This window comes from Vidua macroura, chromosome 38, assembly GCF_024509145.1.
Source record: "Vidua macroura isolate BioBank_ID:100142 chromosome 38, ASM2450914v1, whole genome shotgun sequence".
NCBI classification, from domain to species: domain Eukaryota; kingdom Metazoa; phylum Chordata; class Aves; order Passeriformes; family Viduidae; genus Vidua; species Vidua macroura.
In genome coordinates, this window is record NC_071608.1 from 777,269 (window position 1) to 841,498 (window position 64,230).

The following is a 64,230-nucleotide window of genomic DNA, read 5'->3' on the forward strand; positions in this document are numbered from 1 at the left end:
GGAAAGAGCAGTGTCCTTGGAATGTGCAGCAAATCCAATTTCTTGGCAAGATCGGGGTAAGTGAGCAGTGCTGGTAGACTTTCTCCTTGAGAAATGGAGTGGAAAAGCTTTTCGCTAAAATGTAGACGACTAGAGAGGCAGAATACGCAGCTCCGCAGCTGTCCTAAGGGAAGTGCCGCTTCCCGGCGTCTTTCGGCAGAAGCGGCGCTCCGGAGCGCACCGCTGCTGCTCCACTCATCTGTGCGCCAAGTAGCCACTTCTTCACCTCCAGCAGCCAGAGATCGGGGTAGCTTGCAAGAGGCGAAGAACGAAGCCACAAAGAAGTGGGCTTGTGTGCCAAGCTTGCAGACTGCTGGAGGACGGTGGCTGCCACTCTCCTGCCTCAAACCTGTGCTGCCCTGACAGTCCCAAGGGAACCCTACAAACTGACATCAGGAACCTGGGCTGGCCACTTTTCTTTCACAGGGAAAAGGGCCAGTCTTTTCTCCAGGGGCCTGTGGCCCTGAGTGGCCGGCCACCTCCAAAAAATCCGAACAATCAAGGATGTGTCCCAGACCCAAGCTGCCCCCACCTCAAACCTGTGCTGTCCTAACAGTCCCAAGGGAACCCTACTGTTATATGTAACAGGTATAATTCACGCCATTTTTAGCATGATATATATAATATTAAATAGTTGTTAGAATGTACCCTTTTGCATTAGAAGCCCCCCCTTTCTCAGGCAAAACCAGGTGTATGTTGAAACCTGATTCACAAGCAAAAGGATGTGGCTCGCCAGGAGATGGGCCTTATCTGAAACGATATGGAGACACTCAGGTGCTGATCATCGCGTGAACGACCCGAGATGGACATCAGGAACATCCCCCGGGCTGATACATGTGAATACCGTGTTCCCATAAATTTCATCAAGGGTCTCAGCAACTCCGGACTGTTCTACCTTGTCGCTGAAAAGGAAATCTCATCAACTTATGGGACTCTGAATGAAACAAAGGACTGAATGCCGAAATCCTGGCTTCAGGCAAAATTTTCCCTATAAAAATCGCTTGTACCAGGATGGTGGTGTGGGAGCATAGAGGGAAACCTCTGCTGAGGCTGACTTCTGTGTCTCGCACCCAGCGCCGATCCCGGGCTCAGCACTGTCCTTTTCCTTGTGGCTGGCTAAGTTAGATCTCTACTGCTAAAATAACTTTTTTTTTTTTTTTTTTTTTTAATTCGGCTGGATCATTTTTCATTTATAACACTACAAACAGACATCAGGCACCTGGGCTGGCCACTTTTCTTTCCCAGGGAAAAGGGCCGGTCTTTGTCTCCAGGGGCCTGTGGCCCTGAGTGGCCGGCCGCCTCCAAAAAATCCAAAAAATGAAGGTTATGTCCCAGATCCAAGCTGCCCCCACCTCAAACCTGTGCTGCCCTGACAGTCCCAAGGGCACCCTGCAAACTGACATCAGGAACCTGGGCTGGCCACTTTCCTTTCACAGGGAAAAGGGAGGAATCCCTTCCCAAAATCCCCTCTAACCTTGCCCTGTGGCAGTTGAAAGCCACGGCCCCTAGGCTTATGATCTAGTCCATCTAGGCACTCCAGGTCTCTCTCCATCTTTCTTGCAGCTGCTTCAGGGACTGGAAGGCCACAATGAGGTCAACTCAAATAATCTCTTTTCCAGCCTGAACAATCCCAATTCTCCCAGCATTTCCTTACAGCAGAGCTGCTCCATCCCTCTGATCCTCCTGGTGCCTCCCCTGGACTCTCTCCTGCAACTCCACATCCTCCCTGTGCTGGGCCCCAGGGCTGGGGCCAGCTGTGCAGGTGGGGTCTCACCTGAGCAGGGCAGAGGAGCAGATCCCCCCCTCCTCTGCTTTCCATGCTGGGGACTCAGCCCAGGCTCGGGGGTTTCCTGGGGCATGTCCAGCTCCTAAAACCCTTCTTTTCAGGACTGCTCTCCATCTGTAAAACTGGAGGGAAAAGATGGGTGAATTCCCGGTGCTCCCACTGGAAGCCAGCCCGGGCTGGCTCGGGTGCCCCACTAGGTGACACTGTGTGTCCGTGGTTTGCTGCTCGACTCAAATGAACAGTTTCTGCTCTCAGATTGAAGAGGGATTAGAACAGGGCTGGCAAAAGGAATAAGGACATGCAGGGATTTTTCACTTCTATTTCTGGCTCCAGGTGGCTCTCAAGGGCAGCTGAGGACAACTGAGGGTAAGTTATTGTCACTTGAGCCTGAGATGGGTTTGGTTGGGAGAGAGTGGGATAAGAGCCCGAAGCAATGCAGTGAACGTTCTGCAGCAGCATGAGGAAATGCGTATGACATGGATATTGAGAAGAAGGGAAAAGCCTGCTTCCTAGTTAGAAGGTGTTAGCAGTTCCACAACCTACTGCTTGTTTTCCTTTCTTTTAAATGGAGAAGTAAGGCTTGCTTTGTACAGAGGAAAAACTAAAAAACCTGATGTGCAAACCCAAGCTGCTTTCTGTCACCTTTCTCTGTTCCAACAAAATCCATTTAGTATCAGATTTCCTCAAATTGCTAAGCAACCAGAGATCTCTCTGACTGGAAATTGTGCTATTTGAAAAGGGAGGGAAGACCATTTGTCGTGGACTTGGATTTATGGAATATGCCAACTGCTTGTTTCTAAGGAAACACAATTGAATTTTACTGTGTCTTCCCAGTTACGTGATACTGAAGCAATACTCGCTGCACTTCTCAGAGACTTTAATCAGAAAAACATTAATTCTAGTTAAATCTGAGGCATTTGTGAGTCTCCGACATACAGGGGCCCGCATCCAACTGGAACACCTTCAAGGAGAGATTAGTACATTGGGTACTTCTAAATAAAGTCATTGATTAAAAAAAAAGAAAAGGTGACTAAATCATAAATCACTCTATCCTTGAATCTATTAGTTATCATAGCATTTGAGTGCTTAATGGGCCATTTAATCTATTCTCCACTGGACAGGTGCCAAAAGAGACATTACGCTAACAATGGATCGTTTGCTGCCCTGTCTTGCTGCCTGGAGGACTTTTACCAGTTAAAAGCCGTCTCTGCTTGTGGAAACCGCGAGGGCTCAGCAGCGTGTGAAGCATCAACATCACGGCCGTGACATGGCGGAATTGCTGGGGTGTCCTGAGCAGGGCCAGGAGTCGGACTTTGATGATCCTCGTGGCTCTCTTTCAACTCAGTATATTCTGTGACCCTGTGGCTCTGTCATTTTTTTGCTCTGGCTGTGTGACTCAGTGGTTCTGTGACTTTTTTTTTCATATCACTACGGTTCCATTCCCTGAGGGAGCGCTGCGGGGGGGGAGGGGGGCGTGCGCGATCTCCTCCCTCACGAGCCCGCGCGCCGCACGGGCTGGAGACCGGGGGCGCCGCACTGCGCATGCTCCCAAGTAACGGGCCGCCCGCGAGGGGCCCGGCGGAAGCCTCAGTGAGCAACGGCCTCGCCCCCGTGAGCGGCGGCTGCAGTGAGGGGCGGGATGAGATGTGGCGGTGAGCACCAGGACCTCGTTTTGGCCTCGTTTGGTGGCTGTGGCGACCGCCAGAACTGCGGTCGGCGGGAGGGGCGGTGCGAAGCGATAAAGGGCGCGGCCTCCTCCCAGCTCCGCACCGCCTGTGGCAGGCGATGCAATAAGGGGAACGGTGATGTAAAAGAGAGGGGCGGTGTATTCCAAGCCCGCCCCTTACGGGCCGTGGCCGGGCGGTGAGAGGCGCGGCCTCCTCCAGCCCCGCCCGGCCGTATCACTGGCGCCCGCCCGTGTGGCGGCGGCGGCAGGGCCGGGCCGGGGTCGATGAGGGGCGCGGCCTCCCCAAGAACCGCGCCCTCGAGGCAGGGGCTGCCACCCGATTGGCTGCTGCCGTGATGAGCGGGGCGGGGCTGGCGCTCGGCCGCGCCCCCGTGTCTGTGGCGGCCGCCCGAGCGCGGCGGCGGCAGGCGGAAGATGGCGGCGGCCGCGGCGGCGGCGCTGCGGGCCTGGTTCTGGAACGAGCGGTTCTGGCTCCCACACAACGTAACGTGGGCGGACCTGGCCGGCGAGCCGGGCCCGCCGGGCAGCGGGCTGCAGTACCCGCGGGCCGCTCACGTCCTGTCCGCCTTCCCGCTGGCGCTCGGCATCTTCACCGTGCGGCTGCTCTTCGAGAGGTGAGCGCGGGGCCGCCCCCGGGACGGCGGGGTCTATGAGCGCCGGGCCGGGCCGGGCCGGACCGGACCGGACCGGACCGGGCCCGGGGGTGGGGGTCGGCAGGGGCTCCCCGCGCCCTTCGGGGCCTCCGCCAGGCCCTTGGTGCGTGGAAAAGGGACATTGTGTAATCCCGGGAATCTGTCGCGGGAGTCGTATTTGTCGCGACATGCACAAGCCCGTGGGGCTCCACTGCCCTGGGTCTGGATAACGAGAGGCCCCTCCATTCCGGCGGTGCTGAGGTAGTGCCAAGAAAAATCTCATGATTTATATAGGAATTCACTTTTACTCCTGCTCCTACCCAGGAGAACCTCGCTGGGGTGACGGACAGAGCTGGCGGCTACTGCTGCTCTTGGCTTCCGTGTGTACTTTATTGTACTTTCCCTGAGTTCCTGGATGAGGAAATAGGGCTCGTTCACATGGCCTCATGCATTATTAAATACTTGGTGGCTCTCCCTCGTCTCAGGCACGATGGATGTGAGTGCGGATCTTCATCTCTGCCCATAAACAGGTGTAATACGGGATTCCTCATTTACCTGGGCATCCATAAACACGTGAACTCAGCCCTGGGGCAGAGGTAGATCCGTGTGTGGTGTGGATCTGCCAGAGCCACACGCAGTGTGTGGGTGGCACAGATATTAATTAGTAAAGCGGCTTACTTAGGAAACCCTTAGGTGAAATGGACCAAGACACCCTGTATTGCTGTGCAGGTAGTTCATTAAACATTGATTTAATTTTAAATTTTTGCCTTGAAAAGGCAGAAATTGGACAGGTTGGATGGATTGGAGCAGTCTGGATTAGTGGAAAGTGTCTCTGCCCATGGCAGGGAGTGGGACTGAGTGAGCTTTAAGGACCTTTCCAACCCAAACCATTCCAGTATTCCATAAGTATTTCTAAGCATGAAAAAGGCGGCAGGACTAAAATGAGTGGGAATTGAGTTGGGTTTTTTTCTTTGGATTTTCTTTAAGAACTGTGAATTTTCCTGAGCTTTCAGAAATTAAGAAGAGGTGGTTGGGATGAAGTAAAAAGATGGCAAATATGGAGGAAAATGAAGCAGGTCAGCAGAGAGGTGAGAAACTTGAGAGGCTCTGTTTTCTCCATGCTGTCTTTCTGCCCTTAGGAAAAAAAATGCTTCAGAAAAGCAGTGCAGAGAACCCAGGAACACACGTGGCACTGCCCAAATGCCATCTCAGCTTGGTGTGCTACTGCTCCTGGCCAAACCTTGGTACTTGCCAGGACATAAGGAAAGGAGGTTGTGAGACGCAATGAAAAGAATATTGTAGGGAGGTTTCTAATCCAGGTGTCAGTCTGGGGATGAGGTGCAGAATATTCTCTTTTCCTGGAGTTGGGGAAGATGCACTATACCTGATGGCACAGTACTCCAGGCAGCATTTACTTTGTCCTGATAATGTCTCCCTGGTTTATGAAATTTCTTTTGTGGTGTTAATTTAGGGTGGAGTCAAATGATGATTTAACTCCTGAGCCTGCAGAACAAAGCCCAGAGGCCAAGGTCTGGTTCCTGAGGGGGTTGTTCCTGATCTCAGCTGTGTCTCAATGGTGTCCCAAAGTGAAAGCAGATTGTCACAGCCCATCTCAGGCAGTTTCAAGTGTGTTTATTTTAAAAGTACATATCTTTGAATAAACTCCTTTCTGTTTCTTCCAGCCACTTTGAACATGTCATAAAAGTTCAGCTTTGTCTCAATAAACTCCTGTGGTGCATTTATTCCAATTCAGACTTTGATTGTGTCAAATGTCTCTTTTGACACACATTTCACAGTTGGACTTGGTGACTCAGAATGTGAATTACTCGTGCAGCTCTTTTGGTTGAGCTGCTTCTTTTCTCTCCTTTTGTAGCTCCTCAGTGTGAGGAAGAGCTTTGTGCTACAACACTGACACATTTCTGTTACTTAGAATTCTTCTAAAAACTACCTTTTACATCATGACATTGACAAAATAATCATTAGTTTGTCTGTCTGTGGGCAGTTTATGACTGTAGGGGCGAGGCAGGACTCATAGAGGAAGATAAAGACAGTGGGAAGTGAGAGGGTGAGGATTTTTGTCCAGTCAGCAAAGACTTCTGCCCATAAATTTGGCTTTATATTTTTTATCCTTGGTTATCCTTTTGAAAAAGGTGATTTGAGATGTTACTTAATCAGGTCTATTATGGAATGAGGTGGTTAAATCTTAACACGGCAAAATTGAGAGATTATGGAAATACAAACTCAAAGAGTGCATATTCAATAAATCTCACTTTGGAGATTGTTCTTCCTTTAAGAGCTGTGGTAGGAAGTCACCAGCCAAATTGGAATGTTCATAAAGATTCTGCCTTTTTGTGAAGCACAACATGTCTGAGAACTATTTGTTCTAAATACCAGTCTGTGGACTTGAAAATTGGTTTTAAAATCAGTGTGTGTTAACAACTAGTGTCAAAGAGGTGGCTGGGTAGGCTGGGGTGTGAGCTGATCCCTGTTGATAAAGGTTTAGTACAAGTGTTTATGCGATGAGAATTTCTTGCTGGAAGGTGTGGCAGTAAGTTGACCTTGGGTATAGTTTGTTGCCATTGAGATTTCTATAAAATCATAAAACCATTTAGATTAAAAGGGACCTTTCAAAGCCACCTCATCCAATTCTCTCCTCAAAGCAAGGCCAGTGTTCAGGCAACTCAGGTTGCCTGTGGAGTTCAGTTCAGTTTGAATATCCCCAAGAATGGAAATTCTGCTTCTGGGCAGTATTTTTTCCTATTTTGGGGGTTGTGCAGAACTTTGTCACTGTGAGATTCAGTGCAAAACACATCTGAAAACCTACTCTGGGACCAAAGTGCCACAGCAGTTTGAAGTGTGAGTTTACCTAAGTAGCAGGTCAGCTTGGGATTTTCCTGTCTGAGCAGGGGATTGACCACTCACTTCATATTCTACCTGCAAGTTCACGTGTGAACTTCTGTGCTGCACTTGTGGTATATCCTGTAGGAAAGCAGAGTATAAAGCCATTTAATACTTGATATTTTTTACATTTTTGTGGGGGTCTTGCCAAATGTTTCATAACATCAGGACATGATTTCTGGGTGGTGGTCTGGATTATGGCGGAAGCTGTGAGCCTTTGGAGCCAAGCTCAAAGGAAATCACTCCTTCCTTTTTTTTTTTTTTTTTTTTTTTTACCTGTGGGCATTGAAATGTAGTTTAGCATGTCCAGAGACAGGAGCAGAGCTGGGAAGGGTCTGGAGCACAAGGAGAGGTTGAGGGAGCTGGGAAAGGGGCTCAGCCTGGAGAAGAGGAGGCTCAGGGGGGACCTTTTGGCTCTGCACCACTCCCTGACAGAGGGGTCAGGTTGAGCATCAGGAGGAATTTCTTCATGGAAGAGGTGGTCAGGCCTTGGAAGGGGCTGCCCAGGGAGGTTTGGGGTCCCCAAACCTGGAGGTGTCCAAGGAAGTGGCACTCTGGCCTGGGGACAGGGAGGGGATCAGGCGCAGCTTGGACTCGATAATCCTGGAGGGATTTTTCAACCTGAGGGATCCTGGGTAGAGACATAGGAAGAACTGGGGCAGACAGGGAAGCCTGAGCCCACAGTGTCTATAATTTGTTTAGTGTTTTCTGAGAGCTGGGTGACTGATTCATTTGGGATCAGTCACAAGCTGATCTCTAATTCCTCAAGGGAAAACTCCATGACCTGGGACTGTTCTTAAACACAGCCACAGATATTTGTTCCTGAAGCACTGAGTGAGTATTCCTGAGAATAATTATTGTTGGTGGACTTAGAGCCATGATTCTCCTGAATTTTAGTCTTTCCTTTTAAACACAAGGAGAAATTGTAAAAATTGTGGTTGGAAAAAGCAGCATTTTCTGCTTGGTGGCACTGGGAGGCTCCTAAATATGTGTAATTTCAGTTTAGCTCTCTCTGAAACAATCTCTGTGAAAGCAAAATGGTTTTAACGGTTCAAACGTTGTGTCCTTTTCAAAATCAGTTTGAGAAACAGGTTCTTCCTTAAAATAACTGATTAAAAGATACTAAATTTTTCTCCTTTAACCCCCCCCCCCCTTTTGCCCACCAACAGGAGAGGAACAATTCATATGTCAGGTAATGCAGACATTTCCCTTGGAACCCTGAGCCCATTCTGACACAAACGTGGTCATTTTAAACCTGTTTATATTTGTTTTAGTTGCAAACCCAGGCTTGTTTCCAGAGTCTGTGCTATAAAATCCAGGAAGAGTTAAATCAGTTTGGAATACACAGAGCACATGGGATAGATGAGATCCTGAGATCAGGGATCTTTCAGACTGGGGAACTTGCATCTTCCTGTCTGTCCTGAAGGAAACAAGCCACTTTCTTTTTCCTCCCACAAAAAAAAAAAGTTACTTCTGAGAGCTGTGTCACTTGAACTTCCCTTTTTTTCTGAGCTATGTGACATCAAGGCCTATTTTGGAAACAAAATGCTTTGTTTTAGGGCTTCATCTCCAGCATTTCTGTTCACAGCAGACTGCTATCAGTCTGTTGTTTTATTGCTGAGGAATGAGAATCTCCCTGGGAGCACATTCAGATCCTTACAAGCCAAGGGCATTAAGATTTAATTTTTCATCCTGGTGTGCACAGTATGTGCTGTCTGAAGTTACCATATGGACTAATAAAAGAAATTTCTTCACCTGGGAAGCGGTGGAATGGAGATTTCAAAAGATTTTTCACCAGGTTTTACAGCTGGCAACAAATCCAGGTCCTTGTGATTCAGGCAGAGGAAGGAAATAAATATCTTGTTGTAATCCAGCTCTTTCTGGGCAATTCTTGCAGGTTTATTGCCAAGCCATGTGCCATAAACCTTGGCATTCAGGACAGTGGACCTCACAGAGCCCAGCCCAATGCAATTTTAGAGAAGGTGTTTACATCCATCACTAAGGTGAGTCATGTTTCAAATTCCACCTCCATTCCAAAGGGAATGGAAGCCTGGAAGTGTCTGGGGGGGGGGGGGGGCTCTTGCTTCCTCTTTTCTGGATTGAGATGCACATTTCACACTCTGCATCCACATGTGGGCTCATTCTGGTTTTATTTTGCCTCTGGCATGTCCTTCTGGTAGCAAAGTAAATTCCCTGTATGGCTGAGCCATGGCTTTGTGCACAGAAGAATCTTCTTTGGGATACAAATGTTCCCCTGATAGACAGGCCTGAGCTTCCTTTAGTTCCCTGCCTTTGGTCCAAGTTGTACAGTGGGGATTCTTGGTTTAATAAGAGATTTCCCAGCATCTTCCACTTTTATTGGGAAAGTGTTCCTCTTTTTCTGGAGCTCAGTTCCTTTTCTGATTTTATTGGTTTTATTGTGAATGTCTTCCTCTCATTTTTGCCATTAACTGTAAATTTGGACAGCAGTTGTCAGTGGAAGGGGATTATTCAGGGAGGTGTTCAGTCAGTGAAGGATGTCTTGGTGAAGGTCAGGACATTCAATGGTGGCAGGAGGTGTTTCTTTGGGTTGTTTCCTTCTTTCCCTTAAGCTCACAAGCCTACAGCACTACAGAATTACAGAATCCCACTGCATTTTATCCAACATTGAATAAGTGCAATAGATTTTCATTAAAGATAACGAAATGGAAGGTTTTCTGTTGAGGTTTGGTGATGTTGAACCTCATCTACTGGAGTAGATAAAGGGAAATTCTACAAAAACCTCAAAAAACTTGCCTTGTGAGAAGATTAAAGTTTGAGGCATTTGGAATGATGTGTGAACTGAAGAATCCCCAGAATCTGATGCCCTTTGTTGGGAGAATGTTAATGCAAGGGATGTCCTTGAAATTAATGTTTAGAAAATCCAGGAGGTCACAGGCTGTGTGGAATTTGTCTGGCTTGTGAAACTTTTAACTGTCCCAGTGTGCTGTGGCTGCTGTTGGGTTTGGAGGGTCAGGCTGGGGGTGGCCCTGGTGCGGGGGAAGGATTTCCCTGCTGCTCTGAGCTGGGAGCTCTGAATTCCCCTTGAAGGCAGGTGCTTTCCCAACCATTAAACCCCAGGAAGGTGCTGAGAGATGTGTGATGGATTGACAGGACAGTCATGGTCTCAACACTGAAAATCAAATTACTCTGATTTTGGTTTTCAGCTGAGCAAACTGATGATTTTTTTATTAAATCAACATTCTGCATAGCTTTTGTGGTTGATATGTAACTCAGATAGTAAAATGTGTTTATCATCTTTCAGTGTTAGAGCTCCCTGGCAGAGCTGGTCTGAATTATCTCACTCCTGGGCCATTATAGAGGGAGCTACCAGGTTTGGTTCACTTTGATAAATCCATTTGTGTTCATTCTGACAGGTGGAGAACAGGGATATATTATATCTATATTTGTCATGGAAGTACTTCAGTCTTCAAATATATTTTAATTTATAAACTTTGATAACAGAAATAACACAATTTCTACAGTGCCCTTATGGAATATACAAATATCTACTGTGTTAAACCAACTCTAACTTGAAAGTTTCCCTGTCCTTGCTGTGAGTAGCAAACCTTAAACATCTTTAGCTTTGCTCCTGAGTTCTGGGGTGTTTGAATTGATGTGCAGCTTTAACAGGTAGGACAGGACACTTCAACACCTCCTCCCCCCAAATTAATAGACAGAAAAGTCACGTTCTTTGTCTTAATGTGCTGTCAACTGAAGAAATAGGTGAAGAAATGCTCAACCAAAACCATTCTGAGTAATTAAGTAATTAGTCGCTTGTGAGGGTTAAACCTGAACAACCATTTGTGGCAATGGGTTCTTGCTTGCAGAGTCTGTGGTTCCTTCCTGGTGTGTTTTTTGTTATCTGTGCATTATTTCTGTCATAGTGCAGGACTGAAAGTAGCTTGAGGAGTGGGAGAAATGACATCTTTTCATTTTCCTTCAGTCTCCAGATGGAAAAAGGTTAGAAGGCTTGTCCAAGCAGCTGGACTGGGATGTCCAAAAGATCCAGCGCTGGTTTCGGCATCGGAGGAACCAGGACAAACCCACCACCCTCACTAAATTTTGTGAGAGCATGTATGTTTGTGCAGAGGGGCTTCATCTTAAAGCTCTAGCTGGGCCTGGGGGCAGCTGCTCTGCCAGACCACGGTCAAAATTCCTGTAAAGCAAACGAGGGCAGTTAAAGGAGGTTTTAGAATTCTAAAATACTTTGTGGGCATGCCTGAGAGACCAGAATGGGGTACAGGAGTCAGTGCTGGGTGGCTTTAGACACTGGGCCAGGTCCTTCATGGCACTTGAGAGTGTCTGTGTGTCCCCGTCTGTGTCCGCTTCTGTGTGTCTGTGTGTGCACATCTGAGTGTCCATGTCCATGTCTGTGTGTCCATGTGTCCGTGTCTATATCTGTCCATGTGTCTGTCCATGTCTGTGTGTCCCTGTCCATGTGTCCCTGTCTCTCTTTGTGTCCATGTCCCTGTCTCTCTTTGTGTGTCCCTGTCTCTCTTTGTGTGTCCCTGTCTCTCTTTGTGTGTCCCTGTGTCCCTGTCTGCATGTCCCCGTCTCTCTTTGTGTGTCCATGTCCCTGTCTGCATGTCCCTGTCTCTCTTTGTGTGTCCCTGTCTCTCTTTGTGTCTGTGTCCCTGTCCATGTGTCCCTGTCTGCATGTCCCTGTCTCTCTTTGTCCCTGTCTGTGTGTCCCTGTCCATGTGTCCTCATGCCCACACTGGCTGTAAATCCCCTAGGATGCTTCTGCACAGCCCTATTCCTGCCCAGAGCTTGTTCCCATTCCCACCTTCTGGCTTTCCCAGTCACAGACACTCCTTGGCTTCCTTTTCTTCTCTCTTCAGCCCATTCCTTGTTCCCCGTTCCATCCAAGCTCCTGCAGTTTTCTCTGTAGTGCAGTAGAACCTCAGTATTTTTTCCTGACTTGTTTCTCCTCTGCTGGTTTCTTTCCTTTCCAGTAACTTTCAATTCTTCCCCCAGTATGGTTTTTTCTACCTAAAGCCACAAGGTAAGAGGGAAAAATACATACATTAGGATACCTCTTGGTGACAACAGCTTTGCTTGTTGTTATCTTGTTGTCTCTTAAAGCATATGAATGATGTATGTTCACCCTGAGTTTCAAACCTAACTGTTGATGCAAACTCATGTGTGATGTGAAAACTCTTCAGTAGGTTTATGTTACCTGAAATGTTTAGAAATGAAGGTAGGTGAAGGCTTTTCAGATGTCAAATTTGGGGGTTTTCCCAATTAATTAATTTTACAAATGCTAACCAAAAGCTGATTCTGTGTCCTAAGTTTATTTTTTACTTATTTTTCCAGGTGGAGATTTACATTTTATTTCAGTATATTTTTTTATGGAATCAGGTTTCTCTGGACGGTGAGTTGCTCTGTCACCCACGTTGTTCTGTGTGGTTGCAGTTGAATGATCCCTGATTTGGGATCCTGGGGGTTCTGTTAAAGACCTTGTTTACACTATAGGGAAGCTTCTGTACAGATCTGTCATTTTGGAGATAATAGAAAATTATTTGATGTGTTATCCCAGAATGCTGGGGAAAAAAAGGTGAGTTTTGGATTTTCTTTACTATGGAGAACTGCTCCTTTTTTTCTCTTTCCCTCTTGGAGGGATACAAATTCACCTCCTTGGGTCTGTATTATTATTAGAGCTGTATGATTATTCTAGAAGTTTCCATTGCAGCAGAACTCACATTGACAGCACAAATTAGACTTTAAATCACTAGGGTTTCTTAGAGTAAATGTAGTTTGAATGGCAGAATGAAGGTAAAATTTCAGTGAGGCAGTACTATAGTGTCAGGTGACTGGGGAGGAAAACACCCAGTACAAACTGGGGTTTTATATAACTTCTTATTTATATATAATAAAAACCTACCTATTCCCTTTAGGCACCCTGGTTTTGGGACACACGACAGTGCTGGTACAACTACCCTTTCCAGGTATGAGAGAAACACTTCCTAAATTCCAACTTTTTGAACAATTTCAGTTTTTATTTTTGTTATTGATACTGGATTAAAACTCTGCCATTTACTCTTTTTGCCTTTATATCCTGGTTAGGTTTGGCAACAGCAGGGTTTTCTCAGATACATCTGACTCAGTCACTTTGTTTATTTGCTGCTGAGATTATTAAAAGTGGGAGAAAAAGGCATAAAATCATAGTGGTAATTTATTTATTTACTGTATAGAGGCCAACAGTCTGTTCCAGAACCTGGTTTTCCTACTCCAAGAGGCTTCAGCAGGAGCTATAAATATTGACAAGGGAATTTACTCCTTTGGAAGAAAGGCTCAAACACACAATTATATTTGTGTGAGTAAGCCTGGAGTAAGATGCCTATTGCTTAAGCTTGTTTTTATTAAACCTGAATGATTTAACTTATGCCTCAGCAATTCTGGAGCAACAAAGCAGGATGGAAAAGGAGGAAGGAAACAAGTGATTTTAATGTAAATTTTGAATTCTTTTTTTCTTGTAACTGTTCTATCTGTGTCTGTTTTCCAGCCTCTAACATCCAGGCTTTATTATTACTATATCTTGGAGCTGGCCTTCTACTGGTCCCTCATGTTTTCTCAGTTTACAGACATTAAACGGAAGGTGAGATGAACCAGAATTGCATTTAGCACTCACTAGCTTTAATAAAATCAATAACAATAGGTAGGACTAACAAAAAATAGGAGTGTGCCTGGCCAGAACAGCCAAAATGTAGTGATAATTTTGTTTTCTTCCTCATTTACACCTTTGTGAGCCCTGAGAAAAAGGGAGGAGCAAGGCTGACCTGGTGTAACCTTGAGTTCCTTTCACCTTCCAGGGGACAAAACAGCTTCACTCAATACCTCCCAATCAAAAGTTAACAAATCATTGCCTAAAAATAGATTTAACTGGAAGGCTTGCAAGAAAATGAGCTGCTCAAAGCAGTAGCTTGCTGAAGCTGCTGAGGAAATGGCAAATGCTAAGGAAATTATAAATTGGGTTTTGAAAGGAATTTCTCATCTGTGTGAGGAGCAGATGATGAGTGGTTGCAGTTGCTCAAATCTAATTCTGTCATGCTGCATTCCAGGATTTGGTTATTGTGGCTGTTGGAGAACAGTCCCCAGTAAATCCTGGCTTATTGCTTCCTTTACATGAGCTGCAAAGCAGCAACTTATCCCAATTTTTGCACTGGCTGTTAAAAACCAAGTTTACCCAGGCTTTTTTCTGTGCTGAAATATTAGCAGGTGGGGCACTATGGGATACGGTGGAGCTGCAGACAGGGAGTGATGAACAACTTTTGGGACTGTGTTTGTAATGTTTCATTTTGACTTCTAACAAGTGGATGACATTCCCCACGGCAGCAGGGTGAGGTACAGGGAGCCAGGGGCTGAAGTGCAGACCAGCCCTGAATATTGTGCATTGTAAACATTTTTTATTCTTCCTGCTGAGTTTACCTGGTGTTCTGTGCCTGCTCTGCCCTGGCAGGGTTTGGTCACTGCACAGCAGTAACAGCACTTAAATGTGTCCCAGGAGCTGAGGGGACTTCAGTGTGTCTGAGAAACCAGAAGGAGATTAAAAATAAGGGTCATCTTGTCCTCTGAATCATATCTGTGGGGTCTGCAGGTACAGTTGTGTGTGTGCCAGAGAGACTGTGCTGATCCCTGAGCAGGCTGAGCTCTGACTTCAGCAGCACCAAAGCTGAGAGATCTTTCTGGAAGCTTTTGTGGATATGGTGGGAGTGTGATGAGCTACAGTTGCTGTGGAGTCAGAGCCTGAAGCGAAGGAATCCTGTGACCCCAGTGACTCAGTTAGGTGGCTCTTCCAAACTTCTTCATTTGTGTGACAACCAAAGAATCTTCATTCCTGGTTTTCCTGTTTCCAGGACTTCTTGATCATGTTCGTCCATCACTTGGCCACAATTGGACTCATCACATTCTCGTACATGAATAACATGGTACGGGTTGGAACTCTGGTGCTGTGCCTTCATGATGCTTCAGATTTCCTCTTGGAGGTGAATTTCCTTTCAAATCTTTGCATCCCTAATGCTGGTGTGATCTCAGGGGAACAAGCTGACATCCCCGTTCTTGATGAACTGCTTTAAATGTGCCATGAAATTTGTGCTGCTGATCCTGCCTTGTCAGCTTTTCCTCCAAATTGCTTGGGTGCTGAGAGTCACAAAACCATGGAATGGTTTGGGTTGGAAGGAACCTTAAAGATCATCCAATTCCACTATCCCAGGTTGCTCCAAGTCCCATCCAGCCTGACCTTGGACACTTCAAGGGATGGGGCAGACACAGCTTCTCTGGGTAACCTATACCACCAGGGCCTCACTACCCTCTGACAGGGTGATTGTATCCTCTGACAGTTTGAAGCCATTCCCCCTTGTCCTGTCACTCCAGGCCCTTGTAAATAGTCTCTCCCATTATTCTTGTAGGACCATATAAATAACAGTATAAAAATACTATACAATATAATAATCCCTCTTTGTTCCAAACTGTACAAATGTGACTGAGAGTTTTTTTGCAGCTTTCCAGCCAGTTAATTACAGAAGTACACAAAGGAAATTATATTTGCATGTTTATTGTCTCTTGTAGGCTGCAAAACTGGCCAATTATGCCAAGTACCAACGTCTGTGTGATGCTTTCTTCATGCTCTTTGGGGTTGTGTTCATCGTGACCCGGCTGGGCATTTACCCTTTCTGGTAAGCACCTGGAGCTGAGAGGTCTTGGTTGTTCTCCCAGTCCTTTCAGCAGAGCCTTTGTTTTAGACTTTTCCCAAGCATTCCAGCTGTCCCTTGAGGCAGCCTGAAGCAGACATGGCCCAAGTGCTGTTTGGGGCGGGAGGTTTGAGTAGGCACATGAAGAAATCTCTCCCCAGTCAGCTGAGGGACTGGAAGAAGAGTCCAGAATCCCATTCACAGCTGCCCCTCCCCTGCTGCAGTGATGACAGAGTCAGACAGAATCTGCTCTGAGGGGCTTGAAGGATCCTCTGCTTCTCTGAAGAAGTTCTAGAAATAATTACAAGTGAGGCACAGTCTCATGAGGTCATTTTTGTTTGTGTTTGGCTTAGTCATCACTGCAGTTTCTGATTCTTAATGACACTTCAGTCCTGTCTTTGTGTCGTGACTATTCAGAGCCTGAAATAGGTCTGAGGTTTCTTGGGGGGTAAAACCCTGGATAAATGGCTTAGAGAGAATCATCCCATAATGAGATTCCCTCTCACCTCAGTAGGTCAGACCTGGAGCAGTGCTTTGGTTAATGAGCTGTTGTCCATTTATTGTGTGTGGTGACAATTTGGTTACACCGTTTTACTGCCTGCATTGATTTCCTAGGCGATGAACACCTGGCATTCCCATTCTTTTTGGGTGCCTGGTAGGCAGCAACAATCCTTTCACTTTAGGATCAGGGTTGCAGTTAAAGCTCTTGCTTACTTTCCAGTAAAGGTATCAAAGGACTCTGGATGAAGAAAGACCTATAATTCCTATTTCTTCATAGGCTCCTTCCAGGGACAAACTAGAGAGTTGCTTTAGCAGCTGCTGTCTGTCATGAGGGGATGCTCTTACCTCACACCAGTGCTCAGCATCCTTTAAATCTTTAATGTGTTTTCCACTGGCTGTAATGCCACTCCTCAGCTTTGTAGAGGAATCTGGCAAGCTGCAGCAGCACTGCAGACCCTGTGCTGTTTCACTGCACGTGTATTCCCTTCCCTAATTAGTAATGTAAAACGTCAGCAGATCTCTGGAATTGCATTTAATTCTTTCAGAAACCTGCTATGAGTTAAATACTTCTGGAGCTCCCTTTTGGGGGATTTTGGTTCTTGTTTGAAGGGCTTGTTTTGCTTTTCTTGTGAGATGTTAAAAGCTGTGTGAAATTAATGTGGTTGTTAAAGGTCTCTCCATACCTCTCTGCATCATAAAATCTAAAGTGTTTATTAAATTGCTGAAGGACTGGCAATAACTCCCAGCAACAAGAACAGCAAAACAGTAATGAAAGAAACACAAAGCTTGGGCCATAAAGCAGTTTTGAGTCTTCCAGCCTGCCCAGAGGAATCTATAAAACTCTGAGGGAAGAGAAGAGCACCCAGGAAGGGAGAGAGGCCTTCTGGGGACAAAATTCCTTCCCGATCCCAGAATCTTTGAGATTGGAAAAGCCCTCCAAGACCACTGAGTCCAGCCTGTGACTGATCCCCAGAGCCGTGAGTGCCATGTCCAGTTGTTCCTTAGGCACTTCCAGAGATGGGGACTCCACCACCTCCCTGGGCAGCACCTTCCAATGCCTCGCCACCCTTTCCATGAAGAAATTCCTCCTAATGTCCAACGTGAACCATCCTTGGCACATCCCTCTTGTCCTGTTGTTGCCTGGGAGCAGAGCCTGACACCCCTCCCAGCTGCCTCCTCCTGTCAGGGAGTTGTGCAGAGCCAGAAGGTCCCTCATGAGCCTCCATTTCCCCAGCTGTTCCAGCTCTGGACACACTCCAGCCCCTCAATATCTCCCTTGCTGTGAGGGCCCAGAACTGGACACAGCCTCACAGTGCCCAGCACAGAGGGACAATCCCTGCCCTGCTCCTGTGCCCACACTGTTTTTGATATGATTTTTGATCTTTGAATCTGGGTGAAAGCTGCCCAAGCAGGAAGGTGTTAATGGTTGTTTTGGTGACCAGAGCAGCCTGACATCACTTCCTCTGAAGTTGTTATAAATAAATGCTTGTGCTTTGGAGAAGAAAATTGGCAGCAGATCTGTGTGTATAACCAAATTGCAGCACATTCGCATGTTCTGTTTTGTTGCTCGGTTCAAATGCTTCTAATGAGCTTTACTCAGTCTCCTGACTCTGGCAGGAGCAGAGCAGCAGATGCTCAGTGAGACACAAATTGTTGTGCATCTGGCCTGGCACCTCCAGTCAGAGCTGAGCACAGCTGATCTAAAATGTGTTTCTGGATCTCTTTAAGGATTTTGAACACAACCTTGTTTGAAAGCTGGGAGTTGATTGGTCCCTACCCTTCCTGGTGGCTATTCAACGGGCTCCTGGTGACCTTACAGGTCTTGCATGTCATCTGGTCTTACCTCATCATCCGCACGGCCTCCAAGGCCCTGGTGAGGGGCAAGGTAAGGCTGAGGGAGGCTTCTGGGTCCTCTTTCCTACAAGCCCCATTAAGGAATCACAAGAAATTGGGCTTTTCAATGAGGGCTGGTGTTGGTTCTTAAGGGACTTTTGTCAAGAGTTCACAAAAATGGTGGTTTTTTACTTTAATTGCTCTGCACTTGTGAGTTCCCAGGTGTGTTCAAAGGCAGGGAGTCTCTCCTTGGCATGCAGGGGAATAACTCCATTTTCCAGTACATTCAAATGTCCTAAAATGGGGATTATGACATTCTTGTTGTGCACTCTGGAGTTTAAGGTGGTAGCAGGCTCTCTTCTGGACAACAGGATGAATATACAGGATGTTTCCCAACTTCAGCTGGTCCTTGGGATGTGCTGGGGATTGTGCTTCTTCACTGGCTTCTGTCTGCCAGTGCAGGCACTGAGCTCCAGCACTCAAGGAAAGGGTTCCCAGCGATGAAGTCGAGTTTGCTGGTTGTCAAAAATCACAGAATGGCCTGGGTTGGAACAGACCTTAAAAGATCATCCAGGCTGGACAGGGCTTGGAGCAACCTGGGACAGTGGAAGGTGTCCCTGTCCATGGCAAGGGGTGGAACAAGGTGAGCTTTAAGGTCCTTCTGACCCAAACCATTCCATGATTCTATGAAACCAGCAAAAAAGCTGATTTAGTAGCACAAATACTTTTTCCTATCAGATATTGATACTCTGATCTGAGTTTCTCTGACAGCTCTGCATTATTTTGTGTTTGACTTTAGCTGTCCCTACACATGGAACGTGGCCTTGAAAAATATAAATATTCTGGTTGACTCTGGGGGCAAGTAGGTTTCAGGGTACAAGCTCTTCATCTGTTCCCCACAGCTGCTACTACAAATGCCTGATTTTCATTCTCTGCAGCTGTTTCTGTATCCTGAGTTCTACACCTTTTCCCTTTCCTTGGTTCTCTCCTGTCCAGGTGACCTAGCCAGAGAAAGGACTCTAAGCTCTGTCTTCTTCATTCTTTTCTCCTTTTCTCTGTGCCAGATTGGAGCTGGACAGTTTCACCCTGTGCATGTAAGTGTGACCTGTGTTTCTGTTTGTTCGCTGAAACACGTCTGTGTCAAGGCCAAGACAAAAGCAGAGCCCTGGTCTTGGGGCTTTGGTGCCTTCTCCTTCTCTCCCTGGTCCTGACAGAGTGCTAAAATACTATTTTTTCCAAAGGTCAGAGCAGTGTCCTGAGGTCTGTTCTCACCTGCTGTTACCTGCCTGCACAACCTTCACTTTGTGCTTTTACACACCCACACACTCCAATTTCTGTCTTTGCTCCTCATCAGCACCGCACTGAGGGGGAGAGGGCAGGAGGAATTTACTCCTTTTAGTGAAAAGGAGTGAAACAGTCACTTCTCCCCCAGGAACAGAAAAAATGTCCAAGGATTTCTGCTTCCTTCCAGTGACCCTTTGAACTTCCAATATAGCAGGAGATCGGGGAAAGATAGCAAAAGTTCTGGCAACAGGCAAAAGCCAGGACATCCAAAAAGCTGCTGGAGATCATTAACTTCACCTGGCTTCCAGCCAGATCTTCCTGGAGTTCAACCACTTCCTGCTGCTGCAGAGCCCTAACTCTGACTCCAAGAGAGCAGAGTGAAATCCTGGAATCCTTGGAAAGCTGCAATCCAGAGAGCTGGCATGTGGAGTTACTGAGGCTGGAGATGGAGGGGAGTGAGGAGAGTGAGGAGCTGCCTTGGGCAGAGCAGGGGCTGCTCTCCAGGTCCAGCTCGCTCTGGGGAGGTTTGGCTCTGGCACCTATCACCACCCAAGGTGTGTGTTTGCAGCTGGGGCTGGGTTTATGGGCTCTTCCCTTCCCCTTCTGGCTCTGCAGGGCTGCCCTGCTGTGGCACTTGGAGCAGCTGGCACCACACTCCTGGGAGGGTTCAAAATCCCATGAGCTGGATTTGCAGCCAGTCTCTGAACTAAGGCATGCTCTGTAAGCAGATCTGGATCCCTGGGCTGAGGCTCCTCCTGTTCTGAGCGGGTGTTTGCTGAATCAGACACTGCCTTTGTTCTCCATCCCCTGTCCAAACAGGCTCCTGCTCCTAAATGGGATCTCCCAGATGAGGCACAGGCTGTGAGAATGGAGGTGCTTTGTTGGAGCAGTGATGTGATAAATAAAGCTGGTTAATTTTTAAAATAGCAAAGCTGCTCCCTGTAGGACAAAATGTTCTCTCTCAAACTGACACATTCCTGGTTTTTCGTTGTCAGACTCACTTGTGATCGTGACATGAGAAATTTTTGATTCAAAACAAATAATTTAGAAAAACGGCCTTTAACTGACCCAGAGAGGAGCCCTTGGAAGACAAGAACAATGCCAGATCTGTAATATCATCTGATCTGGTGAGAACAAGAGTGAAGTGCTTTCACAGATACACAGAATATTTGGAAAATGGAGCTCATCTTTCCAAATTGTCTTTTTCAGTGTCTGTATCTTGTTCCTAATGTGGTGACAGGCTCCTTGGGAGCTTGAACCGAGCCGGACTCAAATGTAGGCAGTAGATGTGAATGAACGTGGTTCATCGCGCGGACACAACCTTCTAACTGCTGGTTTCTGTCAATTTTTCAACTCCCCTTCTCTCCCACTCCCCAATTCCATTGGCAATGTTTAGGTATCCAAAGATGACCGCAGTGACGTGGAGAGCAGCTCCGAGGAGGAGGATGTGACTTCCAACAGCACAAAAGGAATTTTTAGCACTTCCAGTAACGGTTCCAACCGCCTGAACGGCCACGTGGCCAGTGGCCAGTGGACAGGAGAGGAGTAAGGCCCTGGGCTGGCCTTGAGCAAACACGAACTTCTCTTTCAATATCTAGTTGTGTTGAGCTCCACATTTCCAAGTGATCTTTAATCAAAAACCCCTTCCCCAGAAACCTCCAGCAGACCTGAAATGGGCACAACCCTGACCAGTCAGAGGCTTTGCACAGCACAAGGGATGAAGCCAACGACCGGGGCAAAAACAAAGCTGCAGATTACACTTTAAGCCATTTTGTACTTCAAAAGTACAAGAAAACACCCCTGAGTCCTGTTGGTATTTGCAGAGGTGTCTTTGTTTGTGACAAACTGGCTTTTACTGGGATCAACACGAGGCAGAGCAGGTTTGGACCGCAGGGTTTGGTGCTGCTCAGTGACGGTTCACTCCCGGCAGGTGCAGCAGCTCTTGATGCACTCCAGAAGCCACTTCAGAGCACAGAGAACGCAGGTTCCATGTCCCAGCTGCCCTGGGTGAGGCAGAGACTCTGCTCCCAGCGGAGCTTTGAACTGTACTAACTCAGAACCACTGCTCTGCCTTGCTCCAAGGTGCTGGGGAGGTCCCAGCTGATCATCTCTGCTGTCACCAGGGACCAGGCCAGCATCTACTGCCTCTTTTGGCGCTGCAAACCCCTCTGAAGTCTTGACCAAAGCCTTCTGCAAGGGGGTGGGGGGGGGGTGGTTTATTGCCCCTGAGACAACCAGCATAATCCAGGCATTTAAAATTGTTTTCTTCCTGTTGCAAATTGTGGTTTTGAAGATTTCTCTAGACCTACTGGATTCAGTTGGCTAAGCTGGGATCGGAGGGAGGATCAGAACTGGTAGGCTGGGATTAACTCTCCAAAAAATGAGATGTTTTGGTCCTGTACTCTGAGACAAGTGATTGTTCCTGCTCTGATGTTAGAGCTGTGGAGGAACCCAGGGCTGGAAGAGCAGCCACGCTGTGGGCTTTGCTTCTCTTTTTTTTTTTTTACTCACTGGTACTTGGGGGCAATGGAATGGTCAATCAGGAGCAGAACTTTGGAAACTTCTCAAGTTGTTACCATTTTATACTGTTGTTTACTCTTATCTCCAATTAAAAGTTGCTTCAGAAACCTGGGGTGATGTGTTTCATCTTGAGGAAATAGAACAAAGGACAGTGTGTGTCTATCTCTGAGCACCTGGGCTGCGGCCAGGAGCACAGGAGAAACAACTTTTTGGAAGAACAGAAGTGATGGACTTGTGGAAGGTATCCCTGCCTATGGAAGTGGGGTGGAAATGAGTGACATTTAAGCCCAGACCAGTTTATGATTTAGGGGACACCCCACACCACCACACCAGCCACAATCTCTGATGACTCTTGTTACAATTAAACAATAATTGTATCTAATTACTAAGCAAGCATTACATCTAACAATCATATAATTTATCATATAATGATTACAGGTGCCTTTTCACATAATCTAGCAAAGACAAGGCCTAACATTTTCCCAGGGCGTACCAGCCCCAACTTTCCTTCCAATTCCCTGAATTCCCATGATTTTAGAAACCTTTTACTATCAGAACCAAGGGACCTTTGAGGTCCCTCCCAGCCCAGGCCAGTTTATGATTTGGGGGACACCACACACCACCACACTGGCCACTTTCACACAGGTTTTATTGCACTCCATCTGCCTCCCCCAGCCCAGGGGGGACAGGGAAGGTGAAGCTGGTCCCAGCACCCGGGGCCGGTCCCAGCTCCTGGGGCCGGTCCCAGCACGGGCTCAGCTCTCGGGGCCAGGCGCGTTCTCCCGCTGGCGGCGGTGCTGGAGCATCCTTTGGACGCGGACACTGCACAGGTACCCAGCGTACACCGTCAGCAGCATCATGGAGCCAGAGAAGGCCTTGTAGCCAAAATCTGCCAGCTGCTTTTTGGACACCATGGCTGCACCTGCGAGAGAGACACAATCTCAGGATAGTCAGCGGTGGAAGGGACCTCTGGAGATCATCCAGTCCAGCTCTCCGTGTCCAGGCAGGGTCACCCATAGCAGGTGATACTAGAGAATGTCCAGGTGTCTCCAGAAAGGGAGACTCCCATGACTCCATGGGCAGCTGTTCCAGTGCTCTGCCCCTCTCCATGGAAAGTTCTTCCTCATGTTGAGGTGAAATTTATTTTGGTTTAGTTTGTGGTTGTTGCTCCTCGTCCTGTTTCTGGGCATTACCAAGAAGAGTCTGGCATCATCCTTTGACCCCTTGAAGGTATTTATATGTATTAATAAGATCCCCTCTCAGTCTACTCTCCAGACTAACCAGGCCCAGCTCCCACAGGCTCCCCTCAGAGAGATGCTCCAGATCCCTCAACATCTTTGTGGCCTGCACTGGACCATCTCCAGCAGCTCCTTGTCTGTCCTGACATAAGGAGCCCAGAACTGGATCACTGGATATGCCTCTCTAAGGCCAAGGGGCAGGATCCCCTCCCTGACCTGCTGGTCACGCTCTTCCTGATGCATGCCAGGATTCCGCTGGTACCTGGGGCTATTCCTCCGCAGGTGCAGGGTCCTACACTTGCTCTTGCTGAGCTTCATTAGGTTATTCTAATAAATCATTACGTTTCTCTTTGCCCAATTCTCCAGTTGATGAAGGCCCTGCTGGACGGACAGCCTTCAGGTGGATGAGCCGCTGCCGCGCGTTCCGCATCATCGCCAGACCCGCTCAGGGTCCTTTCATGCAGGTCGGTCATGGACACGGTCATGGACACGGTCATGGACACGGTGAATGAGACCCAGCAGCGGTCCCTGGAGAACTCACTGACTACCGGCCCGCAAGAAGGCGGCGGGGAGCGGGGCCGGGAGCACGGATTCGCCCGTCCCGTCCATCATCCTATCCCATCCCGTCCCGTCCGGTCCAGTCCCTCCGGACTCCCCGCTCCCATCCCGTCCCGCCCCGCCCCGCTCTGGCCTCTCCGGACTCACCGTTCCCGTCCCGCTCCGCCCCGCTCCGGCCTCTCCGGACTCACCGTTCCCGTCCCGCCCCGCCCCGCTCCGGCCTCTCCGCACTCACCGTCCCCGTCCCGCTCCGCCGCTCTCCCGGGCCGCGTCACGTGGCGAGGGGTTGTCACGTGCCTCGCGTCGTCACGTGTGCCGCGGTCACGTGTGGCTGTCGGCGAGCGCGGGAAGCCCGCGCGGTGCCCGCAGCGCCCCCTGGCGGCGGCCCCGCCGCAGTCTCCCCCTCAGGGGGCGCTCCCGCCGCCATCGCCGCCGCCTCGGGCCCCCCGGCGCAACCCACACGGGCCTCCCTGCACCACGCAACCCGTGAGTCTCCCTGCCTGAGGAGGGTGCGGGAGTCCGCAAGGGACAGTCCTTGGCCACGCGTGGATTGGAACCGAGGCTCTCCGAGCCCTGCTGCAGCCCTGAGGTTTGGAGACGCGGTGCCATCCCGACGGTCAAGGTGGCTTCACAACGGTTCTGGTGCCATCCTGAGGGTCCCAGCGCTTTCTTGAGGGTCCCTGTGCCATTCCAAGGGCCCTGGTGACTACCCAGGGTCCCAGTGTGCCCCCAGCCCAGAGCCTCCTTCCCAACAGGCCATGTTCCCCCAGGTCCCCTCCTGTCCCTCCCTGTGGCAGCTGCTCCCCTCCCGGAGCTCCTTTCCAGCATTTGAACTCTGCTGTGCCAGCCCTGCTCTATCCGGGGCTCCCTGGAGCTCCGAAGCAGCCAGGGTCATTCTTTATCCCCTCCTCATCCTTCTTTCCCCCAGCAGCAGCTCCCGGGGCTGCAGCAGTGGGATGTGCTGAGCCTGCAGAACATAATTCCAAATGGCAAAGGGAAGACTTTTTATAGCTTGGGACATCCAGCTCCAGTGTGATGTGTTTAAAAGTGAGAGATCGCTGGAGACCTGGGACCCTCAGCAAGGGTCTGCAGCAATTCGGGCGTTTCCAGGGCAAGGGGGATGCACGAAGCATTTCTATCACAGAGGAGCTCCCAGCTAAACACAAATTCCTGCTGGATTCTGCTGCGGCTCCAGGCAGGTGCTGACAGGAGTTTGTGTGAGGGAGCAGAGCTCAGGGACCCTCTCTTCTGCATGAGCTTCGTATCCAAACACTTGGATTCCTTGAAGCCCTTGAAGACAAAGAGAACTAGAAGTCGTGCCAGCCCTGCAGGAACACGCTGGACTTCCTTTATCCTTCCTCCAAGCTCAATAAAGCTCCTCAGCAGAGGAAGCCGTGTTGGCTCCCCCCACACGACAGTTCTGCTGAATTTAAAGGTCGCAGAGTGCCTGCTGAGAAAACGTGGCTAATAAAAGGCACAGAAACAAGTGCAGTGCCAGCAGATTAAATTCCCCTTGTAAGACACCGAGCAGAGGGTTCAGAGCCCTGGAAAGGTCACTCAGTACAGGGCTCCTTTAAAGACACACAGGAACAAGGCGAGTCTGGGAAAAGCAGCTGGGAAGAGATGAATAAAATCCCACAGTGTGTCCTGGGAAGCCCCAAACGTCAGAGGAGAGGAGGCCTGGGGTGTGTGGGGCACAGTGCAGTCCTGGCCTGGATCCTGCTGGCCCCAGGTGAGGACTCTGGACCCGGCTCAATTTGCAATCCCAACCCGCCATAGTCCTACAGCCAAATTTTAATCCTGGAACTGTCACTTGCTAAGACAAAGCAAGTGGGACACTGTGTGACATTGTGGATAAACGGGGACCTACAGGGATGTTTTTGCTGTTTCTGGGACAGCACGGGAGGGTGCAGAGCCAAGAGGGAACGGGCAGTGCCCTGTTCTGAGCACTCAGCAAGTCCAGCAGGCACCAACCCAGCAACAGTGATGCACTGGAGCCACAGAACAAGGAGAGCATCTCCTATCTCCTCTCCATGTTTATTGTTATTTCAAAGGAACACTGCTAGTCAGAGACCCCTTGGTTCTGGGACTTGAATGGGGCAGAACAGGGAGCCTTGCAGCGTTCCAGCTTTCCAGCCCAGGTAGGATCAGTGACCATTGGACACTCTGGCCTGAGCAAACACCACCAGCTTCAGAAGAGCAGAGGGACAAGGGGCAAATTTCAAAGGCTCAGTGTGAGGCCCAAGACTTCTGTCCTGTCCTGGGATGTTGGACATCTCCATGTACCTGTTGTGGATCATATGCCTATTCCTGCCCCTGTGCCAGAGGGCAGTTTGCAGCATCCCCACATGAGGGAAAGTGTGAGACCTCCTTCCTCAGCTCCTGGACAGCCACACATGGAAGCACAGAGCAGTCTAAAGCACAGGCTGAAGCGAGCCAGAGGAAGGCAAAGTATGGCTGTGGAGGAATTACTTAACAGCAACATGACTCAGGTGCCTTGTGGTGACCCACCTGCCTGATGTGCAGGTACAAGGCAGGGGTCACACCAGCTGCTCACACAGACTCAGGGGCAGTTGGTCCCTGGCAGTGCCAAGCCCCAGAAGTCAAACTGAGATAGGGAGAGAAGTCAGCAGACATGGAATTAGCACAGGCAAACCTGTGACAACAGGGGAGCTCCCCAGGGCTGGGGCCAGGTCTGATGGAGAGAGCAAAAGCTCTAAATAAACAAGCTCCAGAGTGTCCCTGGGTCAGCAGGAGCAGCTGGGGGAAAGCAGCACATGGCTGGGTGGCAAGGAATGCCATTGTCTGTGCTGGTGCCGCTTAGAAAGATCCTCAGTGCCTTTGGAAGTCCTGAGAGCTCCACTCACCAGGTGGAGCCTGGCAGGGGACTGTGCCCTCTCCACCAACAGGGAATGCAAAAGCAGCTGCAGGTAGGGAAGAGCTGGTGTCACCCAGAGTGGCCCCATGGGGCTAAGAGGGAGGACCTGGGATACTGTTTTCCCTGCCAGGCAGTGCCCAGCCCTTATCTATTATAATGGCCTGACAGAATCCTTCCAAGAGCTGAATCCACTGTGAGGAAGTGGAAGGAGGAAGATGCTCAGCCCTGCTCAGGGCAAACCTTAGCAGCAGCAATTAAACAAGTTCTTCAAAAAGAGGAAGAGGTCAGCAGGTACCTCTGTGCCAGGCTCAGTGTCCAGGGTGGTGTCTGGGGGTGGGGAAGGGAACCTCTGCTCTTCCAGCAGTTTGCAAAGGCTCCCAGAAGACCTGGACTCCTTCCAAGGCTGTGGCAGCAGATCAGGTTGGTGTGGGCAGGAGCTCTCAGCACATCTCAGCAGGACTTGTGGTCTGCAGGCAGAGCCCCTTACATGTGCTCAGGGTGGTTCTGGAGACACGTGATAAAATCAGTGACAGGCTTTCCCTCGTAGCAGATCCGATACACAGCAGTGAAGAGGGGGAACCTGTGGGCAGACAAAGAAAGTCACCACAGATGGCAGAGTCAGAGCACCTCAACTTCTGTCATGGCATGCAGGAGCAGGTGGGCCAATGGCACTGTGCCCCATCCAACAGGCCACTCCTGCCCAGCTGGTGGGGGCTTTCCCCTCCTGCTGCTCCTGAAAAGGTCCCAGCCCCACCCCAAAGAAGCACAGAGATTCCAGCACTCACTTCTCCATTGCATTCTTGCTCTTGAGGATTCGATGCAGCTCAGCAGATGTCTGGGGACCCTGCAGCTTCTGCCCATTCAGCATCTCCTTCTCCAGCTGCTCAATGGTCTGAAACAACCCAGCAGTGAGGAGCTGGAACTGCAGCTCTGCTGCTGCACCACGTTCCTGGCCTGGAGCTGGGCTGCAGCACTAGCCAAACACAGATCCCACAGTGCTAAGGGGGATCACCTCCCTGCCTGCTCATCAGGTTGATGCAGGAATCATAGAATCATGGAATTCTTAGGTTGGAAGGGACCCACAAGGATCATCCAGTAGGACTCCTGGCTCCCCACAGACACCCCAACAATCCCACTCTGTGCCTGAGAGTGTTGTCCAAATGCCCCTTGAGCTCTGGCAGCTTTGGGGAACCTGTTCAGTGCCTGACCACCCTCTGGGTGAAGAACCTTTTGCTGATATCCCACCTAAACCTCCCCTAATCCAGCTTTATCCACACTCTGATCAGTGCCAGCCACTTCCAGCTCTGCTCACCTTCCCAGTTTTGGCAAAAGCCTCGGCGACCTTGCGGTTGCGGCCTCCGTAGCAGGTGGTGATGAGGTCAGCAACGCCACAGCTCTCCAGGAAGGTGGAGGAGGTGACAGGGCCCTTACAGAAGAGTTTGGCAAAGCCAATCATCTCCATCAGGCCCAGGCGGATCACGGCAGCCTTTGTGTTGTCACCGTAGCCAAGCCCATCACAGAAACCAGCTCCTACAGCCACCACATTCTGGAAAACAATGGCAATGTGGAGGGATCTCTTCTCAATGGAACTCGGGGCTTGGCTGCATCCATGAGCAGCCTGTGTTATCCCAAGTGCTGTCTGTGCCAGTGCCCATCATCCCTCCTCCCCGAGCTCCCTGCAGAGCACCAGGCTCTGCTCACCAAGCCCTGCACACCCACCTTGAGAGCCCCACAGATCTCTACAGTGTCAGCTTCCTGCACCACCGACACACGGAAGTTGGGGGTTTGCATCAGGTCCTTCAGCATCTGTCCATGCTTCATGTTCTTGCAGCCTGAGGAGACAAAGCAATGAAGAAGAAGATGATGGGGAAGACCCATGAGGTAGGTCCATGCTCTCCTGAAGGTCATCCAGTGAGAGGAACCTATTGCCCAACCAGTGTTGCAAAACATTTGCAGGTCCACACAGAGTCAGGCACACACTGCCTGACAGATAAGCAATGTTCAACTTTAACATTCCCAGAAGACAGGGACAATCCATGCTGCTGTGTCAAGCAAGACAGAAATGACTTTCTGAATGCTCAGTAGGTTAAAGGCATCCTCAAAGGTTGCATATTTGGGGTTGCAGCTTTCTGTCTTGGTTGTCCCTGCAGGATCCTGTGTGCTCACAGGGGTTGTGGGCTCTGCTCCACCTCTCCAGCCTCCTGCCCAGTGTGTTTGCTGTTGTTTAATAAAACAGACACTTTGAATGCCACAACTTCTGACCCAGCAAACGGTTCTGTTTGTTTTGGCTCTGTGCACAGTCCCCAACAGTGTGGAGAATGTTGGAACTGTCACCGATGAACTTTCAAGCAGCCCTAGCTGGCAATAACATGAGATCCAGGTGGGCATCCTGTGAAGCCCAAGGAAATCAAGGATGGAAATTATTCCTAAAGGGCGTCTTGTTGCCCACCCCTTTAATTTGTGCTAGGCAGCTGCCTGATGCTGGCTCCATGCTGGCAGGAACTTTTAGCTGTACAACTCTTGTTAATGAAACAAGTGATCCCATCACAAGCCCTGGGAATGAGCTCAGCCAGCTCCTATGGAGTCTCCTGTCTTCCCAGGGAACAGGGCCAGTTCACCCAAGGCAGCAGGAGCTTGAGCTGCGCCATACTCCACCCTTTGCCTCTTCCTGCTAATCACAAATGAAAGCTGCTAACGAGGAGGGCTGTTGGCTCCTTACCGATGGTGGTTTCACAGAACTTCTCTTCTGCCACTTCACTGGCAATATTGGCCCCCATGAGCACATTCATTTCTATTCCCAGTTTCTCATGGATGATGTCTGAGATCAGCCTCAGCCCATCTGGTCCTTCATCCACACCCTAGGGGACAGCCAGGGACAGACATCACAGAATCAATTACACTGGAAAAGGTCTTTAAGGACACTGAGTCCAACTTTTGACTGAACACCACCTTGCCAACCAGACAATGAGCACCTGCCCCTCCTGGACACCTGCCCTACACACCCCAATCCTGCCATTCCCTGTGCTGCAGTGCTCCGACTGATCCTGACGTGCAGAGCTGTGCCCTGCTCCTCTCAGCACCTGAGATCCCCCATATGCACTCACCCTTCTCCACCAACACCTCCAAATCTCCACAATGACCCTGCCCCCACTTCCCTTCTTCCTCCCACTGCCCATTTCTGCTCCAAAATCCCTAGATTCCCTTAGCAGCCACTCCAAGCTAGGCTGCTTCCAGCTCCCCTGCCTTGGCCTGGCACCCTGGAGAGTGCTGCTCCTGCTCACACCTTGATGAGTGACATCCCAATGGCCTCTTTCTTCACGTGGCCCTTGAGCTGGTCACAAACTTTGCCGATGAACTGGTGGGGCACCACAAACAGGAGGACATCAGCCCCTGCACAGGCTTTGAGCAGGTCTGGCTCTGCCACCTGAATAGAGTGCGACTGTTGTTAGGGACTGGGAAGATGAATGGGAAGGAAGGGCCCAAAGTCACCATGCTGAGATCCCTGCCAGCAGAGGGGCTGGAGCAGGGTGGGATGATGCCAGCCCAGAGACAGCCACATGGCCTCCAGCCCAGCCTGTGGGATGCCAGAGCAGGGTCAAAGGTGGGCAGTGAGAACAGCCAGGGCTGCAGCTCATCCAAGCACAGATGAAGGTCATTGGGAGGGCATAACTGAGCCCCGCACAGCTTGGTGCATCCCCTGCCTTCACATCCCGGGGTTCCAGCAGTCCCCCAGAGCTACTGGCCTCTCCCCAAAGCCTGGCAATCAGCTCTGCCCCTTGGAGAGACTGCTGGCACACACTCACCACGTTGGGGGGCAGCTTGTGCCCTGGCAGGTACTTGACATTCTCGTGCTCCGTGTTGATGATGTCCGTGAGCCGCCGGCCGCCCACCTCCTCCTCCAGTACCCACATGTTCACCTGGCTCTCGAAGCTGCTCAGCCGAGCTGTGTTGCTGCCAGCGATCTTGGCGATGGCCGAGCCCCTGCGAGGGCAGAGGGAGGCCATGGTTGTGAGCACTTGGGAGCCCAGGGCACCACAGGTCACGCTGTGACCTGCAGGGATGGGGACGGCTGGCACCGGCTACCGGGGGTGCCGAGGGGGGATGGGGGAGGACAGGGACCGCGCTGTGCTCGCCAAGGGGACCCGGGTGCCCGGCGCTCACCAGTTGCCAGAGCCCACGATGCAAACCTTCTTGCCACCCATGGTGCGGAGAGCGGGGCACTGCGGGCTTGCAACCCGCCTCTGCTATTTTAAGGCTGCCCGGAGCGGGGGCGGCCCCGGCCCGCCCCCGGCCCCGCCTCGCCCCGGGGACACCGGGCACCCCTCCGTGCGCGGCAGGTGCAAAGCGCTGCCCTGGAGCAGCTCAGATCCCCCAGAACCAGGAGTCACAGAATCACGGAATCATGGAAGACCCTGAGCTGGGAGGGACCCATAAAGATTGGTGAGTCCAAGCCCTGGCCCTGAAAAGGACACCCCAACCATCCCAAATGCCCCTTGAGCTCTGGCAGGGTCAGGGTTGTGACCATTGCCTGGGGAGCCTGTTCAGTGCTTGAGCACCCTCTGGGGGAAAATACCCTTTTCCTAATATCCATCCCAACCCCTCTGACACAGCTCCAGCTGTTCCCTGGGGTCCTGACACTGTCCCAGAGAGCAGGGATCAGAGCTGCCCCTTGTGAGGAAGCTGCAGACCCCTTGGCAGAGCACTCGCCAAGCTGACTTGTGACTGCTGAGCCTTTCTGCATAAAAGCATTTCATTGTCCCCCTCTTGCTAAAAAGTGCCATTCCCCCCCCCCCCTCCCCCCCCAGCGAAGGAGCAGGAACTGCCTGGTGCAGCCCCAGGACTCAGCTTCTGCCCCCACCACAGCCAGCAGCACTTTCCCCTTCACACAGAGGATCTTTCCCTTGCCCCAAGGGCTCCCAGGTCTGCAGCAAAGCAGTTACATTCTATAAACAAGCAGGGTGAAGAGAATAAATCCCCTTCTGCATAATTTTAAACCCTTGTGTGTAAACTCTACTACAGTTTCCTTCAAATTCTGCCTTACTCCCCTGGGATGTCCAACAGGCTGCCACAATCCAGCCAAGTGGACACGAGGCAGTTCAGGGTTTATTAGCATTGGCCACTGGATTTCCAGTTTTGCTCAAGTTACTTTGTTTATCACAACAGCACTTTGCAAAAGCTTAGCAGAGTCTGCAAGCTGGGAGATCCCTCCATGAAGGGCTCGCTATAAAAGGCCAAAATATGAAGAACATTTTCTCTCCAGCCACTTAACCCTGCTGGCTTTGAAAAGAAGAAGAAAGCAGAAATAATCATGTCCCTTCCCTGGGAGTCACCAGGCTCATCCCCCATGGCAGCTGGGAGAGTGCAAGCTGTCAGCATGGAAGGAGGAGGACAGCTTCCTTCACAGGAGTCTTTTATTAAAACTGGGTGACGTCTACAAGGATACAGTACAAAAAAAAAAAAAAAAAAATTTGGTCCATGGAAAAAACCGTAATATTCACTTAAGAAAAGCAGTTACTCTGCAACAGCTATGTTTGCCTATGTAGGACTTGGCATTCCCTCCTGTGGGAGTACCCTGAGGAGTCAGGGGCTGCTTCACCAGCACCAAGACCTTCACCCCAGTACCACAGAGGAGCATTTCAGAAGGGCAAAGGAGAGGGGAAGTCGAGAGTCTATTACTCACAGACATGTAGTAACACAGACACAAAGAGTAGTAGGGCCACCCAGGTGCTCCAACTCACAGCAGCCTCCCCAGCCACATTGAACTGGGTGAGTGCTCATCAGTAACATGATCCTGCAGCTATTCCAAGAGTCAGACCAACTTTTGAGTCCATTTGCATTATAGTCCCGAGCACAAACACTGGGATTGGAGTGAAGAGGAGCTCTTTCGTTCTCCTAAGCCTGACCACCAGTACCTCATTCCAGGAGGAGGCATCGAGGCTGCTACTCCTCAAAGTGGAGAAAATTTATTTGTACATTCCTGAACCATGCTGGGCCCTATGGCAGCCCCACAGCCTAAAACTTGACGAAAAACCACAGGAGCTTCAGCATGGAAACACCTGCTAACTCATATATGCTTGGAAAAATGTCCATTTCCAAGGACTGTCCTGTCCTTGGACCCTTGAACCCACAAGAAGGAGCCTCTGGTCCCCATAGCAAGTGACACAGGACAACTGTCCTGAAGGAATGAGCCCACAACACTGTCCCTACAGAATTCCAGGCAGCTGCTCCATCTCTTCTCCCTGCTCCAGGGCAGGGAAAACAAGCAGCCACGTGGTTTGCTGGAACCCACTTGTAGGTGTTTGAAGTGCAGCGCGCTGCATCACTCCAACGCTTCCACATCCCTGCAGGAAGCCAAGGCCTTGTCTCCCTGTGATCCCAGCCTAGGACAGTCCGTCATGGAACACGAAGGGAATGGAGCAGGGGAAAAGGGAGAAGGGAAGAAGCAATTCTCTACACAGTTCAGTAACTTCCTCAAGGAGGAGAGTGACCTATGAGGCAGCCCAGTGCAGCAGCACCCTCTGAGGAGGGGGTGAGGGCAGGGAGGTATGTCAGCTCATGGCATCCTGCCCACGACAGCGCCTGGCACGGGCTGTAAAACGTGGCAGGGAAGAGCCCAGCCACACCTTAAAGCAGAGCCAGGCTTCAGAGCCAGCTCTGAGTGCCCAACCAGTGCTGGTTGGGAGGAATGGGCTGAGAGAAGGCTCTGAGTCACTCTGGCTACTGGGGACACTACAGACAGTGCAGAGTCACGGGGATGCTCATGGAAGCCTTGGGACTGACAAGGCAACAGTCAGGAAGAAAACCAGGTAGAAACGTGTGCTCATTGGAGCCTGTCTGCTTGCCCCAGGTGTCCTGGACTTGCCCCTGCAGAGACAATGCCAGGATGAATAAAGTGGGCCTTGCTGCCAGAGTGGGATTCGGTGAGCTGGAACAGTGAGCTCTGCAGCTCTGTCTCCACAAACAGCTGTGATGCTTCTGCCTGGGGAGGAGCAGAGCAGCCTATGTGTTCCGGATCCCCAGGGCCTGCTCCAATTCCTGCCGTCTCTGCTGCACCTGCAAGAGGAGCCAAGTTGCAGCATTAACACCCTTGGGTGGTGCAGCACCAGAGCACCCAGTTAACACACTGGAGCCAGCTGGGAAAGGGCAAGCTCAAACTGGGACCAAGATGCAACTGCCACGTTCCCCCAGCACTGTGTGCCCCAAGGAGTGACAGGCACAGAGAGGGATCCCTGCTTGGGGACACTCACCTTGGAGTAGAAGTATCGGCACACAGCTTCCTGCGCCCACGGCTGGAAGTAGAACTCGGCTCTGCGCTCCTCCTCGGGATTCCCAACGACATCAGTCATTGTCTGGGAGCACAAAGGCACAACAGCTCAGCGAGTGCAAAAGCTCTGGCTGTGCTGAGCAAACCCACCCCCTTCCCTTTCCTCACAGACATCTCAGTGCGCTCAGGTCAGCTTCTTATGCTTCATTCAAATCTCAGCCTTGCTTTCCGAGGAGGAAATTGCCTCCTTCTCTCTGTGGGAGCTCGTTCTAATGAGGGAAGCGTGTGAACTGGACCACCCTCCACACAAGACAAAGCTTTTACCTTCAAATCCCGGCACTGGGACTGGAGCCAGTCGTTGATGAAGCCCTGAGGATCTCGGGCAAAGCTCAGCATGAATTCACGCTGTGTCTTCAGCTGGTTGATGGTCTCAATTGTTTCATGGATCTGAACGAGACAAACACAGAATGGAACTGCTGAACGGGGGAGAAGTCAGAAACATCAAGGGATCCAACACATGAAGGAAAATTCTTACACTCTCTAGTTAACTTATACTTACCTTAAACTGGATGTTCAGCTCCCAGTTCCCTGCTCTCTAAATATTACCAATTTTCCCATAGACTGTTTGCTTTAAAAATTACATTTCCAGGTACAGCCATGTTTGTAAACATGCCTCATCCCACTGCAGCTTCCAAACAACAGAGCACTCCTATCCTGTGACCAGAGACACATCCCTGCCCAGCAACAAGGAGGGCAGACCTGAAGGAGCTTTTCCTACCTTGTTATCCAGAGCAGCAATTTCCTGTTGACTGGCTGTGGAGAGCAGAAAGGAATTCATCTGAGTTTTCAGGGTATCGTCCACCTCCACGTCAATGTCATAGCAGGCTGTTTTCTTCTGGTCATTTGGGTCAACACTGGGGACATCCACAAGAAGCCAAAATCAGGGAGTAGCTCCAGAAAGAAGGCAAAATATGGGACCAATTCAAGAAAGCAGCAAATGCAATTTCTCTGGGATGCTGCAGCAAATGGACTGCAGGAAGGGTCAGGGAAAAGCCATGCCACTGTCAGCCTCAGCCCTAAAAGCAGCAAAAGCCCACCACAGCTTTGCAGCAAAAGAAATGAGTGCTCCAAGAAGGTTTCTATCCACAGCAAAGGACAGCAGGGATGCGGGAGTGCCTTTGGAAGAGGGATGTGGTAATGAGAGAGGTGGCTGCTCTTGTACAAAGGAACTGCTGCTGAAAATCAAGACATGTCACATTGTCTTCCCGTGCCAGCCTCATCCATCCCTCCCTCCCACTCCTTCCTGGAAACAGGAACTCACGTGGAGCAGCCTCACCTGATCACGTGATTGATGATGATCGGTTCGGGGGGCATCAGCAAGGCATGAAGCCTTTGTGGGATCTCAGAGAACTTCATCCGCTGCGACTCGAATATCTGTGACAGAGACAGGGCTGAGGGAGGAGCAGGGGCTCGGTGCAGCCACCCCCAGCTGCCCACGCTGGAAATGATCCAGGTGCTGCTGTTCCAGCCCTGCCATTGCTCACCTGCTGCAGGTACTTGTCACAGATGACAAACTCCCGCTCGTGGGGGTCCTGCAGCTTGTGGGTCTTGATGTACTGCCACAGAGCTTGGATGATCACAGGCCGGGTCTGCGTGTGGATGCCCAGGAGCCGAGCCAGGCGTGGATCCAGTTTGAACTGGGGAGGCTGAACAAAAAGAGGTGAGGCAGGTGAGACACAGGTAATGGTGCATGCCCACCATGGAATCATGGAATGGTTTGGGTTGGGAAGGACCTTAAAGAAATCTCATTCCACCCCCTGCCATGGGCAGGGGCGCCTTCCACTATCCCAGGTTGCTCCAAGCCCTGTCCAACCTGGCATTGGGCACTTCCAGGGATCCAGGGGCAGCCACAACTTTCCTGGGCAGCTGTGCCAGGGCCTCATCACCCCTACAGGGAGGAATTTTTCCCTACTATGCTACCTGGTAATCCAGCATCAGCAGGACAGTGCAGCGCACGTTCACATCCCCTGGCCTCTTCACCTGGAAGCCATCTGTCTCCTGAGTTGTAGCAGTCCTGTGCCACTGGAACATGAGAAGGAATTCAGAAGCCCCCCCAACATGATTCCCCTGCCTCTGCTGCTGGGTACCCAAAAAGCTTTGCAATAAATCCCACCCAACTAGAGAAAGCTCCAATTCTTCCTACTTAAGAGTTTGAAACAACAATCAATACATTTGTTCTGACCTTCAGCAAGTGAGAGGAAAAGCCAAAGTGAGAATTCAAGAGCTCCTGGCTCCCAGGAGCCTCAAGGATTCCCACCTCCCAAGTTATAAATGACACACAAACTCCACCTGCTGAAACACCAACCCACTTTTGGAGGAAACACAGCAAAAAGCAGCTCACCTCTACTAGGTGATTGTCAGGGCCATACAGGTCTTTATCAAGTTCAATGACCAGAGATTTAAAGAAGGACGAAAATTTCCTTTTCTGCTTGGTGGCATCATATTTGGACAGAGCAGACTGCAAGCAACACAGGGAGGAAGAGGGTTAGGGCAGCAAGTCTCAGCACTCAAGCACAGCCACCGTGCACAACAGCTCCTGTAAGTTCTGAACACCTGAATTCACCAACGTGTGCTCAAAAATCAAGTTTCCAAGTCAGAAAGGGAAAGACTGGAGTTAAAGATGAGCTTGCAGGAGTTAAACCCCTCAGCAGTTACGTACAATGCCAGTGCCCTGGTTCTCAGAGCTGGGGACACAAGCGCCACTGAGCTGCTCTCACCAGTGATTCTCACAACTCTAAGAACTTTGGACAACTCATGTCCTGCCATGGGGACACCCATCAGTCTCCAAGCTGGGCTCTCGGTCTCGTCACCATCAGACTCCTTGGAAAACAGAGATGAAGGAGGATATCAAGCGCCAGCTGTACTCTCAGACACTAGGAAACTGGTTTCATTGCCAACTCCAGATCCACAATCTCCTCTGAGGATGGGTACTTCCCACTTACATCCTCCAACAGCCGTCCTTCCACCCGAAGCTCCCAGGAGGCGACAGTTCCTTCGCCGTCCTCCGCATCCGACTTGGCGGGGTTGAAGGTGTTGGAGATAAAAATACGCAGCTTTCGCTTTTGCTAGGAGAAAAAGCATCAGCTCAGCGTTAACCCTCCTGCACAGGGCCAACTGTCCTGCACAGGCTTTGTTAAAACTGAGCTCAGTGTTTTCAGCTGCCTCACATTCCCCTTCTCCTGGAGCACACAGCGAGGACAGAGGTGCTGCTGGTCCCTGATATGCCACACTCAGAGGACACAACCCTTCAGTGCCCTCCTGCTGCCTGAACTCAGGAGCCTCCAAAGCTTGAATACACCCCACCCCTACCTTGATGGGACGTTTCAGAGCCTCCTGGATATCCAGACGCTTCCTCATGATGGTCTGGTCCAGCTTCCTCTCGAAGGCCAGCAAGTCCATGTAGGCCTGGGATTCGGGCACGAGCTCACGGATCTGTAGTCAAGCAAGGATGGAAATGCCCATCAGCTCCCCAGTGTGCCCCAGGCTGCCTCACCTGCCCCTGAGCCCCTCCCCTTGCCCCACTCACCCGCTGTGGGAGGATTTTATCTGCCATCTTCTTCTTCTTGGCACTGACAGGGGCAAGAGGCAAAAGAGGTGTGAAAATGGGAATGGCTCTGGGCACAGGAACTCACAAACCTGCAGTACCGACTGGCTAGGGGCTCCCCAGTTAGCTGGGCCCTGCTTCAGTGTGGCTAACTGGTTATCTCAATGTTCCCCACCCCTCTGAGCACAGGAAAGGGAATTACATCTATTAAAAAGCAGGCTGCATCTGTTAGAAGGGGAATCATCCCTTGGGAAGGAGGACTTGACACAACATCCACACCAAGTGACCCTCCAGCTTCAATCAACTTTGGATTGGCTTTTGCAGGGACAGCATTTTAAATCCAGGAAAAAATTAATTCTCACTGGGCTATCACATCAGGGTGCAGGCACATGACATAAACTCAGCCCTGCCCTGCCCAGTGTTGTCCTCCAATCCCAGGGGAATGCACAAGGACCTGACAGGACCCTTCAGTACTGCAGGATGACCAAGAACTCCAGAATCCCTGAGACTGGAAAAGACCTTCCAGACCCTTGACTACAACCCGTACTTGATCCCCACCTTGTCACCAACCCAGAGCACTCAGTGCCACATCCATCATTCTTTGGAAACCTTCACGGATGGGAACTGCACCACCTTCCTGGGCAGCCCCTTCCAAAGCCTGGCAATTTCCATGAAGATATTCCTCCCGATCCCCACGACAACCCAGGGGATGTCCCCTCCGCCCACGAATGTTGCTGCTGCTGCCCCGAGATACTCCCATTGTCCGGGATGTCCCCAAGAGGCGGAGACGTCCCCGTTAGACCCGGGATGCGCCGTCTCCCCCTGCCTTACTTGTGGTTGCGGTTGGGCACCGCCTGCGGCTGCACCTGCTGAAGCTGCTGCGGCGCCGGCCGCTTGCGAGCCTGGTCCAGCCCGGCCTGCGCCAGCGCGGGCCGTACCGCTGGGCTCCCGCCGTACCCGGGAGGACCCATGGCCGGACCCTGTGGCGCCAGGCGGCCGCCCGGCAGCATCCCGGGGCGCTGCGGAGAGAACAGACTCGGTCAGCGCCCGCCGCGCCCGGCCCCGCGCCCCGCCCCGCCCCGCGCCGCCCCGCCTCACCGGGTAGGCGGCTCCGGGCAACGGCGAGCGGTACAGGCCTTGCCCCGGCGCCGGGCCCATGCGCACCGCCCCGCCCGGCGCTCCCGGGCCCAGCGCGGCCCCGGGCGCGGCCCCGGCGCCGCCGCCGCTCGCAGGCCCCGACTGGAACCCGGCCCGCGCCGCCATCTTGTCTCGCACAAAGGGAGCGGAACCGGAAACGGCCGCGCACGGCGCGCGGAGCGCCGGGGAGGTGACGCCCACGCCCGCCGGCGGCAGCTCCCCCTGCCGGCGGGGAGGACCGAGCGGCGGGGATTGGGGATTTGGGGCCGTGAGGGGTTGGGGGTGCGGGAAGGGAATGGGGACCTTGAGGGGTGGGATTGGGGTGCAGGATGGTCCCAAATGCTGGGAAGGGTCGAGGGGTGTCAGCCCCCGCTCCCTGGCCATGATTACAGCCCCTTTTCCCTGGTGCTGGAGCCTCCCTTGCTCCGGGATGTGCTCGGAGGGAGGTGGATGTGCCTTTCCCAGGGATGGAGGGTCCCGATGTGCAGGTGTGGCAGTGATGCCCCTCACCTGAGCTCCCCTCTGTTACATTCAGGAGGAATTTCTCCATGGAAAGGGTGGTGAGGGGCTGCCCTGGGAGATGGGGGAGTCGCCATCCCTGGAGATGCCAAGGGAACAGCTGGACGCGGCACTCAGTGCTCTAGTGGGGATCAGTCACAGTTTGGACTTGGTGATCTTTTCCAACCTCAGGGATTCTGAGGGATGAACTTTATGGGGAAAACAAACGGCCATGAATGGGTCCAGTTTGTGCAGGTTCAGGCAGAGCACCCAGAAAAGGATTCCTGTCTCCCGTGGGGTTCCTCAGAGAGCAGGAGGTCGGAGTTAAAGGCCACTTTCTGCAAGTATTAACATTATGTTCCTTTTCCCTGGAGCAGTTTCCTGTGCTCAGAGAGAAAAGGGACACAAATACAGTCAGCATTAATCTATGGAAAAAGCCAAGTGCGTAGTCACACCACGAGTATTAATTAAACAATTAATGATGATCATCTGATGAATGCTGCCTCCAGCCTGGAGGTCCCACCATAGGGAGGACATGGAGCTGCTGGAGTGAGTCAGGAGGCACCAGGATGATCAAGGGATGGAGCAGCTCTGCTGTGAGGAAAGGTGAATTGGGATTGTTCAGCCTGGAGAGGCTCTGGGGTGACCTCATTGTGCCCTTCCTCCTTTCTCCTGCCCCGAGGGTTTGGTGGGACAGCTTTGGAAATCCCTGCACCTGCTGGTGGCTCCACAGAAACTTTCGTGCCCTGCCAGCCTGGCTCTGGCTGCAGGGCAGCAGCACCTGGGGCTGTGGCATTGTCCCTCAGTGCCTGTTGTCACTGGCAGCCAGCGAGGGGGGACCAGGAATTCTGGCCCACGAGGGGAGGTGGTGGAATCTCGGGATCCCCACAGAGCCTGAGTGGGCTGGGTGTCTCCATGGGCTGAGTCTCCACGGATCCTGAACGGGTTGAAGATCCCCAGATCTCAAATAAGCTGAGGCTCCCTGGCTCCTGGCCAGGGTGAGGCTGCCTGGATCCCAAACAGCTTCAGATGCTGAACAGACTTAAGGTCCCCAGATCCCAAACAGCCTGAAGCCTTGCATCCCCACCAGGCTGATGTCCCCAGCCCACTCCTGCTGTCCCACGATGCTCCAATGGACACGATGGAGTCTTATGCCTGCAAAAAACAGCTTTTGCACGTCCTATCCCGGTGGTACCTGCTGCATCCCACGGGAATTGCGAGTGCTGCCCCTGGGGCTCAGACACCTCCCCCGAGCCCTCCTGGAGCCCTCGGAGAGCCGCGCTGTGACAGATGGACGGGGTGACCTGCTCCCAGCGCAGCCGGCAGGTCCAGCGTGGGGATTACAGCTCCCGGAGCCGGGGATGCCGCGGGGAAGGAGCGGGCACGGCTCGGCTGTGATTAATCGGGTTCACTAACGCCCTCCTGGCCCGGCCGCTCTCCTTCCAATCCCACCCCCCGGCCTTTGCAGCTCCAGCTCTGGCCGGGAAGCGCCAAAGCGGGGTGAAACTGTTCTCGTTGAGATGCAAAACTGCATTTCTGCCATTTCCAGGAGCCAGGGGACACAGTCGGAGCCAAGGGACCGGGGGGGGAGGGTGGGTGTGGGTGTGCGTTGGCATTTCAGCGTTCCCTGCCCACTCCCACTCCCTATTATTCAGTCTCCATGGAGTCCTGAGGGCTTTTTCTGCATGCCCACTGTTGGATCTGCTCTGTTGTTACTACTGCTCTTTGTAGCTGGAAATTTTTAGGACAAAAGGTGTGTGTTTATATTTGGGTTGTGCTCCCAGGGTGAAATTCCACCTGGTGACTCCTGTCAGACCTCAGGTGGCTCCCAAACCAGGGAGGTGCTGGAGCTGTCAGGGATTAACAGCTCTGTGACTCTTAATTCTCCTTTCCCTGCTCGGGAAGAGGAATCATTTCCCTCCTCCAGCCCTGTGTTCCTTGGTAGGAGTTCCTTGGGAAGGCAGGGAGGCTGGAGCTCGATGAGGCACCAGGAGCTCCCAGGAAAGGGAGGCTCAGCCCAGCCTCAGCTCTGCCCCAGGGCACACCCTGCTCATGAAGTCTGGCCTAAAGCCTTTTCCTCCCCTTCCCTTTCCCTGAGCTCCAGGAGCATCCTGGGATGAGGCTGTCCCCACCTGCCTCCTCGGGGGAGCATTTCCAGCAGCTCAGCAAGATAGAAAGGCTCGGCGTGGGGGAGTTATATCATTTATATCATTCTTTATATCATCGTTGTTAAGAGTAGCAGGTATTGATGTACAATGCATCTGTCATCTTATTGTGCTTCCTATGAAAATGTGTGTACATAGTACAGATACCAGAGAGAATTCCACACTTTATACACTTGAAGGCATTCAGAGATCAGTAACAGAAAAAAAAAAAAATGGCACAAGAACAAGGCCTAAATGCTACTGGATGGTATCTACACTGGCATGATGCATATAGATATATATATATATATATGTACACATATATATAGTCATATATATTATATATAAGAAATATAAAATGCCAATGACATAATAACAAAAAAGTGTTTTCTTCAACAGGTGAGCCTCAAGGTCAAATTCCAGCCCCATCTTTAAAAGCTTGAATGGGAAAGAGAAAGAAAGAAAATAAATAAATGAAACATGATGAAACATTAGGAGAAATCCATAAGAAAATTTATGGATGTGGCCGACCCGTCGTCTTTGGGTGATTGCTGGATACAAAGGACTGACCCCCAGTTCCTAATTTTGGTCAGAAAGCAAATAATAAGAATAAAAAATGACAAGAATAAAAACCAAAACTGCAGTTTAGGAAAAAAAATTACTAAAAATACTTACTTATTGCAAAAGCTCTTAAAGATAAGTAGCACTTTGGGCCCGGGGAGGGCTCTGGCCTGGGGGCTGGGAGACGGGCTGGGGGGGGCCAAACAGAGACCCCGGAGGGGACTGGTGGGCACTGACAGGCCCAGGGGGCAGTGACCCAGTGGCCACGGATCCCAGCCAGGGCAGGGCAGTGCCAGGGAGGGGCAGCGCAGCGCTGGAAACCCACAGACACCCCAAACCCCCCGGGGCATCGGCTGTCGGGGCTCAGCGGGGCTGGAGCCCTGGCCCCAGAGCCCCCTTGAACCCCGGGAGGGTTGGGGCTCCAGTGCCTGCCCAGCCATGGTGGTGCCAAGGGGGCATGCCCAGCTGGGCACAGATGGGGCCAGGGGTTTCCTTTCTCCCCGAGGATGGCTGGGTTTGGGGTTTCCTGCAGACGGGAGGGACCGCAGGGCAGTGCTGGAACTCGCCAGGCTGCCCAGAGCCCAGGAGGGGTGGATGGGGAGGGACAGTGCCCGGTGTCCTCAGAGCCGAGGTGGCACCTCCCAGCTGAGCCCCCTCCGGTGCTCCCGGGGCTGCTCCGGGGCTGATCCCGGGGCAGGGGCCAAGGAAGACGTTCTGGACAGCTGGAGGCGCCGCGTCTTCGTACCGGGAGCGCCCGGGCGAGCCGGGGCTGCGGTCCCGGGGGACAGAGGCGCTCTCCGGGGACTCCCGGCCTGCTGCCCTGTGCCGGGCACACCGGGGGCTCCCCGATAGTCCCCCCACCGGGCACAGGGGGCCCAGTAGGCACGGCCAAGGCATTGGAGTAGGGTGAGCATGGAGACGACGGAGGACAGACGGACAGGGCTGTGGATGGAGACCGCGGCCGAACGGCTGCTTCTTCTTGGCTTCTGGGTTTTAGTTAAAAAGGCCGAGGGGAGCCAAGGGGGAGCCGGGGCAGGCCCGTGCCCTGGCCCACTGTGCGTGTTGCTCCCGCTCTGTGGGACGGCCGGGCTGGAGCATCCTGGAGTCTCTGAAGGAGCAGGGCAGGCACAGAGCAGCTGCCACGGGGGCTGTGCCGGGGTCTGGCTTTGCCCGACCCCACTGCCCGCCCCGAAATCCGAGGCCGTCGCTCTTGTCTGTGTCCCACCGTGCCGAGGAGCAAAGGCCCCCTAGATGTGTCTCTCCGCTGGCACTGGCGGGGAGAAGGGCAGCTCTCACAGGGCTTTGGTAGCTCAGGTTGTACATCCAGATGTCGGTTAGCAGGTGAAATCCTCAAAGGTGCCCCGGGCCGGGTGGTGAGGTAGGATGTTGGCTGCGTACGTCATGCCTGCTGGGTGTCCCCGTATGCTTTCACAGGGATTCTGCAGGATAAACGGGATGTTGGGGCCGCTGCTTTCATCCAGGTCCTTACAGAGACCCAGCGCCATCCCCCCACAGCATCTCTGCCTGGGCCCTCTGTTCCTTTCCCAGGGGCTCCCAACACGGTGACTCCCCACCCCATGGCACCTCTGGGGCAGCCCCCGAGCTGCAGGAGGGGACAAGCAGGAGGGGACAGGCAGGAGGGGACTGTGCTGTGCCCCGCACTCACGTGGCGCTTCACGTCGTCCATGCTCAGCGCGACGCCCTTGTCTGTGTTGTTCCTCTTGTGGTTCTTGCGGCACTTGCCCCGCCGGCACAGCCGGTGTTTTATCACCTGCCAGAGCCACGTTTCAGCACCGTGGGGCTCATGAGTTGCCCTTCCCAACATCCCACACGAGCACAGCCTTGGGATGGAGGAGACACTCACCTCATAGGCGTAGTCAAACAGCTCCAGCACTGTGAGGATGCTGGCCCCAATGAACAGTCCCATCTGCCCTCCGATGTCACCTGCAGAGGAGAGGAAAGCCATCAGGGTGGCCTGAGTCCAGAGTCAGGTGGCAGAGGGAGCAGAGACAGGGCAGAACTTGTCACCACTGTGACTGGTGTCTGGTCACGGCAGTGAGGTGCCCTGCTCCACATCTGTTTTGTCAGCACATCCCGGTGACTTGGGAACAGGCCATGGTGACAGGGCCAGCACGAGGCCACCTTGCTGGGGGACTCTGGCTGGGGACTGTCACAAGGCTCCCCACAGCCACCAACACTCACCCAGCAAACCTGCCACCTCGTACGCTTTCTTCTGCTCGATCGTCTCATAGTTCAGGGCTTCAAAGAAGATATCCAGCACCAGGATGTTCTCCCTGTGCAGGACAGGAGTGGCATCAGGCTGAGGTTTTGGATGGAAAGACCAGACCCTGCCCCATCACCCCGCAGCGCCTTACCCGATGTACTGCTCCGACTTGTTGTACTTCTTGGCCAGGTACTTGGCCGAGGCCTTGCTGGGGATCTTGACCATGGAGAGCTCTTTGCCGTAGCGGGTCATGTTGCAGGGCATCTCACAGATGCAGTATTCATTGTCCTTCTCCACCAGGAAATCTGTGCAGGGAGAGAGAGGGATGGCAAGATGGAGACACCCAATGCCCCAGCTCCGTCCCACCCACGGGGCCGGGCAGCCTCACCTAAGGCCGGATCCGCGCACTCCTTGTACTGCTCCGGGGTGCAGTAAGGGGCATCACCTGGGGAGACACAGAGCAGGTTTTCCAGGTGGGACCACACTGGAGGGCTGGGCCGGGGCCAGGCCAGGCACGGGGCTCACCTGGCATGTGCACCATGCGGCAGTTGCAGTTCTCCACCAGATAGCGGGTCTCACAGTCGATCCGACAGGCCGTGATGCTGTAGGTGTCGTAGAACTCCGAGTCGCCTGCCACTGCCTTGCAGTCACCCCAGGGAGGCGGCAGGTAGATGAGCTGGAAGGGGAGAGAAGCCAGGAGTGAGGACAGAACCCCCCTCAGTGTGGCAGGGGACAGACACCCTCGTGGCACTGGTCCCCAGGACCGGGTCCTCCCCTCCATCTGATGTGGGGACAGGGGCACAGCAAGGAGGCTCTGCTCCCACCACGCAGGGTGGGAGGGGACATCCCACACCTGCCCAGTTCCTACCCGCTGCTCCTGGCAGGACACAAAGGTCTGGAAGCCGGGAGCCACCCCGAAGCCCAGCTGGTCAATCAGCGGGGGCTCATCCTGGCTGTGGATCTGCACCTTGATCCCGGCTTCGAACGAGGTCTCATCTGTGGCAGAGACAAGTGAGGTGAGCACAGCACTGTCCCTGCTCCGAGGGGCTGTGCCGAGCCTGCTGTGAGAGGGACCACAACTTCTGCCTCCCATGCTTTCCCTGGACCAAGTCATTCTTCCACATGTCCATCCATCTGTCCATCTGTTTGCTGCACCATGTCCTTGCCCTCTCTGCCCCGACCCCCCTGATCCACACCCAGGAGTGTGCAGGGAAAGTATTTGACTCTATTTATAAACAAGTGATGGCTGTGTGTCTAAACGATGGGGAGTTGCCATGGCAAAGAGCAAAGACAAGGAGGAAAAGGGAAAGAAAAGACCAGAAGTGATGAGAAATGGAAGGAGGGAAGAGAAGGGAGCCTCAGGGATGTGGATCTGTGGTCTGGGGAGCTGGAAAGGGGCTAGGGAGCTGGGAAGGGGCTGAGGAGGTGAGTAGGAGCTGGGCAGCACCCCAGGAGCTGCTGGTGGCTGAGTGGGCCCACCTGTTTCCCCCCACACTGGCAGGTACTCGTCCTGCTGGATGTCCAGCATGATCTCCAGGCCATTGCCAGTGCCCCCCTTCATGGTGATGAGCCGGGGCTTCCCGTCCTGCCCCGCGTTGAAGGTGTAGCACTTCCCATAGCGGGTGAAGACCTGCAGGAGAGGACACAGAGCTGAGGCCCCTCTGTGTGCAGCCACAGCACAGACCCAGGAGAGCATCCCCAGCCCCAAAACTCAGCCATCCCAGCCTGGGCATGGTCCGACCCAGGCTCCTGACCCACGGGATCTCTCAGTATTGGAACTGCCCATCTTGGCCCTGGTGGAGGAGGAGATGTTCCCACAGGGATGGACTCAGAGGAGATGCTACAGCTTTACAGCCCCAGAGAGCCCACGGCAACTGTGGCTCCCCAAGGTGGTGGCACTCAGCCTGATGCCCTTCTCCAAGCCCTCCTCCATCCCTGCAGAGGACGGGGCTGGACAGGATCCTGGACCCCCCCATCCCTCCTTGGCCGTTCCGGCTCTCACCTCCGGCAATCAGCATGGCCCCAAAACCACGGAGCTGCTGCCAGCCTGGGCAAGGGACATGTGAGGGCAGTGGGCTCACATGCATGGTTCCCCACAAGCCCTGATGGCACCAGGATGGAGGTGCCAGGCACCTTCTCAGCAAGCACAGCCGCGGGGATATGCTCCATGTCCCACCAGAGCATTTCCACGGCCAGTGATGTCCCCAGCTCTGGCAGATGGGGCTGATATATCAGTCTGTCCCTGAGCAAGCTCCATGGGCAGCATCACCTGCCTGATCTGGCACAATCAGCTCCGGAGCTGCTCCCCATGCCGGGCCACCCTGGGGCTACTCACCGGCGCAAAGTCCCCGGGGCCGCAGCGCTGGCCACGGTAGCTGCAGCTCAGCAGCATGTCCTCCAGCTGGTGGCAAGTGCGGTTAAAAAACCCGTACAAATTTAGGGGCTCGTCCTCCTCCCAGAGGCCGGGCTGGGCCGGGGTGAAGCCCAGCTCCATCCCAGGCTCATAGTCGACCAGAGGGGCCAGGTAGAGCAAGTCCTCGTGGCTGAGCTGCGAGAGCCGTACACGATTGATGTTGCAGAAGGTGACGGCAGGGAAGGTCATCTCGGGGCTGTCCTCCTCGCTGAGCAGCGTGACATGGTGGTACTCCAGGTAGTAGGCGATGCGGTCGGCCACCTGGTAGAGGAAGACGGAGAGGGAGAGGAGGAATGCCAGCGCCCACAGCGCCTGCCGGGCGCCCAGGCTGCCTTCCACAAAGATGTGGCTCAGCCCATGCAGGGTGCAGCTGCTGGCAAAGGCCACAAAGTCCGTGGTTGCCCCTGCATCCTCCTTGTCCTCTTCATCCTCCTCCTGCCCATATAGGAACTCGTCTGCTTCATCTTCTCCCTTTGTAGTGGCTGCAGCATCTTCTGGTGCTTCCTCACTGGAGAAGGAGATGGTGCAGAATATCTGGAGAGGCATTGCCCAGCCTGGGGGTCCCAGCTGTAATGTGGAGGTCCTGGCTCTGGTGTGGGAGTCTTGGCCCGTGCCCTGCCCCAGCCTGGGGGTCTTCTGTCAGTTCCTCGATGGAGAGGGGCTGGAGAGAGCAGGGGAGGGGGAAGGGGCAAGTTCAGAGGGGAGAAACGGAGAAGGGAAAAGGAGTGAGGCGAGCGGGAGTGAGGGAGAGGAGCAGAGGGATGCTTGGAGAGGCCGGACCGAGGAGGGTATATCAGGAGCAGGAGGGGAGGAGGAGCGAGGGGCGGTTCCACCGGCTCCCCAGGCCCCTCGGGACCGGGCGGCTCCATCTGCCAGGACGGAGCAGAGACATCGCCGGCTCCAGAAGCGCCGTGGGAGCTCCCAGTGCTTCCTGGGGGTCCGAGGGGCTGCCAGGCCAGGGGCACACAGTGTGTGCTGGTGTGCAGATATCCGGCGCTGCATTCCCATGCCGTGCCCTCCGTCCTTGCGTGGTCTGGCCCTGGCAGCCCAAGCGGCTGCTCCAGCCAGGCCTAGGCCCTCCCTGCTGGGTCCCCGGCTGTCTCCAGAGCCACTGTATGCCAGGCTCTCTGCACTCATCCCCAGGGCAGCTGGAGCCAGAGGTTTTCCCAAAATGCCCGTGACACTGTCCTGGTTTAGAGGTGGTCCAGGTGGGGGGAAGGATGCTGTGGTGTCCTCAGGCTCCTACGATGCTCCTCCTGCCCTGGCAGTGCCCATCCCTGCAGGCTCATCCCCCTGTGCCGCAGGGCACTGGCGTGTGCACGTGAGAATCCAGCAAATCCAATGTTCCCTCTGGTGTGAGGTCTGTCCGCCTCCCAGCAGGGCTGGTATTGGCAGGATTTGGGTGCTGTCCAGGCAACGAGTCCTTCTGCAGAGCCCAGTCAGTGCTCGGCAGGTCACCTCATGCTTCGGATCCCAGTGGGGCACGGGGAGCCAGCTCTTCCCTCAAGGAATGCCATCCAGGCCTTGTGCTGCTGAACCAGCCAGGCTGGGGGGGTCCCAGGGAGCAGCTCTGGTGCAGGATGCTGGGATGGAGCTGCCGGGAGTGCAGGCATCTCCTCTCTGTGCAGCACAGCCCCTTCTCATGGTTTGCTGTTTTCCTGTACTCAGCACTTCATAAAAGCATCCAAAGACCACAGAGCAATCTCCAGCCCCATTCCGGCACCGGGGAAGAATCTAAATCTGGCAGCACTTGGATGTGCAGGGGCTGAATGGGAGCTTTGGGCTGGTGCCTGGGTGGGAGAAGCTCACCCCAAGCCCTCAGTTCAGCTGCTGCATCTCCTTTCCTGCAGGGTTCCCGGTCCCTGAGCACATCCTGGCACACATGGGCACCACAAATTGGGAGAACAAATCAGTCAGGTACTCAGTAAAAATCTCATCTGATACCAGCACAGTTATCTGAGATTCCTGGGCAGGTGATGCCAGTGGAACATGCTGGGGATCCCTGCCAGGGGCAGTGATCCATGATGTGACAGTGGGGTGTCCCATCCTGGGGCTCCCTGAGCTCAATAGTCCCTTCAATAGGGCCCTTGTGAAAGAGGGACACTGCCAGATGCCACTTGGGGACCTGGGAGAAAGAGTGGATGACCTTGGGGACGAGCGCCAGAGCCACGGGATGAAATTTCATCAGGCCAAGATCAAGGTTACACCTTTTGGGAGCATCCCAGAGAATCTGAGATGAAAACTCTTTCTAAAAAAGAGAGTCAGGAAGTTGGATTGGGTGGCTGGGAGCCACCAGGACATGGGGACCAGGTCACAGGTGCCCTGTGTCTTTGGTGGGGATGAGCTGCAGCTGCAGGGCAGGGCTGTAACAGCATCAGGGCTGCTCCTAGGAGTGGGTTTGGAAGAGTTGGGCTGTTTCAGCCCTGTGGGAGCAGGCTGGGAACACACTGGGCTGATCTCACAGGCTGGCTTGGAGGATGCTCTGGACAGGGAGGAGCAGGCAGGAGCTGTCTGGGTTTGGGCTGGGATTTCTGCCGCTCCCAGCTCTGGCACTGGGTTCCTGTGCCATGGCTGTTGAGGGCAGAGGAGAAAGGAAACGGAATTAAGGAATTGCAGGTTGAGGGGGTTGTTTAGCCCCGGCAGGGCCCGGACAGGTGAGCGGTGCTGCCCGGGGCCATCAGCCAGTCCCTGATGGTGCGAACGAGGGGCGGATCCGCTCCCTCGGCGCGGGGAGGTTTAATGTGTCTTCTTGGGAGCAATTGCAGCAGGAAGAGAGAGGGAAAGATGTGTAATGAAAACATTCCATCATCAACTGGGGCCATTAACCTGCTTCTCTCGGCTTAAACAGCTCGCGGGGTGCGCCGGGGCTGGTTCCCAGCAGCAGGGCCCGGCTCCGGTTACCACCACCTGTCCCAGCGCCGACACCCGAGACGGGGTGAAGGTGACCGGGGACAGCCGCAGCCCGGAGCACGGTGGCACCAGCGCCAAGGGGAGCGCGTCCTGACCCCCAGACTGGGGACAAAGTGCGGCCGTGTGTTGCAGGCAGGGGGGTGCCGTCCTGGTTTGTGCAAGTTTTGGAGATGCTGGAGGATTCCTTGGGCTCGCTCCAGCTCCTCCCTCGCCGGGAGTTATTTTTATCCTCTCTCAGGTAAAGCTTTGGCGGGGGCGAGGGACGGGGGATGCTATAATTAGCCGTGACATCAGCCCCCGTGGCGGGTGCTGGGGCGCTGGAACCGGGGATGCTCCGTGCCCTGCTCCCCGCCCCAGTGAGAGGTGTGGGATGGGAGGAGGAGATGGGTTTTTCCTGCCTCCAGCACCGTGTTTGGCCACTGTCCCGGGGCGGTTCGGCCCCGCTCGCTGCTCTGCAGCTCCTCACGGGCCTGGGAAAGGAGGTTTCCCGGAGCGGGGGAGCACGGAGGCGGCGGGGGGGAAGCGGGAGCGGGATTTGACGGCAGCAACAGCACATTTCACAGCCTGTCACGCTTTAATGGCAGAGGAGATCAAAGCCGGGATGGAGTTATTCATAGAGATAAACCAATCCCCGAGGAGGCGAGGAGAAAACAACATTGCACGCTCTGTTATCCCAGGTCTCCGAGCCCCGGGGAGGCTGTCGCCGAAAGCGCCCCGGGAGCTGGACCCGCTCGGTTTTGTGACGGGCACTGCCCGTCCCTGCCAAAGACTGGCTGAGCCGAGGCTGAGCTGCCACGTCATCCCTGGGAGTGCCCGGAGGTCGGAGCTGGCTAGCTGGCTGCTAGGAAGGGATGGGATGAGGGGTGGGATGAGGCAGCCAAAGCAGCACGTGGGGATGGACATTTGGGGCAGATGGAGACCCCAAAGCTGGGCTGTCCTGTTCCCACCACGCACCCGTGTGTGCAAATTGAAAGGGAGAAAAATGAGGTTTTCCACGTGTCTTGGCCCAGGGATGTGCTTTGCAGCTCCCAGAGCTGCCAAGATGTGGTGGAGGCACCGGCGGCGCTGCCACCGCTGCTCCGGGCGGGATGAGCCGCTCTGGGACAGCTCCAGGGCTGCAGATCCCTTCCTGACCCTGGCGAGAGACAGAGCAGAAGCAGCCAAGCAAGGTGGGATTGCCTGGGCAGGCGGGATCTGTGCCGGGACTAATCCTGCACCCCTTATCAGATGCTGCCACCTTGCCTCGGCTCGCTCTGCCAGCCAAGCCGGGCGCAGCTTGTGTTATCCGGCCCTTTATCCCCCAGATTAGACGCTTCACAGTGGATTAGCATGTCACATTCTAATGCAGAAAAATTGATGATTAAAAAGGAGTTTTTCCCTCTGTATTATTCCCCACCTCCGCCTCCTCTCCACCCCGTCCCTGCAGGGCCACCAGCCCTAGCCGTGGGCGCCGGTGATGCCGCGGCGCTGGGTGATGCCAGAGTCGCGTCCCTGGATCAAACGGGATGGGAAACAGGAAGCCGAAGGTGCCTTTTTCACGCCGCATCCCGGCTGCTTCTGGTGGCGGGGTCCGGTACTCCAGGTGCCTGCATTCCAGCCCCGTGCTCCCGGCTGCAGACTCAGCACCTGCAGCGCAGGACTTTAATAAAAAGCACATTATGGTGAGTAATGTGCTAAGTGGACTTCATTAGAGAGCAAGGGCCTCCCTGGATCCCGTTGTTCCATATGATTTCATATCAGATGAGCCTTATCTCCTCTCCAAACGCTTCCATTTAAACTCTATTAATCTTTCAAAGCTTTCCTGGGCGAGCTCTTCCCAGGCAGCCCTGCTGGGTGTCGGTGCTGCTGCCCCGGGGACTGAGGCCACCTGCAGCCACGCTTGGCCGGGGGTCTCGGGGGGCTCAGCCGGGACCCCCCCCCCCCCCGCAGCTCCGTGGGCAGTCCAACGTGTCCCTGGAGCTTTGGCTGTGATCTGCCGTGACGGCTCCGTAGCCGCCACATCCTCCTCCCCAGGATCTGTTTACGCTCCTATAATTGAACCTGTTTGTACTGCTGAAAGCTTCCCGGTGATTTACCCGCTGGCAGTGTCCCTTTGTGCCGTGCAGGGGTCACCAGGACTCTGCCAGGACGCGGAGGACGCTGCCGAGGTGTCGCTAATTCCCACGCATCCGGGATTACTCCTGCGGACCCTTATCCCAACGCCTTCCCGTGTTTCCTGCAGATCACGAATCACCCGTAAGCAGGTTGCGATTTTTTCCGACATCCTTCACAATCGCTCAGACAGTTCATGCAGGCAGATTCGAGCCGGCGGTTTTATTGGAGGGGGGAAAAGCCCACGGTGTTCCGGTCTGGTTTCCTTGCTGTGCTCGCTCGCTCCGGCTCCACATGTATCACGCTTTTCAAATCTAATCTAATCCAAGCAGAGCAGTCACACAGCCCTGGCATGTGGTGGCTCTGGAAGGGTCTCCCTGTCCCTGCCAGGAGAGCAGGGGTTTAAAATGCCTGATAAATCACAGAGTGGGTGGGAACACCCTGCCCCAGCTCTGTCCTTGGGCTGAGAGCCTGGAGGAAAACACACCAAACACTCCATACAGAAAAAAAAAAAAAAAAAAAAAAAAAAAAAAAAAAAAAAATTTATTGGTTATAATATCCATGTGTCAGGCTGTATAAATAAATAAGATCTGGTGAGGAGCTCCTTGAACCCTGGCTGGAGCAGGAATTGCAGCGCTGCCTCGGGAGCCCCGGCCAAGCTCCACAGGCGATAACACACAGGTGTTATAAACAGCCAGAGAAATGAAACTGAGGCAAAAAGGCCATGAGACAGTTAATTTCCTGGTCTCCCTGTGGAGATCTGTGGCTCCAAAGGCTCAGGGGATCTGCCCCCTCCAGCCTGGCTTCTTCCCACTTGATATCAGGGAGAGAGGGAAAATGGCACCAGGAGGTTCCTGGGCAGGTCCTTTGGAACCCTCAGAGAGCTCCTTGCTATTGCCCAGCCTAGGGCTGGGAAAAACACCAAAGGAAGGCTGAGGGGAACAGCTTGGAACCCCTCATCTGCTGGTGTTGTCCAGGGCTGTGCTTCCAGCCTGTGGATCCCTTGGGACACGCATGTCTGTCCTCAGTCGTGAAGTCCTCACCTCCATTGCGGTCGGACACCACTCGAAAGCCTCCTCATTTCCTCCAGCAGCCAGAGATGCCATTACAGCTTATTAATAATCATTAATAATTCATTTGTTAATGAGTCTTTATGTGCAAAGGCATTGCAAGAGGAACAGGATTGGCCAGAGGTGAAGCTGAAATGCTCTGAGCTCTTGGCATGACATCTCTGGGTGTGTGCGGTGCCTCCGGCTGTGGGGGGCCTCCCCGGGTGTGCAAAGTGCTTTGGGGTGTGGCATCTCCACATGTGCAAGGTGCTTTTTGTGTGTGTGACCCCTCTGGGTGTGTGCAGAGCTTTGGGGGTGTGCAGGGGGAGCTGCTGGGGCTGGCCACGGTCTCTGGGCAGAGCCAGGGACGAAACGACACCAGTTGAGCCCTGACCCTGATCCCGCAAGTCCTTCCCCCTCTAATCCCACCTGAGGTTCAGGTGCTGGTTGCACCATTCACAGCTCTAATGAAGAGGCTGTGGGGTGCAGGCACGTGGTGGCCTCTCACCGTGCCACTGTGTTCTCATCCCTCTTGTTCCTGATCCTCTTCTGCCCCATCTTGGCCAGGATCAGTCGTGGTGGGCTTGGTGGTGCTGGTCCCACAGCGCTGGGGCCGTGCTGTCTCTGTCCTGCTGCAGAGGGAGAGTGAAGAGCAGGTGGCTTCCCACAAGAGTTGCCATCCACCTTCGTGTCACTGTGGGGTGAGCAAAGCCACAAACAGCCCAGGGTTCCCCTGTTCTACCTGACCAGGTCTGGGAATGCTTGGGTGAAGCTGGGACAAGAAGGCAGCTGAGGAGCAGTGCCTGAGTGTCTCTGCTCCCTGCCCGAGGGCGAAACAGCTCACGGCTGCTTTCCGGATGATTTGCTTTGAGCAAAATACAGTGATACGGGAAAATCTCCAAGCTGCCGAGCAGATAACAGAGTTGGGGCACTCCCAACCCGCAGCACTTCCCGAGAAAGCCGAGTCACCGCCAGCAAACGGCTGCGGTCCCGTGCGTGGCAGCTCCTCTGCTCCATCACCTCCGATTATCTCGCCCGTGTCCCGTTGGGTTTGCTTCATTCGTCTGGAAAACGGGGCAACCTCGGGGGTCAAACCCTGCTGCTGTTCAGCCGCGGAGAGAGGTCGATGTGGGGAAGAACCTGGGCGGAGTTTGCCGATGATCCAGGTGAGGATGCTCAGCCGGGTCCCTGGGGACACCACCGGGATGCTCGAGGTGAATCAGTGCTCAGAAACAACGGATACGTGCCAGCAGTTTCCAACGCTTATAAGTTATTTAGGAGCCTGTGTGCCGCTTTAAAAAGTGATTTGCATAAATCACTCGAATGTCTTACAGAATTTGTAAATGCACCGGCTCCGCTGGGGACCGTGGTGGGATCTGCTGGGGCTCGGAATGCTGCTGGGAACCAGCCCCAAACCAGGATGGGACTGTCTGGGACCAGTGGCCGTGCCTGGTGCCCACATGCTGTCCCCAAGTTGTTTTTCCAGAGCCAGATGGACCCATGCGGTTTGTTTATTAACTGTCAAAAGCTCCAGGAAATGTCTGGGTATCAGTAATTCCCGCGCCCGGTCTCTCCAGCTGTGTTGGAGCTGCTTCTCACTCCGGCTCCGTGATTATCCACTAACGCTGCACCGCGGGGGAGCTCCGCTCGCCGCGGGGCTCCGGGCTTGTGACTGCCGTGAGGGGCCAACGGGGGGCCAGGGCTGGATTTGGGGTCCCCTGCAAGGGGTTGGGGCCTGGATCTCGCGGGGCTGAGAGCCAGGGAGGGCAGGGGAGCAGCAGCACCCCCGGCTGAGCACCCCTGAGCGTGTCTTACTGTGCCCATCCCTCCGAGATCCCACGGGTGCTGCAGGACAGCCCAGCACCCACCAACAGGGCAGGTTTGACCCACACAAGGGTTTTTTTTCAGGGGGAGAAGCTATCATGTTCCCGGGGTGGCAGGAGCAGAGCTCCAACACCCCCCAGCTGAAGCGAGGTGGGCTGCGGGCTCAGCAGGGAGCCCAGGGGTGCAGAGAGGTTTTGGGGGTGCAGAGGGGCACACACTGGGGTTTAGCAGAGTCTGAGGGGTGCAGCAGGATCTGGAGGTGTCTAGTGAGGTTCACCAAGGCGCAGTGGGGTCAGAAGGAGGGTGGGGAGGACCGGCAGGGAGCAGTGGGGTGCTGTGGGGAACAGGATCTGTTCTCCATCACGGGAGCTCCTGCACTGCCCCGGAGACGGGGGGAAGGAGGAGAGACGGAGTGTGGTTGGGGCTTGCTGGGACTGCTGCCGACCCTTCCCGCTCCCTCCCTGGCTCTCTCTCTGTGCACCCGGTGTTTCCAGGGCAGAGGATGCAGAATCCAATGCAAAAGGCAGCGGCATGATCTCCACGTCAAACTCAATTCTCCCTAGTGCCAGCTCAGCCCTGGAGCCTCATGGAAACGGTCCAGAGGTCTTAATCCTCTCCAGCTCATCCAGGCTGTCCCATGCATGCTGCCCAGGGCTCTGGGCTCAGCCACCGTGCCCCGGAGCAGGACAGGGAGCTTGAGATGGGGCTCTCCCTAGCATGGGTTCACAGGGTGTGAGAAGGAAAAGCTGCAAATGCACAACGTGCCACCTCAGGCACAGCCACTCCTGTCCCCCCTGGCTGCTCCGACTACCCAAAAGGCGCTTCCCAAGCACGGGGCACCTTCCCGAAGTTTCATGCAGCCGCAATTCCCATCCTGTGGTGTGGAGAGGAAGCTTATCCTCTGCGTTTCTCCTTTTTCCCTGGGATTTAGAGCCCAGAGGGAGGGCTCGTGGGCCTCTCCCTTGCTGAGTGAGGCGCAGATCCCTGTGGATGTGCGAGGCCTCGGGGGAACCTCGCGGTGAGGGGAAGAAGAGCCAGCAGGGAGCCGGGCGGGGTGCCGAGAGCTCCCGCAGGGGAGGGAGGACTCCAGCTCATACATACTGAAGTTGGAAGAGTGAAACATTGATCCGTGCTGCTAATGAGGATGTCAGGGACCGTGGCCCCCCTCCTGCAAAGGAAAATGTGTCCGTCCCCTGGCTGTCCCATCCCTGTGTGAGGCTCTGGGCACAGTACTGGGGATGGGGACATCTCAGCCCATGTCCTGAGGAGGATCAAGACTTACCCCTCAGCTTTGCGTTTGCCTCTCCAGGCTTTGAGGTCATGCCGGGATTTTGGGGAGGAGATCAGGGCAGCTCCCTGTGCATCCTTGTCCCTATCCCAGGCTGCTGCAGTGGGGGGCTCTGGTGGACACCAAACACTGCCCTGGTGCTGGAAGGGCTGTAAAGAGCCAGGGCAGAGCTGGGGTGGGCCAATGGTCCCCCCCATGTCTTTTTAGAGGCTTCACTCTCCAGTATGGGATGAGTCTGAGCCTGCTCAGCTCCGCCAGAGTGTCCCTGTACCCTGCACACAGCTCGGGGGGGGGGGGGACATGGAGGGGGATGAGCAATGCCAGGACCCCCGATGTGGCTGGTGACGATGTAGGATGAAGGAGGTGGGAAGAGCTCAAATGATCCCAGGATGGGCTTCTCCACGGCACCCAGCACCAGCCCCCTGTACCAGGGCACCGTGTCCTGGCTGCAGTGATGCTGTGAGCTGATCTGGGGGGCGAGACCAACGCACAGCCCCCCTGGGCTGCTCCGGGTGGGTGCTTTAGGGGGCACACGGGCAGTGTCCCCAGCACGGGGGGGTCCCTGCTCCGGTGCCGCTGCTCCCCCAGCCCGGCAGCGTGCGGTGGTGGGGACCCGGCAGGAGGCGGCTCCTCCTCTGCCTCATCGTCACGCCAGGTATTTCGGCTCCGGCAGCCCCTCATTTGCATTCGCCGCGGCTGCCCCGAGCCCTCCCTTCTGCCGGGGACAGATAAGGCGGCACCGCTCCTGTGCCGGCCATCAGCATCGCCCGCCGGCCGGCCCCGGGACCCCCGCCTAGCCCCACGGTCCCACGGGTGTCCCCACTGACCTCCAAGCTGTCCCCATCACCCCCCTGGTTGTCTCCATCTGCCCCAGGCTGTGGGGGCTGGGCAGCCCCCAAAGTCCTCCTGGCAGATCCCTCTGGATCAGTGAGAGAACGGGGCCAGCCCTGGATGCAAAAGTGTCCCTGGACACTGAAGGGACTTCCCAAAGTGCAGAGGGGCCCCAGCCCCTGTGAGGGAAGGTGGGGCCCCACGGTGGGGGCTGATGGTATAAACCCAGGTGCTGCTCCCCAGCACCCCCCGCCCAGCTGGGGCCACCAGGCCCAGAGCAGCACCTAGCCTGGCTCAGCCCGTACAGGGAGCAGCAAGGCAGCAGGAATTTGCTGGTGAGACAATCCCCTACGAGCTTTTGAGAGTGCCCGGACCCCATCCTAACACCACCACACACAGACCTCCCTGTGCCAGGCTGCAAGGGACCCCAAAGAGCAACAGAGATGCAGCAGAGAGCCAGCTTCCTCTAATCAAATCCATTAAATCACCCCAACCTGCTTGCAAGGAATAATCCAGACAGGAATAACAAACCAGCTGCAAGTCTATTTGGCTTTTGCTGGTTGAAGGGGATGCAGAACACAGGGATTTGGAACCCAAGAGATGAAGGGAGGAAGCTGGGATAAAGGTCCCTGAGGATGGTTCGGCGCAGAAAGTGCGACCGTGCCCTGGGAAGAGCCGGTGTTGGAACCGGGCACGGGCTGGGACTGGCCCTGCTTGCCAGCCATGCTGGAGAGGATCCAGCCCCCTCTGGGATGCAACGTGCCTCCATTTAACAAATAAAACGCCTCACGGCTGACAACAGACACCTGCTCATGGAAAGAGCCCATGATGGGAATTTAATGCTGACGATTAAAATCACCCAAACTGCGCTGGGACCAGGGTGGCAGCTCTGCATACACCCAGCCATGCTTAGGGTGGGACACGAGGGGGACATCCCTGGGCTGGTGACGAGGATGGGGACCCTGAAGAGCGCAGGGACACGGGCTCCACGCCAGAGCTGCTTGGGAGCAGCCACCCCGGCTGCCGAATTGATTAGGCAGCACCCGAAGAGCCGGCACTGTTCCATTCCCAGCTGGATGGGGCCAGGCAGAGCAGGGATAAAGGCTTTATTGTGTGCTTGGATCCACCAGCACAAGAACAACCTCCATGGCAGGGCACAGCACAGAGCCACTGGGACCTGTGTTCCCAAGGGATTCGGCCATCCATGCTCTCCCTGCTTTTCCACTGGAGCCTCCTCACCATGGCAGCTTCCAGCCCAGCACAATCTTGCTTTGCAGAGCCCAAATGATCCCGGGGAGCTGTGCCCACGTGGGAGCAGCCCACAGAGCTGTACGGAGCCACGCGTGCTCCTGGGGACAACCTGGACCTCCAAAACCCAACAGCACCCCCTTAGTGACGGTGCTGCTGGTCCATTCCGAGCTGGGAGCAGGCAGGAGCAGCTACAGGTGGGAAGACACCCTCCTTGCATGGGGAAAAGGTGGCACTGGGCAGGGCCCACAGGTCACTCACCACTTTGAAGTCTTCGGGGGTGCATTGCTCCCCACGGAAGAAGCAGGACAGCAGCATCTCCCGGATGTCGTGGCCAGCCCGGTCATAAAACTCCAGCATGTTGAAAGGTTTGGGCTTGAAGTTTCGGAAGTTGGCCTTGTCCTGCAGGATTTCCAGCTGCTTCTCATCGGCTGTCTGGATGTCTGGGATCTCGTATCTGCGGGGAAAGAGCAGGGAGAGGCTCAGGCTTGGCTGTGGTGGCTGCTCCCACTGGCAAAGGACACTTGGAGTTGCCAGGAGTTGCCCCTGCATGGGCTCAGCACAGCCCCACCTTGCACGTGGCATTTCCAGAGCACCTAACAGCACAAAGTGACCCAGAGGCACATGAGAGATGGCAGAAGGATGGATGAGGAGAAGCTGGGCACCTTCCAAACCCATCCCACTTGTTCCACTGCTGGTCCAGTAGCACCAGCCCTGGTTGAGGCCCCCCAGCAACCTGTCCTGTGCTTTTGGTGGCATCCTGGTGAGGTGGTGGCCTTGCTGGGACAGGGGCTGAATGGGCTGGGTCTCATGCCTGAAAGCCGCTCCCTGGGGCAGGAGTGGGGACAGCAGTGAAGCCCCTTGGCATTGGCCTGGGCAGGGAGTGCACCAGGCTCTTGACAGCAGCTTGGCAGCACCAAGGAGCCACCACAGCCATGGGTGAGGGGTTTCCACAGCCCAAGGCATGGCACCATGCTGGGGTGTGGGTCAGTGGCTTCACCTGCTGGCACCCCTGGCCTCACTGCATGGGATGGCACCCAGACATGGCACTGGAGCCAGGTGTGCTGGATCAGCCCCACAGGAACCCAGGGGGGTGGCCCTGGCCTTGCTGCATGTGCTGCACACTGAGGATGGGAGCTGTGTGCACTGGAGCCATCTGGGGCAGCCCAGAGTGGGAGCCACATGCCCAGGAGCATCAGCAGGACCTGGTGGCTCTTGGCTGCATCCAGACTAACTGAGATGTCACCTGGGATCACCTCAAGGCACTGGCACCCACCTGTTATTGAGCAAGGCCAAGAGCTCGCCGGCGTGGTACAGGTCATTCTTGGTCACTCGGCTGAACCGAAACTCGTTGAGGTTGCAGAAGGTGACAGCGGGGAAGGTGAGCCTGGTGGCCGCCACCTCGTCCAGCTTGGTGACGTGGGGGTACAGGAAGTAGTACTGGATACGGTTGGTGCAGACGAGGGCAAGCAGCGCCAGTGAGCCCAGGAAGCAAAGTGCCCAGACCACGCGCTTCAGCGACAGCCGTTCGTACGAGAAGATGTGCGAGAGCCCGTGCAGGGTGGAGCTGCTGGCGAAGGCCTGGATGCTCACCGGTTGCCCGCTGTCCACCTCCTCCTCGTCCACTTTCAGGTCCATCATGGTCAGTGCCAGCAGCCCTTGGTGGCCACCCTGCTGAGAAGGGAGCCTGTGGGTGCCTCATGGGTGCTGTGGGTGCCCAGCCCACAGCAGCCCTCGGCAGGGATGCGCCCGGCAGCGCCCACGAGGGGCAGATGCTTTGCTGTGCCCTGCTCTTGCCCCCAAGCCTACATATATATATATACACACACGCAGAGACATGCATATATATATATATATATATATATATGTATGTATACATACATAAATACATTTATTTGGATGCAGCCTCTTGCATTTCCCCCCCTCCCACCTTCTCCCTGCCCTCCCCATCCCACGGCAGGACTGGGGTGCTGTGCCCGCCCCCCCCCTCCCACCTCATCTCCCCCTCCCCTCCCACCTGCCCCGCTCCCCCTCCACCTCCCACAAATGGCACTGTCGCATCGACAAACAGATGAAGGAATCAAGGATGCAAACCTGGAATCAGGGCCGGCGGCCGTGGCTGGAGCTGGGTTGGTGGTGCTGCCGCTGCGCCGTGGGTGCCGGGGCTGGGATGCGCCTCTCACCGCCGGCTGGGAACACGGGAGCGGAAGATGTGCAGGCACCGAGGGTGCTGAGGCACCGAGCCCGGCAGCGGCGGGTGAACCGGAAAAGAAGCGGGGGGGGAATAAAAATAGCCTCGTTGGTACCTTGGTGCAAGCGTGGGAGCGGGGATGCGCCGGGGCCTCGCTCAGCTCCGCGCGGGGGGACCGCAGGCGACCATCGCTGGAGACGAGGCAGCTGCCGTGTGCGAGGAGATAAGAGGAGGAGAAGGGAGGCGAGCAGGAGGCTGCTTCCCTGCCAAACACATGGATACCTCCCCCTGTGGCTATCTGGGAGCTGGTGATTTCTTCAGATGCATAATCCGCATGAAGTCATTGTCTGAGCGCTGGTGGGGCCGGAGGCCGCGGAGGGGTGAGGGGTGCCGCAGGCCGGTGGGCAGCGAGGAGGAGGAGGAGAAGAAGGAGGAGGAGGAGGAGGAGGAGGAGGGAGAGGCGCAGGAGCAGCGCTCCAGCGATTGCAGGCGCTGGCAGAGGCTGTTGGTGCTGCTGCCGTGTGCATGTGGGTAATGTGTGTGTGCGTGTGCGTGTGCCGCTCCCATCCCCCAGCGCCTTCCAGGGATGGTCAGGCTTCTTGCTCCGCCGGAGCCCCCCGGCCCCATCCTACAGCCCTGACCCGTCTCTCTCTTGCCGCGGCCTCCCCCACCCTTCAGGCTTCACCCGTGGTGGCCCCAGCGCCAGGGCGGGTGCTGGGACACCCTGGGGTCTGTCCTTTTGGGGGGCACCGGTGGCTTCCAGCCCTTTTCTGGCCGTGGGGCACACGTGTCTTCGAGTGTCCACCCCGGGCTCACGCCGTGCAGCCCTGCTCTGCTGCCTGTGGCTGGTGCCTGTCACGCTTGTCAGGGTGACAGGGACTGACCCTGCTGGAGGCGCTGGGCCCTTGCCTTGCTCAGGACACGCCGCCCCTTTCCCAGCACCATCCTTCTGCTGCTGCCCCGGGTTGCTCCCGGGGCAGGAGGCACCGGGTGCTCTGCTCCTCCCCGGGGCAGAGCTGGGGGGTTGCACAGCAGTGCCCAGCTCCCCCCAGTGCCAGCACATCTCCCACTCCCTCCAGCTGCACCCCGTGACTGCCCCGGGGAGCGGGGTGCCCTCATCACCCAAGCTGAGCCCCCGCGGCAGCGGCTCAGGGTGCGGAGGCTGCAGCAGGTGCCCGCCCGCTGCTCCCAGTAAGGTGGCTGCAGTCAAATGGAAAAGGATGCTTCAATGTCTTTTACAAGTGTGATGTTGGAAAGGGACAGCCAGACCCCAGGGTTGTCACAAGCTCTGTCCCTGCCCAGAGGTGCCTTCCCAGCACGGTGTCCCCACCTGAACCACACAAACGGGAGTGTGGGCACTCAGGGACACAGCAGGGTGAGGCACACATACTCTGTCCCCAAAATCCCATGGCTTGGGCACACTTGGTTTGGTCCTTTTCCAGAGCATCCTCTCCCCTGCTCGAGCAGGAGCCCTGAGTTTTACAGTGGGACCTGCTCAGGAGCACCTGGGAGCAACAGAGCTGGGGGCCAGGGACACCCCCAAGCCAGTGCCCCCCCTTGCCAGGCTCAGGGACAGCCCTGCTGGAGCTTGGGGACGTGGCTGCGAGGCTGGGAGAGCAGCATTAGCATTCCCAGTTGGCACCAGCCCTGCCTTTCCCTTCCTGCTCTGTTCTGCAGCCGGCATCGTTCCTTGCCGGGCCGACAGCTGCCTGCTTGGTAGCTGTCCCTCCATTAGCATCCTGATGGGAGCCCGGAGAAGGATGTGCTGCTGGGGTAAGGGAGAAGGACATTTACAAAGTGCTCGTGCATCCCTCCTCCTTCTCTCCTTCCAGATGAGAAGTCGCTCTCTGCAGTGGTTTTATTGACAGTAAATCCCCCGGCAGCACGGGCTGAGCAGGGAGGGAGGAGGTCTCAGGCTGGAGCAGGTGAGGATGTGGACCTTCTTGGGAGTCCTTGATTTCTAGTGCACAAAAAAACCCAGGGAAGAGGCTCTGCTGTGTCCCCTGGATGGAGAACGCTTCCTGGGGGGTCTCATGGAGCTGTTGGGGCCCCAAACACCCCAAGACCCTTTTCTACAGGAGCCAGGGAGAATGAGAGCGACCAGAGGAAACTTCCTCACTGCTGGCCCTCGTCCAGGGAGAATGCAGCTGCATCCTTGGAATCGAGTGGAGCGTGGGGACTGGGAGCGTTTCCGTGTTATTTTTTGGGGAAGCCACGTGAGGGTTGTGTTAATTCCTGCTGGGAGAGACAGCGGAACGGAACCAGCCGAGGGCTGTGGGATGGGAAGGGAGGTAACAGCCCCTGGTGATAACTGCAAGACACAAAGGCTTCAAGGGGTGGGTTAGTGAGGGGTGGTGGCGTGTGAGCGGCTGTGGCAGAGTCCTCCTGTTAAAAATGGGTGCTCAGAGCACGGATTCAGCAACCAGGGCTCCCCTCAGATGTAATTAGAATGAAAAAAGTAATTAAGGGAAGGTGCTGCAGAGCTGAGGCTCCCAGGGCAGGCTCCAGCAGACAGGCAGGATCCCAGATGTGTCTTGGGAACACCTCGGGAGCTTGGGCCAAGGGATAATTCAAGGCCTGGGGCTCTTTTCTCTCCTTCCCAGCAGAGCTTGTCCCTGCTCCACCATACACACCCCAGTTACTGAAAGCAGCTCCCATCCTGCTTCTTGGAAGAGCATCCCCATGGCAAGGATAGAGAAGTGATGCTTTTCCATGCTTTTTTGGGGTTGTGTCGTGCTTTTGCTCCTTCCATGGAGGCAGCCCTGGCTTGCAAATTGCTTCTTTACCTGCATCCGCTGCTGTCCAGGAGGCAAATTAATTAATAATGGTCAATTAGTCCTGTGGGTGTTGGAGGTGCTGGGCACTGCTGTAACCCTTCCTGGAACATGAGGCTCTGGGGCTGCCTGGCCCTGCAGTCCGGGACTGTATTTGTGTATTTAAGAGATTTAATTCAGAAGTCACCACTGGGACGTGGCAAAGCTGATGGGTCTGCAGAGGCAGCGCTCAGGTGTTCACCCCATCCAGGACAAAAAATTCCAAAGGAGAGGGGAGAAAAATTCCATCCCCCCTCAAACCTGGACTGAGTGATGTGTAAAATATCTTCACAGCCAATCTCTGCTAATGGGTTGCAAATTGCTTCCATCAGCTCCAGCATTACAGACTGCCGTCTGAAATTGCTTCCAGGAGCCCATTTTGGGGCCAAATACTTCCTAGCTTGGGGAAATAACCATCAGCATCATTAGCGACCGTAAATTGTATTCAAATGAGGCACCGTGGGGCCTTATTAGGACTTCTTACGGGTGCCTTTCTCGTTGGTGGGGCAGCTCCAGCATTAGGGACTCTTGCATCTGCACAGAATCCTTTAAATGGAAAACACTTCCAAGATCATCCTCTGACTGCTGCCCCAGCACTGCCAAGGCCACCACACTGTCCTCAAGCACCACATCTACGTGTCTTAAATCCCTCCAGGAATGGTGCCTCCACCGCTGCTCAGGACAGCCTGTGCCAGCACTTGACAACATTTTCCATGGAGAAATTTCTCCTGTTTGCCAGCTCCAGGTGTTGGGTACCTGGACAAAAACTGGTCTTGCCATTAAAGACAGGCAAAGAAAGCTCTGCCAGTCCCTGCTGGCCATTCTCTTTGCTTTGTGCTGCTCCTCGAGGCATCAGCTTTGCTCCAGCTCTGAACCACGAGCAGCTCCATTGCCTCCACAGAGATCCTGGTAGAGGTCCAGGGTTTCCTAATTCCTGAGCACATCGTTAATTATCTGCTGGAAGCCAAAGCCTCTGCATCTTGGTGAGACTAACGAGGCTATTAACAGAGCTGCTTCTTGCCGTGCTGGCTTGGGCTGGCCCGGAGCGTGGTGCTGTCCTGGGTGTGTGAGCAAAGGCAGAGACAAGCTTTGTATCACATCCTCTGGGACCTGCTTGCCTTCTAAACCACATCTGACCATTGCTGAGACCTTTCCAAAGGAAACCACCACGTCTAAATCCTGGGAACAGCGAATCCAGCACAGCCACCTTGGTGAATCCGTGGGATTTCTAAATCAAGCGCATTCACGCGGTAGCAGCTGGGGAAGGGTCACAGCCAGCTTGGGTGGAGGGTCGAGCTGCAGTGCCCAGAGCTGCTGCTCCTAGGAGTTCCTCCCGGGGTTATCCTGAGTGAAAACAACAGTGTTTAAAGCCAGCAGTGGCTGCTCCAAGGCGCTGGGTCAGCGGGCCCCGTGAGCGGTGTCTCCGGGTGATTTATGCCGTGTTGTGCCGTGCTCTCGCTTGCACACACTTGGCTCTCCCGGCGTGAGGAGCAGCCAGTCCATTAAACACTGAGTCATCCTCAGCAGCATTTAATTTTGTGAGGGGCAGCAGTTTGGATAATTAAAGGCCTCCAT

General features: G+C 54.2%; 5 protein-coding genes and 1 long non-coding RNA gene across 13 annotated transcripts; 2 read left to right on the forward strand and 4 right to left on the reverse strand.

Moving 5' to 3' along the window:
- Window positions 1–3,859: 3,859 nt before the first annotated feature.
- CERS5 (ceramide synthase 5) lies at window positions 3,860–21,998 on the forward strand. 3 transcript variants are annotated; one of them, XR_008441071.1, is made up of 11 exons: window positions 3,860–4,126; window positions 8,940–9,045; window positions 11,007–11,137; window positions 12,380–12,437; window positions 12,961–13,011; window positions 13,569–13,661; window positions 14,920–15,048; window positions 15,632–15,738; window positions 17,983–18,139; window positions 19,084–19,181; window positions 20,768–20,857. XR_008441071.1 is itself a non-coding variant. In XM_054002254.1 (11 exons), the coding sequence occupies exons 1-11, from the start codon at window positions 3,927–3,929 to the stop codon at window positions 20,918–20,920; spliced, it is 1,215 nt and encodes a 404-aa protein (XP_053858229.1). In that variant the 5' UTR covers window positions 3,860–3,926; the 3' UTR covers window positions 20,921–21,998. The 3 variants fall into 3 exon arrangements, 2 of the variants coding, with proteins under 2 accessions (XP_053858229.1, XP_053858228.1); XM_054002254.1 differs by having other exon boundaries at window positions 19,152–19,181; window positions 20,768–21,998; XM_054002253.1 differs by lacking the exon at window positions 19,084–19,181 and having other exon boundaries at window positions 3,926–4,126; window positions 20,768–21,998.
- A 525-nt stretch (window positions 21,999–22,523) lies between these two features.
- LOC128821302 (cytochrome c oxidase assembly protein COX14 homolog) lies at window positions 22,524–24,021 on the reverse strand. 3 transcript variants are annotated; one of them, XM_054002258.1, is made up of 2 exons: window positions 23,923–24,021; window positions 22,524–22,813 (listed from the first exon to the last, which is right to left on the reverse strand). In XM_054002258.1, the coding sequence occupies exon 2, from the start codon at window positions 22,803–22,805 to the stop codon at window positions 22,647–22,649; it is 159 nt and encodes a 52-aa protein (XP_053858233.1). In that variant the 5' UTR covers window positions 22,806–22,813; window positions 23,923–24,021; the 3' UTR covers window positions 22,524–22,646. The 3 variants fall into 3 exon arrangements, with proteins under 3 accessions (XP_053858233.1, XP_053858235.1, XP_053858234.1); XM_054002260.1 differs by lacking the exon at window positions 23,923–24,021 and adding an exon at window positions 23,835–23,857; XM_054002259.1 differs by lacking the exon at window positions 23,923–24,021 and adding an exon at window positions 23,346–23,781.
- Window positions 24,022–25,705: 1,684 nt separating this feature from the next.
- GPD1 (glycerol-3-phosphate dehydrogenase 1) lies at window positions 25,706–30,823 on the reverse strand. Of its 2 annotated transcripts, XM_054002255.1 has the most exons (8): window positions 30,727–30,823; window positions 30,369–30,546; window positions 29,849–29,989; window positions 29,285–29,423; window positions 28,285–28,397; window positions 27,878–28,111; window positions 27,351–27,457; window positions 25,706–27,145 (listed from the first exon to the last, which is right to left on the reverse strand). In XM_054002255.1, exons 1-8 carry the CDS (start codon window positions 30,765–30,767, stop codon window positions 27,049–27,051), a joined length of 1,050 nt encoding a protein of 349 aa, XP_053858230.1. In that variant the 5' UTR covers window positions 30,768–30,823; the 3' UTR covers window positions 25,706–27,048. The 2 variants fall into 2 exon arrangements, with proteins under 2 accessions (XP_053858230.1, XP_053858232.1); XM_054002257.1 differs by lacking the exon at window positions 29,849–29,989.
- A 1,135-nt stretch (window positions 30,824–31,958) lies between these two features.
- Window positions 31,959–38,711, reverse strand: SMARCD1 (SWI/SNF related, matrix associated, actin dependent regulator of chromatin, subfamily d, member 1). Its single transcript, XM_054002252.1, has 13 exons — window positions 38,532–38,711; window positions 38,265–38,452; window positions 37,416–37,458; window positions 37,199–37,321; window positions 36,832–36,954; window positions 36,231–36,347; window positions 35,810–35,911; window positions 35,374–35,535; window positions 35,166–35,263; window positions 34,608–34,743; window positions 34,154–34,276; window positions 33,813–33,914; window positions 31,959–33,618 (listed from the first exon to the last, which is right to left on the reverse strand). The coding sequence occupies exons 1-13, from the start codon at window positions 38,694–38,696 to the stop codon at window positions 33,565–33,567; spliced, it is 1,536 nt and encodes a 511-aa protein (XP_053858227.1). The 5' UTR covers window positions 38,697–38,711; the 3' UTR covers window positions 31,959–33,564.
- LOC128821303 (uncharacterized) lies at window positions 38,673–41,683 on the forward strand. 2 transcript variants are annotated; one of them, XR_008441072.1, is made up of 3 exons: window positions 38,673–38,760; window positions 39,446–39,674; window positions 41,612–41,683. It is a non-coding gene; the product is annotated as an uncharacterized LOC128821303 (long non-coding RNA). The 2 variants fall into 2 exon arrangements; XR_008441073.1 differs by having other exon boundaries at window positions 38,690–38,760; window positions 39,443–39,674.
- On the reverse strand, window positions 41,255–60,286 carry ASIC1 (acid sensing ion channel subunit 1). 2 transcript variants are annotated; one of them, XM_054002251.1, is made up of 13 exons: window positions 59,958–60,286; window positions 59,746–59,840; window positions 58,928–59,322; window positions 57,913–58,108; window positions 45,477–45,627; window positions 44,866–44,993; window positions 44,523–44,673; window positions 44,386–44,442; window positions 44,149–44,302; window positions 43,976–44,067; window positions 43,638–43,717; window positions 43,440–43,544; window positions 41,255–43,212 (listed from the first exon to the last, which is right to left on the reverse strand). In XM_054002251.1, exons 3-13 carry the CDS (start codon window positions 59,290–59,292, stop codon window positions 43,108–43,110), a joined length of 1,584 nt encoding a protein of 527 aa, XP_053858226.1. In that variant the 5' UTR covers window positions 59,293–59,322; window positions 59,746–59,840; window positions 59,958–60,286; the 3' UTR covers window positions 41,255–43,107. The 2 variants fall into 2 exon arrangements, with proteins under 2 accessions (XP_053858226.1, XP_053858225.1); XM_054002250.1 differs by lacking the exons at window positions 57,913–58,108; window positions 58,928–59,322; window positions 59,746–59,840; window positions 59,958–60,286 and adding an exon at window positions 46,333–47,102.
- Between the last annotated feature and the right edge of the window lie 3,944 nt (window positions 60,287–64,230).

What these genes read in the sequence shown, in the direction of transcription:
- CERS5 (XM_054002254.1), top strand. Translation starts at nt 3,927, where the DNA reads ATGGCGGCGGCCGCGGCGGCGGCGCTGCGGGCCTGGTTCTGGAACGAG. An exon ending in GTGCGGCTGCTCTTCGAGAG is followed by an intron (nt 4,127 to 8,939) that starts GTGAGCGCGGGG and finishes CAATTCTTGCAG; the next exon opens with GTTTATTGCCAAGCCATGTG. An exon ending in CTGGGCATTTACCCTTTCTG is followed by an intron (nt 15,739 to 17,982) that starts GTAAGCACCTGG and finishes GATCTCTTTAAG; the next exon opens with GATTTTGAACACAACCTTGT.
- LOC128821302 (XM_054002258.1), bottom strand. Translation starts at nt 22,805, where the DNA reads ATGGTGTCCAAAAAGCAGCTGGCAGATTTTGGCTACAAGGCCTTCTCT.
- GPD1 (XM_054002255.1), bottom strand. Translation starts at nt 30,767, where the DNA reads ATGGGTGGCAAGAAGGTTTGCATCGTGGGCTCTGGCAACTG. An exon ending in AGATCTGTGGGGCTCTCAAG is followed by an intron (nt 28,112 to 28,284) that starts GTGGGTGTGCAG and finishes ATTGTTTTCCAG; the next exon opens with AATGTGGTGGCTGTAGGAGC. An exon ending in AGCAAGAATGCAATGGAGAA is followed by an intron (nt 27,146 to 27,350) that starts GTGAGTGCTGGA and finishes GTCTGCCCACAG; the next exon opens with GTTCCCCCTCTTCACTGCTG.
- SMARCD1 (XM_054002252.1), bottom strand. Translation starts at nt 38,696, where the DNA reads ATGGCGGCGCGGGCCGGGTTCCAGTCGGGGCCTGCGAGCGGCGGCGGC. An exon ending in GTGCCCAACCGCAACCACAA is followed by an intron (nt 37,459 to 38,264) that starts GTAAGGCAGGGG and finishes TGCCCCTGTCAG; the next exon opens with TGCCAAGAAGAAGAAGATGG. An exon ending in GTGACAAGTACCTGCAGCAG is followed by an intron (nt 35,264 to 35,373) that starts GTGAGCAATGGC and finishes TCTCTGTCACAG; the next exon opens with ATATTCGAGTCGCAGCGGAT.
- ASIC1 (XM_054002250.1), bottom strand. Translation starts at nt 46,956, where the DNA reads ATGCCTCTCCAGATATTCTGCACCATCTCCTTCTCCAGTGAGGAAGCA. An exon ending in AAGTCGGAGCAGTACATCGG is followed by an intron (nt 44,068 to 44,148) that starts GTAAGGCGCTGC and finishes TGTCCTGCACAG; the next exon opens with GGAGAACATCCTGGTGCTGG. An exon ending in CGAGGTGGCAGGTTTGCTGG is followed by an intron (nt 43,718 to 43,975) that starts GTGAGTGTTGGT and finishes TCTCCTCTGCAG; the next exon opens with GTGACATCGGAGGGCAGATG.